Here is a 54,563-nt window from a genome sequence, read left to right as displayed (position 1 = left end):
GCTTCTGCAAACGACCGTACTGATGTCCTATACTTTATGAACTACCACTGACTAGTTAGTATGCATGTCACTAGATCGACCCTGAATTATACATCTTACTGTATTTTACGACTCCTGGAGTGCTGTGGACTCCCCGTGATGAATTTTGGTCTTTTCAGTCAAATCTCAGTGACCGCAACCTCCGTAGAACATAGACTCAAATATTTCCCTGCGGCGGGGGCTTGCCACGCCCACCGAGCTACGAAGGGCAGGGTAATCTTCCGGCCTGCCTACAGTATTGCTTTGTTTCAAGGTTTGCTAGGATGATGGCAACGGCTTCCTTTAACACCCCTAGAAATTCTCCGGTGATTTAAGCTACTGCCTGTGTCACGATCCAAGTTGCTGCGGTGCAATATTTTGAGGAATGGAGCAATGCCACAAACCGACAAGCATTTGACTGCAGCGGACTCGCATTGCACATGCGCCACCGGTTTTAACGGGCTGGGCTTGCGAATTGGTACAAATACTAATATTTCAACCTTAAGGATCGTCTCGCAGGCCTGAACAACAATGAATTCCTGTAAGTAGCTCCTACCAAGTCCACACGGGGTGGTAGGTTTATATCTATCTATAGCTTCAGATCCAAAACCCAACAGCAACTCCAGCATAGACCATACGCAAGAAAGATATCTTAGCAGATGTTCAGACCGTACGCCGAGACCAAACAAAATCACATCTTGTGAACATCAGCTTGGGTGTCAACCTGACCAGCAGCTCCCGGCTGGTTGCAAACCTTCGGCTCCACCCGCAGAAGACACTCTTTGATCGCCGCCTGCCGACGTGACGCACGACTCTCTGCGTCCAATATCTGCATCGCACATCCCACACTGTCGTGATAGTATGACTCTGCTCGCACCTGGGGCAGTTCTACCCCCTTCTGACTGGCCAACGCGGTTCCAGGCCTGGGGCGGTCTCCATCAGAGCTAAATACCAGTACTGTTCAGCCGAGTTCGCTGTTGGCACAGGCTGGCCGCAAATGGCAGGCGCCTTGTGGTAACAGTTCCAAGGTTGTAAGGGTTTGGTGCAGGCGTGGCCGTCGGTAGCGGGGACTAAGCTAAAGAAGAGACTTGCCTCTCGTGGGACCCATCTTCAGCTCGTGTTGACCAAGTCATGGTCTCAGCCATCGCGGAATGCCTTGAGGGGGGACAAGTCGGGAGAGGGCACGATGTCGACCTGGGGGGACTCTTCCAAAAATCAAAGATAATTACTAACACGAATACAGAGCACTAAGACCTTGAGTCTAAAGCAAGAGAAGAGGGCAGCAGGCGAGACCGCGATGTATTACATCTGCAGTACTTATAGTCGGCCACCCTCTCCCCCAAATGGCGGTCTTCCTGCGAGTCCAGCTCCCACCAGAGAACGCCTCAACCGCTCTATCAACTCGACAAACAACTTGAAACAGGCTACAGAGCACCAGACGCCCGACCAGCGTGCCAGCTCACGAATGGGACATCAATCCGCCACCGCGGCCGTGTACACCGCACGACTTATCCAATCTTACAAGGACGATCCGGCCCCTGCCGTCACTGCCCCGGGCATCGTGTCGATGAGGTGCAGCATCTTCTGACCTCCGGCAGGTACGTACCTATAATCAACGATAATTATAGTTCTCGCAGCCCCGTTCTTTGTCCCCCTCCCCCATGTCAAGGGCATTTGTGTACATACCCCTGTCCAGAGCCTCTCTGTGTGCTGGGCAGGGGTAAGTACCCAGGTAGTTAGACGGACGCAGCAGCAGCATGCCATCATCAGCGGGACGGGCCAGCAATGTCTTTGGACCATGTGGCGCGCCCTCTCCCCTGGATCGATTCCCCGGGGCTGGGCGGAGGATGTGCGACAGCCCATCTACCTAGGTACCTGCCAATGGCAACGTGCAGTCGGGATGGAATTGCCATACCTAGGTATGTTTTCCTAGCACCGGGCCGGGGGCGGAGCGAGTATGCGTGCGCACATGTAATCAGGGACAGACAGACATGTTTCGACACTGCCCGGTCGAGGCAAGATCCATTGGACATCGCAGCTGCGGAAGCAGCAGCCGCGAGACAGGCCGCCTTTTCAGGGGTCATGTACAGTAGCATCGATCAACCGGCTCGCAGGTGGGAGGGGAGGGGGGAGTGGGCCAGGGAAAACAACCCGCACATCATGTTCTAACGGTGTTGCACGACTGGCCCGGACCGTTTTCCGCGGGCTGGGCTGGGCTGCTGCAGCCATCTATGCATAAACACCTGGGTGAGTGTCATATCTTGCTGGTCGCGTGCAAGAACGTGTCGGTCGCACAGCATGAGAGAGGGTGGGAAAGGGGGCCAGGAGGGGCACCGGAAGGGCAGGACGGCGATCCGGATGCGAAGGCCAAGAAGAGTTCCGGGAGAGAGATAGGCTTTTGAGAGGGAGACTGAGAAGAGCGAGAGACAGAGAGAGAGACAGGGGAAACAACAAGAAATGGAGAGCACCGGCACTGACTCCCGGCACGCATGCGCGCACGCACGCACGTAGACGCAGCTCGTCCGTCGAACATTCTAGGGCCCCGTCCTCGGTGCAGGCAAGGCACTGCAGTGTCCAGGGTGTGTTTCCTGCGGTTCTTCGTTCCGTCCAGGCACACTTGCCTGTCACGTCGCACGGAATCTCGAAGCGTGGGCAGATAGATCCATGGATGGTTACCTCGCCTGCCTGCCAGCCTGCCAGCCTGCCTGCCACTGCCAACCAGCCACGCAGATCGCTCGCTCACCGAGGTACGCTTCGGGGTATGAGGCTTTCCTGCTGCTGCTACTGCTGTGTCCCCGAGACACACGCACACACACACACACACACACACACACACACACACACACACACACACACAACTTGAAGATTAGCTCGCCCACCCGTCTGACCCGGTGACGCAGATCTCTCGTGGGGGCCGGCGGGGGTGTCTTCCAGATGTCCCGCCAGCGACAACAGTCAGCCCCAGAGATATTTGACAAGCTGTGCATCCGGATTCCCTTGTATAACGTGGCACACCAGAGTCTCAAAGAAGGGGACGCTAGTGGCTTCAGTTGTGTACATGTAGGACACTAGTAGTTGAGAATATGTGTGTCGTGATCTAGGCAATTAATACTCCGGGGAGAGCGGGTCGACGACACCACATACCCGAACCCATCATGCGACACGTCATGTTGGGGTGAAAGGGAATCGGCAAGATCCATCTTTGTTTGATACATGTATGCATGCATGCCGGCATCAGGAGGCAGGCAGGCAGGCAGGCAGGCAGGCATGTATGTATGTATGTATGTATCGGGCCCGCCCGTCCGCCCCCATCTGTGGGTGTGATAGCTGCTGGCGCGCAGGAGGTGCATACTTTATACAGCCAGAGACCTGTAGTACTGGGCTAGCCTTGACGCGATGGACGACATACCCAACCCACCCGCACTTGCACAAGATACCGACCGGACCGGGGCTCTGTGGGTTTCGGCAATAGTTGCCATGGGGGTGGGGGGCAACCAAAGTCCCAGAAACAACGATTCGTCCTCTGAAAGCTGGCTCCTGGTTGGCCCTTTGGCCATAACAAACTTAAGGAAGGCAGAGGGAGGAGGAGGACGGAGGAGCAAGGCACACACACTACAGGATGTCTATATCCTATCCACAAAGAAGGGGAAGAGGTAAGAATTCAAGAAGCCCACACAGAGAGGGCCTCAGAATCAGCAAACCGAGGTATATAGAAATCCCTCTCGGGCAGTCTTGTCCCGGGAGTCATTGGACGTCTATTCGGCTATCTATTCGGCTAACCAATCACAAGTCCGTTACCGAAGGGGGGACCGATGCCACGAATAAAACCGTCAATTCAAGCACGACACACACAACCTTTGCCGAGGCCCATGGGTACTTACTTGGTAGGTACTAAGTACCTGCCTGACCAGGCAGATAGGACGACGACCACTGGTACCTTGTCTTTCCCCGTAACGAAACAGAACTCCAGATGTCCCACTTGAGCAAGCGGCAGCACGCTGGCACCCACCCATCGTCCCGAAACGGAAATCAAAAAGCCAACACACACACACACACACACACACACACCCAAGCAGAGCAGCCAGAACAACTAATCCAGATATCTACACGTAGAAGCCCCAAAAGCCCACGTGCTGACAGCCCCGACCGACGGGGAACCATCCGGCCCTTCCCCCCCTTCCCAAGCCAGCAGACGGAGCGACCTCCACATATCCATCCTCCAGCTAGCGGCTGCCGCACTATTGGCAGTATGGCTTAAGCCAGACCGTCATCGTCGTGGGGGATTTTGGCTGTCTTTGGGGACACTAAAGAGAACAGGATGACTTGGCGGTGAGATATATGTGGAAGGCACAAGGAATGGGACATTGTAGAGGGGTGCAATGTGACCGCGCTGCTTACCTACGGAGGGCCTGCGCCTGCGGGAGGTAGGTTGGCGATTAAAACAAAAGACAAAAAAGCCCAGTGGGAAAGGGGCTGTCATGCCTGCACCCATCCACCCACCTATCCATCTTCGCGACATGTACACAGGACAGGGCCAGCCGGCCGCGGATCTCATACACCATTGCTGGGGGCCGGAGAACCGGCATGTAGGGAGGTAAAGCGCTGGGTCTTGAGCGCTTACCACTACATGAACGCGCCATGTTATGTCCTCGGACGTATACGGGATAGAAGCGAAACCAGTAGGGTAGGTAACCCAACCCATGCTCGAGCTCGGGATAAACGAAACGAAACGGAACGGTTAGATCCATGTATGTGGTGGAACGTTCGTTCGTTGATGGGGACAACCTACGGTGCCAGTGCCAGTGACAACAAGTACGTATGGTGCGGGCAGTTGTAATGAACACTAAAGAGAGGGAAATGGCAAGTGTCTTAGGCCGGGCTAACAACCTCAAGTGCGTATAAGCCGTGTCGCTCACACATATTTCAAGCCAATGTCACTCAAGTACACACGCACTCAATGCTACCAACTCACGGGAACAAGGATTCCAAAACAACAACAATCAGCAGCAGGAATCGGAAGGGAGGGGAGAATAGTGACTTCCAATTTACACTATCCTAATGCGGCCGGCAAGGCAGGAGAACGAACAGATAGATATCGACGACCAGGGGCCCCATCAAGCCTCCAGCAGGCCCAGCCACAGCGCACAATGCGCGCAGGTGGTTCAGGACCGGCAGCTACACATAGCAGCCGAGTGGTGAGTGAGCCAGTCAGCCAGCGCGCTTGATGCCACGAGCCCCATCCATAAGTGTGTCCTCGCCGTTTCTCCTGCCCAAAACCCTTGTCCCCTCTCCATTGTTTTTTGTGTTAGTTTTTATGTGGTGATTTGTCAGTTTGACAGACGACTGCGGCATCCCCCGCCCCTTCAACGACTTGATGTTTTTTAGCCACAAGCTGGGCCGAGTAAGCGTGGGCCCTGCGTGAGTAGGAGGGTAAGTCGTATTGCACACCGGATCATTTTGGGGGCGAGGAGGGTGAGCAGTCGTAAATGCTGTGTGGTGTCGTGGTTCTCAGAGTTGGTGCGCGACGCCACCATGAGTTCCAGTGTTGTCGTGTCGCTGGGAGAAAATGTATGCCCTCGGGGGTGACAGGCTCGGTGAGCCAGTGTAAAGGGTCGTGTTGTGTATGTAGGCGAGACACAATGTCCCGCGGTCGCCATGGTCGTAGCCGAGACATGTAAATCCACCCCCCCCCCCCGTAAGGCTTCAGTCACAAGGCCAGGCGTTGGGCCTTCTTGTCCTGGCACCCAGCCCGAACACCTGGGTGCCATCACCGTCGCTCACTATCGTAACACCCACCCCCCCGGTCTTTTCATGAGTTCGTGCCGTTATAGTCGTGAAATCACGTCGGTACAGCGTCCATAGCCCATGCTGCACTACCTCCTCTTCCTCTCCCATGTTTTCGCGTGATGAACACGCTTCTGTGGGCGCGCAGCATATGATCTCGAGGCCACGGGTTGAGTGGCACATCGAGACGAGAAGCTGCTAGCCCCGTTTTGCATTTATCCCTGGCCATGCGAGCCCGTCCATGAATTGGACACCGATCCAACTCCATAACCGGCCCCCATCCGTCTCACCGTGGTGGTACGCCGGACACCGTTATATATGATGCCTCCGTTTCGCAAAACGCCAGATTCGCCGTCGAGAAGAAGCGTAAAAGAAGCATAAAATCAGAGATCTAGGACCAACCCCTTCATTTTGTGGGACCCATTGCTATTACCACGAAGCATAGACACCACGGCCTGCCCCCGTGTCCTTTCTTGCAACACAAAATGCTGTCCAAATATCAAATATGGCCGGGATGGTGGCCAAGATGAGGACTACCCCCCAACGTTCCAATGAATGCTGGTATCGTGAAAAGCGTCGTTAGTGCCGCCGCCATGGTGTGAGGCTGGGGCTTTTGAGGAGGTGATTGCGGAGAGTGAGAAATTAGCAGGGTCGAAGGGTCCCTTCAAAGCGCGATTCCGGTCTAGGATATCATCTGACTGTAAGAACCAAAGAGCATAAGTCGAAGAAGAGAAAGATTCAAAAATTCCAAAGAGGAATGGTGACAGAGAAATGGAACATGACGACACCCCCGCATCCAACATACAGACGGTCATGGGGTGAGGAATTATGCCTGTGGTGCAGGTGCTGGGGGACCTTGACCACGGCCGCCACGCTGGCCGCCGTAGCCTTGGAATCCCCGACCTTGGCCTTGGTAGCCTCCGCGGCCCCGGCCGCCGGAGCCCCCGCCCCTAGGACCACCTTGACGGTTGTTGCCCTGGTACTGGCGATGCCCTCCATTCTGGCGGTAGTCATTCTGACCCAGTGCCTGCTGGGGCTGGACCTGAGGCTGGGATTGAGGTTGGGGCTGGTAAGACGAGGGCTGTGCTTGTTGAGCCTGCTGCTGCTGCTGCTGCGGCTGGGCGGGCTTCATGGGACGAGGGATGGATTCGGGGTTGTCGTAGACGTAGAGGCTCTTGTCGATGGTCGATGGGATAGGCTGGATGTCAATGCCCAAGTCCTGCTCGATGTTGTAGAGGTTGAAGCGGTCCTCCCAGTTGATCAGGTTGATGGCGAGGCCAAGATGGCCGTAACGGCCCGAACGGCCAATGCGGTGCAGGTAGGTCTCAGCGTTCTTGGGGAAATCGAAGTTGATGACGACGTTGACAGCCTGGATGTCGATGCCACGGGTGAGCAAATCGGAGCAGACAAGGTTACGGCAAACGCCGTTGCGGAAGTCGTGGAAGACCCGGTTTCGGGCGGCCTGGGGCATCTTGGCGTGGCTGTAGAAGCAAGAGTATCCTAGCTCGGTGATCTTCTTGGCGAGGAGTTCGACACGGTTGGTGGAGTTGCAGAAGATGATGGACTGGTTGATCTGCAGCTTGGAGAAGAGGGTGTTGAGGCAGTGGACCTTCTGCTTCTCCTCGATGAAAGCATAGTACTGCGTGATACCGCGCAGGGTGAGCTCGTCCATCAGATTGATCTCGTAGGGGTTGCTCATGTGCTTGTCGGAAAAGTCCTTGACGGAGATTGGGAAGGTGGCGGAGAAGAGCATGAGCTGGCGGTCCTTGGGGTGGCGTCCAAGGATCTCCTCGATAGACTGGAGGAACTCGACCGAGAGAAGCTTGTCTGCCTCGTCCATAACGAGCATGGGGCATTCGCTCAGGTCGGCGACGTTCTGTCTGGCGAGATCTGCTACTCGGCCGGGGGTACCGACGAGGACGTGGACGGGCTCGCTGAGACGGAGGATGTCGTCGCGCAGGCCAGTGCCACCGGTTGTTACCATGACGTTGATGTTGAGGTGCTTGCCCAAGGTCTTGCAGACGTGTGATGTCTGCAGGGCGAGCTCTCGGGTGGGGACGAGGATGAGGCACTGGATGCGGGAGACCTGGGGCTTGACCCTCTGGAGGCATGGGATGATGAAGGCGGCGGTCTTTCCTGTTCCGTTCTTTGCTCGGGCTAATATGTCACGGCCTTGGAGGGCGACGGGGATGCTCTCTTCTTGGATGGGTGAGGGCTTGTCAAAACCTGCTTCGAAGATGCCCATCATCAAGTCCCGCGAAAGCTTGAAGTCTTCGAATTCGAAACCTTTGGTGTTGGTCACATCCTGAAGGGCGGGTAGAAGACGGATTGTTAGCCAGATGCTCAGTGCAAAGCAGAGGTGCACGTGTTGTAGGCACACGACACGGTGATGGCGGTGGAGGGACACACCTCGGTCTGTTGTCTGTTGTCCTTTGCTGGGAGGTTCAGCTTCTGCTTCCAGTCATCTGAAGCGGCCCCATCCTGGACGGTGCTTGCGCGCAGCTTTTCAGTCAATTGGTCGACGACATTTGATTGTTCGGACATCTTGGCTGAGGCACCAAGATGGAGGGTATTATGCGCAGGAGAGGGGGTAGTAGTAGTATTTGCGTGTTCACAGGCTGAAGTCGCAATGGACTGGGCTCGCTGGTCGACGAGGAAAGGGAAGAATCAACGGGGGTGGGTGGCTGGCGGGGAAGGTTGCGCCACGTCGCCTCAGGCAGGTCGGGGTGGGAAGAAAATGTGGGACAGCAGAGGCTGGCTGTTGCGTAGATGGTGCTCAGCAGTTCAGGGCGCAGTCAGGGTCGGGTGAGCGGTGGTCTTGGTCGAGGTCGCCGTTGTCGTCGAGGCTTTGGGGGAGAAGAGCCGAGTCGCGAATGTGGGAGCCAGAGAGAGAGGGAGCTCCGTTTGGAAGAGGGGGCGGAGTGTTGTGGACAAATTGTGCGCGTGCGGAAAGGTCGCGTGGTTCAGGGCAGCTCAACAGGCCGGGAGAGGTCTCTGGTGGTGTTGTTTGTTGATTTGTGGTGGTGGTCGTGGTGGTTTTTGTCCCTTTTTGAGGCTTGGGAGGGGGCAAGAATGTGTGCTGTGTACAGTGGGATGCTAAGGTCGGTGGTGGTGAAAGGGACGGAGCGCAAGTCGAGACGGTTCGAGGTTGACGAGCAGACCAATTTTGCCAGGCCTAGGCTCCTAGCGGCTCAACGCCAGCTGCAGGCTACCAGGCTCCCAGCAGCAGAAGCAGCAGGATTCAGACCAGATGCCCCCAGGCCCAGATGGTGAGACAGGGGCCCCCTGACCGACATCGTTTTTTGATTGGGTGATTGGGGGAGCAGGTAAGGTACGTACCCAAAGCGTTACCAACCACATGTGCAGCCCAACCTGACCTTCTGCGGGGTGGATACCCTTACGATCATAGTCTGCCACTGCAGGGCAGGGCAGGAGCAGGGACAGCCAGACCCCAGCTGCCCAGGTGACCGGAAGAAGAGCAGCAATGGGAAGGAAGGGCATGAGGGTCTCAACTCGACCCCTCACCTCCTTCCGTTCAGCGACTCGCAGCACTAGGGGACCAAAGGTACGTACCTCATGGCTGGCCAGACTCGAGCCATCCATTTCTCTGCAGCTCTTTCCAAGGCCAACAAAGTTTGAACCACTGGCAACTCATCCTCGACATCTCAACTTTGCAAGTCTGCACATCTCTCCCCCCCCCTCGACTCGAGAGTCTGAGAGTGCAAGGGACGATCCGGAAGACGCGGGGCAATTGCCAAGGTTCAACCAATGATGGACCCTGATGCCGTCCACCTGGAACCCGGCGCTGGATCGGTCGGGTCTAAATCCGTGCTACAGGCCGCTAACTCTTTGAGTGCAGTCCATCTCCGACGTCGTCTGATGCAGATTACTTGCGCATGGCTGCTGCTGCTGGCTGCACATGGTTGCACGGGTTGTTATCCAGACCTTCCACAACCATAACCACAGCCTCAGTCACTCCCACAAATAACTGCATCGCGAGCAGAACAGCAGAGCAGCCAGCCACCATGCTTCCTGGCCGGCTGCTTGCTCCCTCAAGCCCATCATGCTCTTGAGAAAACCAACAGTCGCCCTGTGCTCCAGCGGCTGCCTTTCCTCGGCCCTGGCTCTCCCCGCAGCCGCATCGATAACGTCATCGATTGGCCCGTCTTCAACTTCAACTTCGACTCCGACTCGGTCATCAACACCACAGTCGTCGCCGACGTCCACGCCCCTGCGCAGGACAAAATCATGTGCACCGATCCAATGGCGCCCGTCACGGTCCTATGCCACCGTCCGAGACGAACCCCCCCGCAACGATGACGACGCAGCCGCCCCTCCGACCTGGCCCACGTCCAAGAACCCGACCCCCTACGAGATCTTCGACCAGGCCAAGTCCACCCCCTACAACAAGAAGACCTTCTACCAGCTGGTCAAGCTCTACCACCCGGACCGCCACGCCCACACCTCGGGCCTCGGCGGCGGGGTCATGACCCAAAAGGCCAAGCTCGAGCGATACCGCCTCGTCGTCGCCGCGAACGACATCCTGTCAGACCCGGCCAAGCGCCGCGCCTACGACCTGTACGGCGCGGGCTGGGGCGGCGCTTCCGACATGTCCAACACCGCCTACCGCGAGGCCGACCGCGCGTGGCGCGCCCAGGCCGGCACCGCCGCCCACAACGCCACCTGGGAGGACTGGGAGCGCTGGCACTGGGAGCAGAACGGCCGCCGCAACGGACAGACGAGGTCTGAGCCGCGCTACATGAGCAACGGGCTGTTCGTCATGGCCATCTGCGTGTTTGTGGTCCTCGGCGGCTGGGGCCAGGCCACGCGCGCCGGCAACCATGGCATGTACCTCGTTGAGATGCAGGAGAAGAAGGACGTCCACATCAGCGAGGAGATGTGGCGAAGGAGGAGGGAGAAGGCCCTGCTTACCCGGGAGGATAGGGTGGAGAATTTCCTGAGGTCGAGGGAGGGGTGGGATACTGCTATTAATGACTCCCATCTGCCCAAAGATTGATTGACCATGGATCAGCGCAATGAAAGCAGATATTTTCCTCCATTGATGATGCCTCTACCCGTGCCTGATTGATGCCCAGTATCAAAGAAGTTGCTGCTTGGGTTGGCCTTGGCGTAGGATGCATATTGTGGTGGCCAGGAAGAAGACTTGTCATGTTGAGTGAGTCTGCACCAGCACATCACACTCCATCGAGGCTACTTCGCTGCAGTGCCAGCAGAGTACTGTTAGCAGGGAGGGCCCGGCCTGGGAAGTTTGCTTCAGGTGAAATCGACGTGATATGTGGCAAGGCTGACCAGGCCCGTATGGTCCATGACTGCAGGTGAGGGGGACCGGATAAGGGAGAGAGCCAGCATCGTGAGCTGGTTTTTGCAGTGTAGAATTTGTGACCCGACCCGGGCCAAGACTTCAGTTGTGCCTTCCCAAAAGGGGCCCCCCTCGTCACCCTCGTCAGTCTCGTCAGGAATTTCCTCCCTTCCTCTTCCTGTCGGCATCAAACTTCTTCCCGACCTGTCTGCCTTTGATCAAATTCCAACCAGATTTTGTCTTTGGCACAACACCACCACTTGACCCCTTGGGTCTTGGGTAAGCCCTCCTTGCTGTGCCGAAGATGCTGCCACACAGCCGGATTCTCTCCCTGCCTCGCCTGGCCCTCTCGACTGCCTCACTTGGAGGCAGTCTAAGACGACGACGGACTGACGACTCATCAGCTGTGACGACTAAGCAGCTCAACAACAAGGCCGGTTATTTTCCTGGGGCCCTCCTGGAGTCACCATTGGTTGGGCAACGAAGAGGCCAGCCTGCTGGCCCGGCAGACCAAGCCCAGTCGTACAAGAGGCCATCACTGCCGGCTCTCTCTCTCTCTCTCTCTCTCTCTCTCTCTCTCTGCCTGCCTACTCTCTCCTGCCTCACTGGGAGGCAGTTCAAATGATGGACTGACGACTAAGCAGCTCTGACAACAAGGCTGTTTTGCTCTGTGAGTCCCTCATGGGGTCACCATTGGTTGGGCAACGGAGAGGCCAGACTGCTGGCCCGGCAGACCAAGCCCAGTTGAATCAGACGCCATCATCACCAGCTTCTCTCTCCCTCCCGGCCTGCCTTCTCTCGACTGCCTCAGTGGGAGACAGCTTAAGACGAGAGACTGACGACTGAGCAGCTGTGACGACTAAGCAGCTTTGACGACCAAGCAGCTCGAACGACAAAGCTTGTTGGTTTCCCCGTGCCCTCCTGGGGTCACCACTGGCTGACGAAGAGGCTAGCCGGCTCGGCAGACCAAGCCCAGTGGCATCAGACGCTATCACCACCAGCTCCTCTCTCCCTGCCTGCCTCCTCTTGATTGCCCCACTGGGACGCAGTCCAAGACGACTGACTTCGACCGGATCGAACGACATACAAAGCTGGTTTGTTTTCTGATGCCCTCCTGAGGTCACCTCTGGCCAGCCGGCTCGGCAGACCAACCTCAATCGCATCAGACGCCATCATCATCACCACACACGTCAGGGCAACAGGTGACCTTCTCGACAAACTGCTTCATCCGGCAGCCTGTTCCAAGGACTGCTTCTGAGAGCATCACCAGGCCAGTCGTCGAGCCTGGACAAATAAGACAGCGGCAGCTGTTGTGATGGCCTCAGCGGTCCACATCCGGGCAACATCACCGCCAAGAGATTGTGAGCTCAGTGTCTCGTCAGCAAGACGCCCATGAATCCCATCGCCCAGGTCCAAGATGGCCTGCAAACTTTGAGAGCGACTGAGCGCTAGTCGCACTGCCAGCCAGCACTTGCGGGTTTCCAAACAGCGGCTGCCAGGAGATAGTGGCACGTACGGTCTCATCAAACGAGACGGGGCTTATGCCTCCTTTCATCGGCCATGATGTCAATGACGCTGAGCAACCGATCGACCTCGAACTGCCGTCGGGCGTATCATCGCCTTGACTAAAGGGGGTGTGGAATAGTGCGCTGTCGGCCTTGAAGAATGGCAGACATTACTGGAGACCCGGACCACTCTAGACTCCACAGCAAATGGCATTGAACGGGCTGGGTATGCCATCTCGAGCTCCTTCGCATTCTCGAGACGGTGGAAACCCAGCTCGTGTTCACCATCCATTATCAAGAGTCATTGGTTCTTTCCAAGCAGCCAATCTTGCTACCATCAAATTTGCACCACGATGAAAGCCTGCGGGTCGAGACGAACGTTTCAGATACCAGAGCGTGGTCGTGCAGTTGTGTGCCTGCTCCGGGCGAGCTGGCTGCCCCACGCAACAGGGCGCCCCAAACTGTTTGCAACGGATGAGCATGGTCGAGACCCAACGTACCATGTTGTCAGAGACATACCGGGAGGACACGCACCAGACCTCAAGCGCGACCGAGGAGTCGTGCTAAATGGTGCAGATTCTCAATGTTCAGGTGGCATGGTCGGCTGCTGGTGAATCGGATCTGTTCTTGTCACCGGAGCTGAGTGGCAGCATTCTGAACGCTCGCGCACCTGCTGCGAGCTTCGTTGAATGGCTCTTGGAACTGGCAGGCATCTGCGTGAAATCTGAAGGGCTGAGACCTACAGGGTCCGGCGTGTTTTCCAACATTAACCTTTTGCGACTCGAGGTGTGACACAAGACTGGCCAGCCGAAGCCATACCTACCGTGCTCAACAGCGGTTGATACTGGCCAGCCCCGAGGAGACCCTGATCATCATCTCAATGCTGCCATCTGTGCAGCAGGTCCAACTTTGGCTCTCAGCTAGCCTCGACGCAACTTCCAACCATCCTTCCATTTGTTTCCCACTGGCAGATCAACTTGACCGTGGCCTTCCTGGCAGCTCGATCATCTCCCACACGGGAGCTGCTACTGGGAACTGATTCTGCCAGCCCTTCCGGTCGAAGCTCAAGCCCCTGTTCAACCAACCTTTTCTACGCCTCTTCTACCGCCTTCTTCTACCACCTTCTTCTACCACCTTCTTCTACCACCGTCTTCTACCACCGTCTTCTGCCACCTTCTTCTGCCACTTCTGCTGTTTCACGCAGGCACCAGCCGACCGTCAATCTCTCAATCAGGCAACGGCGTGAATAACTTGGCCACGCTGTCTAGGTGGGAAGACCCTCACAGATACTTCTTCAGTCCTCGGTGGCATCTTCCTCCCTTCTCGGTCAACTGCATCGGACTCCTCGCGACAGTCCTTGCCCATACCCCTCCATCCACCACAGTTGACTTGTTTACCCGATTCTGGTCACTTTGAGACAACCGGCAGATTGGAGCCCCAGGAGCCCCACGAACTCCTTCAGCTCGAGGCTCGAGGCTCGAGAAGATATCACCAAGGCCTGCTTGGGAAGCCCGCAGAAGCCTCCAACCTGTCGCGTAAGTGTCTCATCTTCGCAACGACGGCATGACCTTACTGCCCTCGGTGACTGACGCTTTTCTCCCCCGTTCCCTCACCCGCAGTCAGGTACTCAAACAGACAAAGAGTTCGTGACAAACAATCATCTTTCAATCCCGACAACATCCCACCAACCCCACTACCCGATCCGCCAAAGACGGACATTGGGACCACTTCCTACTGACATTCTCATCCCCGAACAGGCCTTGAGTGCAGTTCGGGTTGAGACTCCACCTTTCTCCTTACCAGGTTGTCCCTAATTGCATCACCTCAATCCCATCCATTCTCAGCTGTAGCTGCGGCTTGAGGACAAACACAATCACCCAACATCCCCAACTACACAACTCACCCCTTCACCATGGCCCCTCCCACCATCGCCAGGATCGAGGCGAACCGGAGAGCCCGGGAGAAGGTTAATGCTTCGGGATGGGAGGCCCCCATCTCGCCCAACAAGGTCAAAAAGCCTGTCCAGGAGCGCAAACAGCCAAAGATGGAGCTGTTCCCCAAGTTCCCGGCCGAGATCCAGCAAATGATCTGGGGCGAGGTCGTGCGAAAGCCATCTTGCCACACTTTCAGGTTCATTCAGAAGAAGGTGGATGGCAAGACTAGGATGGACATCGTAGCCGACATCAGCTCCCGCGACAATTCACCATGGCGCTACTGGAAGTCGCTGCTATACTGCCGCAAGTACAAGCAACCCATGGATGACTCCGATGAGGCAGCGAAGAAGAAGAAATCCTCGAAGGCGGGAGGTGACAAGCCAAAGGCTGTGAAGCCAAAGGCTGAGAAGCCAAAGCTCGAGGGGCTTGACCTCGAGAAATTCAAGGTGGAGAAAAAGAACTTTGATCCCCGGTCCTTGAAGAAAAACGTCCAAAAGTCTCACGAGGCGTTTTCCAAACTTGCCAACCTCAGCTTCCAAGTGGGCTTTCGAAGGTCCATGCGTCAGCCAAAGAACATCATCACCCCACCACCGACTGGCATTCGAGAGCGTGCGAGAGGGGCTGCCGCAAGTGACCTGACCATCATCGAGTTCGACCGTGCCGTGATTGACGCCGCAACTGACCTGGTCATCCTCGAGTTCAACCGTGGCGAGAATGCCCCTCCGAACTCGTGGTTTGAGCACACCGGCATGGGACGCTTGGACATTGACGCCATCCGCCGCAATACGATGGACTTGAAGCGCGTGGCAGTGCACTACAAGAAGACACACGCGAAGGCCGACAAGCGCGGGCCCTTCCAGTGCTGGTGCCACAATCCAGGAAGGCTCGGTTGCTACCGATTCAAGGCCTGCCCCATGGAGCAGGCTTGCTTCTTGGACTGCTTTGCCAACCTGGAGGAGTTCTACTACGTGATTGAGATTCCGGGCAGGAAGGCGGCAGATTGGCTCCACACCTACAGAAGTCAGTAGCTGGAACAAATACCCGCGGCGTGTTTGGACATCACTGACAAGCTCATCTAGGGAACGCCCGCATGTTTGACTACAACATCAAGACTTGGCCATTCGGGGACAAGGAGGGCCCCAGGATGCCGCTAGTGCACTTCTACGACCGGAAGTTTGAGTACGTCCAGCTCCCCGCGGTTCACCGCCTCAAGGAGATTGGCCAGTGGATCAACGAGCTGCCCTTTGAGGCCCACAGGGAGGCGCGCGACTGTCTCCAAACGGTCATCTCCATCTACAAGGGCAAGAAGGACAATGAGCTTTACAACACCCCGTTGGTGAAGCGCGTGAATGTCAAGTTTGGCATCCTGGTTGCTTTCAAGCTCGACGAGGAGACCAGGGAGTGATGGCCTTGTGATGGTTGGGTGCACCGCCGCCTGGCCTTTGTCTGTGTTTGAGTGGGTGCTCACGTTGGTGGACTGCGGCGTTTGGCTGCGCTTGGATGGATGCCATCCTGGCTGGTTGGCATTGGTACTACGGTACTACCTTTCGCGGCTCACTAATCTCTAGATGGGCCGCTATTTTGACGATTCTCTGGACGACCTGCGAGCTTAAGAAAAGGAACGACGATGAGGGGTTGGAGATGAGAGCTTGCACCGCGCAAGATTGAATACTGGGGAGTTTGTGATGGAGAGATGAAGGGTTTGCTCTCTTGCACCCTCCCCAGGACTGATTTGGCATTGGTATTGCCTCTTGCGGGTCACTAATCTCCAGATGGTCCACGATTTTGAGGCTTCTCTTACCGACGACCGAACATGTGAAAAGGAATGACGAGGATGGGTTTGGATATTGGAGCTTCCATCACGCAAGATTGAATACGGGGAAGCTTGCGATGGAGAGATGAATGGCTTGCTCTCTGAACCCCTCCTCATGACTGGAAAGGAAAAGAAAAGTTTCTGTTTGGTTTTATGTTTTTGTTGTTTTAGTTGATCGACCCAGGCTTTTCCTGGGCTTTGAATGGGGGCACGTCGTAATCAGGAGGAGAGGGGGAGGGCGTGCCCAGATTCTTTCTAATCAGTTTCAGTCGTTAATCACAATGATAGTGCTCTTTGAGGCCACATCACCCAATCCCACCTGTACCTGTAACTAGCTGTTCAAAGGTTGATGGCTTCTCTCTGTGGGCCATCATGGTGAGACCCTCGCTCTGCCCTGGGCTGTGGCAGACCGGCTCCGATGTCGCGCAAGCCGCCTCGGGCTTCGGCCGGAGATCGTCGGCACGCTGCGGCAGCCCACTCCACAACAGCCGTGCCTCGCCATCCTGCACCCTTCATGTACCTGCATCATGCACGGCTACCACATCCTGGCATCCTCACAGCCAGCAATGACATTGATATAGCAATCATGGCTGGTTCATTCAGTCGCTTCTCAACAGACCTGGCGGGGCTGCTTGACATTGCCAGCGACGCAGTGACAGCCACGAAGCTGGTAAGTAAACGATCACACAACTCCTTTTCGCCTTCCTTTGTCGCTCACTCCCAATGCATCACCACACTTGCGTGCGCTGTCTGTCTCATAACTGCTTTATTATTTACCCACACCCTGACCTGAACCCATCACTGACAAGTCCACTCTTACAACGAAGACACTCCAGAACTCACGCGACAAGACCCTCCGGTCATGGGTCCTCGTGCCCGCGGGCATCCTCGCCATTCTTGCCGCGTGCTTCGGCGTTGACGCCCTCTTCAGGCGCGTGTCGGTCTCGTTCCCGGCCTCGGTGGCGTGCATGCTGCTGCTGTTTGCGGGCTTGTGGGTTGGCGAGCTTGTGGTTGGGGCTCATCGCGTGCGGCGGGCTGTTGCTGTTATTGATGTTCCTGTGAGTGAGAGCCAGCCAGCTGACTACTGGTACTTCTCCTGTGGCCATGACGGTGGGCTGATAATGTGTTGCAACAGGCCGGCTGGGCGCTGCGGTGGATCAGCATCCTCTTCACGCCGACGTTTGTCACGCTGCCCCTGAGCCCGCCGATCGGTGCTGCTGAGGTTGGGAAGATGATTGCGGTGTTTGGTGGGTCAACCAGCCATGAGATCACGAGTATAACTGCACAGCTCGCTTGCTGACCACGGCCTCAACCCTACCCACAGCTGTTGGGTTCGTCGTCATGTTCGTCGGCACGGCCTACATGACCCGGGGACTGCAGCTCCTCACCGGCTCACACAAGAAGGCCCAGGCCGCGAGGGCCGAGGAGCTGGGCCCACGAGACGATGAGGTCGATCTCGCGAGGATGCCACCTACTCCTCCTCATGCTCCTCCTCAAGACGACGACAACCCCTCCACAATGTCCACAGGCGTCTCGACGCACACGTCGGCCGTCGCCCTGGACGAGCTGGCCCCGCCGGTCCCAGCTCACGGCCCAAACCACATCCAGCCCGTGGCCGAGCACGTCGGCGGCAGCAACAGCAACAACAACAACACACCGCCCGCGAGCCCTCCCCCTCCCCCTCCTCCTGCGCCCTTACAGCAGCAAGCCCCACCGCGCGCCCGTCTCTGGGCGGCCGTGATGCAGCGCCACCTCGACACGCTCACCTACCTCGCCCTGCTTATATCCGTCGGCCTGCCCGTCTACTACGCCACGGGGTACGCGATGCCCCTCCACCTGGCCTTCACGGTGCTCATGTACCGCGCCGCGCTGGCCCTGCCGCCCGCGTGGAGACAGGTCCTCCACCCGGTGATCGTGTCGGCGCTGCTCACGGTGCTGGGGATATGGGCGTTTGCGGCGGTGGCGCACCACGGCGGGGGACTCATGCCCGTCCTGGAGGGATACACCACGGGGAACAAGTACCTCCAGCTGTGGCGGCACGCCACCAGCGCCAGGGGTCAGGGGCAGGGGATGCCCCCCGGCGCGGGCGACATCCTCTCCTCCGTGCTGGACGCGTCCATCGTCGGCCTCGCCCTGCCCATGTACCAGTACCGCCGCGAGCTGGTCTCCCACGGCGCTGCCATCGCCGTCCCCAGCGTCGTGCTGAGCGCGGCCAGCCTCTACGCGTACCCGGCCGCCTGCGCCGCCGTGGGCGGGATCTCGCCCCCGCGCGCGCTGGCGTTTGCGAGCCGCAGCCTCACGCTCGCGCTTGCTATCCCGGCCACGGCGAACCTGGGCGGGGACGAGAGGACCGTCGCTGCTGTTGCTATCATGAGCGGGGTCGTCGGGGCGCTTGTTGGGGGGAGGGTGTTGGGGTGGCTTGGGATTCCGGAGGGTGAGTTTTCTTTTTCTCTTTTTTTGATTTTATCTTTATTATGTTCTTTTTCTTTCTTTGTCTTTTCTTTTTTTTAGCCTTTTCCCTCTCTTTCTTTATCATCATTATCATCATGCCCCCCTGGGCACCCCTCTGATTCTGCCTCACTGGCCTCCCCCCTGTGCCCCGGGCAGTTTGTTGGGCACAAAAGACTGATTTTGTTCTGTCCAGATGACTACGTCACCCGCGGCGTGACGCTGGGCGCCAACTCCTCGGCGGTGGCCACGGCCCTGCTCCTCCGGACGGACCCGAGGGCCGCGGCGCTGTCTAGCCTGTCCATGAGCCTGTTTGGGACCATCACCGTGCTGTTCACCTCGATCCCGCCTGTCGCGGGATCTGTGCGGTCGCTGGTTGGCCTGTGAGGCGGCGGTGGTGGTGATCATATGCTTGTGGGTGATGCTGCCCGTAGTATATGTCTATGCTTTTGTGGGTTCGTTTGAAGCCCCCATACATATAAAGCGTATGCGGCGCCTTTATACAGTTAAGTCCTAATCCTGTGTACAAAGCAGCCCACCTCTGAACTCTCCCTCCATGCCAGTGCCAGTGAACTGTGCGGTCCGTCTCAAGAGTCTCGGTATCGCAATTCGGCCGGGAAGGACCACTAGCAAGTGTCCACCGCTAGCTGATTTTTTCTTCTTCATCTTTTTCTGGAGGGGGGGCGGGTGTTGGATGCTTGTTGGCATGATAACTAGATTCGATCCAGCGGCGGCGGTGGTGCGTTGATTTCAGAGCGACGGCCATCCATCAGAATTGCCAAGGTTGCTGGTGCACAATGAAGGGCATCTGCAAAGGGGGCAGGGGGGAAGTAAAATAGGCCATGTCTTGGCAGGCATGGGCATGGGCAGGGGCCATCACCCCCCAGCCAGGGTGCTGCTGGCCTGCTTGCACTTATTTGTATGTCAGAGGGTGCAAGAGCTTCTATCTGAGGCCGTGGTCCTGGTTGGCTCTGCCCTGCCTGAAGAGTCCGAGTGAGAGAAGCGCACTGACAGCGGGGAGATGCATCGTGTCACGTCAAATAAGGTTAATTCTGGTGTTAGATAGGATGAAGGCAACTGGGGTAAGATTTATGCAGATCGCACAGTAGTGATCTAGTCTGCGCACCAGACTCGAGAGCAAGTCGAATCAATGCTGGGAGTGGCAGCAAGATGGGACGTCAGTCAGCCAACGTGTGATCGAGTGACCGAGTCAACTGATTGTGGCGGCCCGGAGATTACATGGGATCTGGGACGGGCCGGAGCGTGGCATCTCGGGATTTATCAACCTCGGAAGCTGCAGCCCAGGAAAAGCTAGCTGGTGGCAAGGATTGTTAGTTAGTGGCGATGAGACCCGTTTTGTGACACGGTGCGACCAAGACAGGAGTGAAAGACAGGAGCGAAGAGTATGAACCATGGGAGAGTGAGTGTGAGAGTGTGAGAGTGTGAGTGAGTATGAGTGAGTGTGTGAGTGAGATGAGTGAGCGTGTGTGAGCGTGAGTGAGTAACTGTGAGTGAGTGAGTGTGATCGAGTGAGTGGGTACTCAACCATGAGTGAAGGCATCACAGCGGCCCGAGCAACGGACCCAACAAACGTCGATACCGTCCATCTCATCACCTCACATCGCCTCACTCACCAGCCACACCATAATTAAATGGAGATGGCAGATCCCAAGTGCTCAGCCACAATCTGCACTCGGGTTGGCTCGAGCCACCCCCGTCCATTTTCGACGACATCAGAACCGTGTCTCGCCACGGCCATGGCATATCGACATACCGCTCTAGCTGGTCCTCCAAACCAGGCCGCCCAACCAACCAAACCCGATCTGCCTGCTGCCCACAGTCTGCTCGACCGAGAGCTAGCCAGCCAGACCCTGTGACCCCACCACGACCTGCGACGACTCTTTATGTCTCCCAGAAGCAAGAGGAGACGCACAGGAGACCGCTGCCACGGTACAGGCTGTGGCCAGCCCGATTGTGGCGACTGCCACCGAGACGAGGATGCTGCCGCCGCCGCCGCCGCTAGTGATGCTGAAGCTGTCGCCGACGTCGCCGACGCCACCGCCCGCCAACATGACCCGCCGCCCTCGTCGCCGCCACCACCACCGCAGCCCACCGCCCCATCGCCGGGCCTGGCGGCCATGATAGCCGCCCTCGAGGAGAAGGCCCTGCGCGACCTGCTGCTGCAGAGCGCCGCCTCCAGCCAGGAAATCCAGCGCTCCATCAAGGACGCCTACCACCGCCAGGTCGCCAGGCCACAGCCCCCGCCGCTGCTGCCCCAGCCGCTGCTCACCTCTCACCTGATGATGCAGCAGGCCGCCGCGGCAAAGGCAGTGAGAGCAGCAGCAGCAGCATCAGCAGCCTCATCGCCCACCACGGCCTCGCCCACCACCACACGCCTGCCTGTCACAGCAGCAGCAGCCGTCCCCAACACCACCACGACGCTGTCGTCGCACCAGCACCAGACCACCATGACAAGGCCCGTCACCAACTTCGACCACTACTCCAAGTCGGCCTGGCACGCCCTCAACGACCGCCAGCTGCTCTCGCTCAGCGGCAGCAGGCAGTACACGCTGGCGGGCGACGTCTACGGCGACGTGTGCGACTGCGTCAACGCCATCGACGACATGACGCGCGCCGACTCGCCCCTGGGCACCAAGCAGAACGCCCTCGAGACGCTGCGCGAGATCGCGCGCGCCGTCATCCTCGCCGGCGACACCGTCGGCCACGAGGTCCGCAGGGAGCTGCAGGGCGACTCGCACATCTCCGACGTCATGGTCCGCGTCGCCGAGAGCATGACCCCCGAGGAGAGGCTGCGCACCGGCCGGAGGAGGGCCGGCGGCGGGGAGGAGGGCGAGACGCTTATTGGTAAGCTCGAGTGGGTGCGGGACGAGGCCGAGGCGCTCTGCCTCAAGGACTCGGAGGGGTTCGGCAGGGTGTTGGAGCTGCTCAGGTCGGGCTTTGCGTCGGCGGCGGGGGCGGGCGGCGGCTCGGCGGCGGCGACTCCTGTTGTTGACCTCACTCATTAGCTGCATGGACGTCTGTCTGTGTGAGAGGGTGGCCCGCTGAGGTAGCCGACTGATTCTTTTGGCGTATTGGACCGACAGGCACTCACCCATGCTTGTTTGCATCATGTCCGGGGTCTCTGCATTCGGTTCGGGCGCTTTGGGGTGGAGCATAGATGGCCGTTGCGTTTCAATTCCGTATCGACGACGGCAACGGCAACATGGAGTCTTGGGGGAGTAGATAGACCAGATCTGCATTCTATAGAAGTCATACAAAGCGTTTGTCTCATGTAACTAGCTTCCGTCTCAGTCAGAATTGATCTCCCGTCCCATGGGTCTTGTCCAATCCAACATCTCGTCCCAGGTGGTCTACCGTCCGACAACACTGCATTGGCTTGATCAGGCTGTGTGGGCGAGGCTGTCATAGGAATCAACAGAGACAGCCATCTGCGTGGTACGGCTGTAGCCTCGTGCCTCGTGCCTCGTGGTGAATATCTCGTATTCCAGAACTCAGAGTGCTCTACGCGGTGAAAGAAATTTCACCCGTATTGGCTATGGCGACAGGGAGTTTCTCGCCTAGAATCTCAAGTTTATGCTGTGGTGGGGGAATGGGCTATGTGTGAGTGATTCAGAAATTTAGGATCACTGCATTCTGCTTGAGTTTGGAACCTTCAAAACATTGATCAAAGCTTTAATTATGGAGCAAACCACTGCAGCCAGAGATAGCGGATACCCGCTGTCTATGTCTTTCAAGACACAAAGAGCAATCCTCCTCAAAATAGGTCACAAGTAGCCATTTGGCCCCTAAAGTGCCTTTTAATGCCAAGCAACAGTGAACGAACAGCCATCCAAAAAGTTATCTGCAGACACTTGCTGGGTGACTGACTATCAAGTCAGTTCCGGGCTGAAAGACCCCCGTTCGCGAGTAGTGTGCGAGGTACATCTACATGTCGCTTTTCTCAGACCAACATCCTCGCAAGTTGGAATCAGACCAAGCCATGCCCAATGAGCTACAAACAGGACCCTTTTTGAAGCTGGGAACTGGCCCGAGTCACAGTTTGGCTTCCTTCTTGCTCCGCTCAGTTGCAAAACCTTGCCCTTCCTCGACTGCCACCCACATCCAAGCAACTTCTCAACACACAAGGCTACTCGAATTCGCTCTGTAGGGACAGTCGTACTTGACAGGTGAGTCTATCGTAACCATACTGAGGCCTTAGAACTGCCATTTTCACCTTACACGTTTGCGTCTAATGCCGTTGGGCCCAAGGCCTTCGTAGCGTTACCCATCACCGATGAGCGACTCAACACGACCAACCATGCACGGCCACCGCTTGAGGATGGCCGAAGGCACAGCTGCACTTATTTACGACGAACTTCTTACTGGGCTCCACATGGGTGCAGAGAGCCTTTCGGTCGAATTGCGTGAGCCCTTTCTCCACTACCTGGACCAGCGTACCAACAACTTCGACCATCCCGCCCGCTCTTATAACGTGCTTATGAAGCTACGCCGTCTGAGTGACCATGTATGCGATTCGGAGGTCAAGAAGGGCGTCGGCAAGGCCATACTAGAAAATAAGACCCCCGTCAACGTCTTCTTCGACTGTCTGCCCAGCCCCGAGGAATTCGAGAGAGAGCTTTATGACCTGGACGAGAATAGCGACTGGCCCTTCAAGCTGGCATGCAAGCACGCATTCAGATCTTTCAGGGCTCTGATAGCCGCTCACGGAAGGACGGAGATGACCCAAGAATTCAAGGATCCAGTCCTGGACAAGCTCTTCCTTTACGTGGATCGAGCAGCCCGCGACGGCCAGACCGAGGACCACGACCTGTTCTCGGACTTCGTGACCAAAGAGCTCATGCTCATAGGGTCATCGACCCGTCGCATCATCTGCTCTGGCTGCTCGACCGAGCACACTATCTATCAGAGCCCCTTAACTACAGAGGCGTTCACGTACGCCACCAGGGAGGACATGGAGAACCTTGGCATCCACTGCCAGAACGAGGCCTGCCCCATCTACACCGAGCGCGTCCAGGAAGTATCGTCAACAGCCATCCCACAGAGGAACGATTCTTATAATGAGCGCACATGCCAGCTCCTGGGTTACCTAAGCTGGCTGTCCCACGGTCGACGGGACTCGGAGTGCACCTTCACCAAGCCCTGGGACAAAGACGACCGCCCCGCGGACCTGGGGGCCACGGGCGTGCCCAACCTCGACTTGGGCCGCCTGCCCGTCGGCCTGGTGCACACAGAGGAGTTAAGGTCGTGCCCGGATACCAAGAGCCTCTACCGCCGCGCCTGTATATTCAGCGTCGTGTTCAACCAGTATATCCTGACCACCTTTGGCATAACGGGGACCGTCCATGCCGTGACGCTGGAAGATGGCATCATCGTGGCGACGATGGACCGCCCCGAGCACGAACTGCCGCAGTGTGACTACGCGGGCATCGCATCCGGCCTGGACCTCGCCCTTCCCGAAGTCCAGGGGGCTCTCCACGCCTACTGCTGCCGCGAGATGTACTGTTCCGCAAGGGCGCTCTTTGAGTATTTCTTCCTCGGTGAGTTGGAGAGTCCACTGCTCTTCGATTAACTATAAAGCTAACCCCTCCTCGCCGGTAAAACGCAGACTCCGGGGCGGAGATCGAGTTCCTGGACTTTGTGCCCAAGAACGTCAACACGCCGGTCGTGCAGATCATAGGCGACTGGCCCAGGTCCAACATGCGGCCGCTCCACACCGTCGTCGTCCTCACGGCCAGGTCGGGCCGCCAGTTCGTCCTCGACCCGAGCGCCCCGCAGTACGGCTGGGCGGACGTCTTCGCGCCGCTGGACACGTACGCCCGGTGCCGCGTCGACTTCAAGTACAGCACCTATGGCTGCGTGCCGCTCGACCCCGACCGGCTGCCGACTAAGGATACCCCGAAGCCGCAGGGGAAGACGGCCGCCGGGAACTGGAGGAGGCGGCGCGCGGCCGAGTATATCCTGGGATATGTCAGAAATTATATCCCCAACGGCGATCTTGGCCGCCTCATTGATGGTTCGCAGGAGGATTTCGATCGGCACTGCCGGAATTTGGATAGGCAGATGTCGATTCTTTTGCCATTGTTTTCAAAGACCAATTGTTCTTGAAGAAAAGGGGGCTTTCGCTGGGCAAGCTTGAGCTCTATAGGGTTGCCGGGTCCCTTTGCTGAGATCATGGGTGCATGGTTCCGGGACTGCTGTTGAAAACATTTGAAGGTTGGGAAGACTGGAATTTTTGGACCGAGGGCAGCCACATAGAAGAAACACCATGTGGGGGTTCCCAGATTGGGGAGAAGAGATGGATGAATGAGAACAGGCAAGGTATGATGGCCAATTCTGTCTGGCCCACACCCTGATTCTCTGTGGATGACTTGAATCCAATAGAAGTCACAGAAAAACTACTTCGCCATCAAATAAATTTAACAACGGCTTCACGTCCCATGTACGGGAAAGGAAAGGATGAGAGAAGAAGAAAAACAGACGGAGCAGAAAGAAGAACAGACGGAACAGAAAGAACAACAGACGGGAAGAACAACAGACGGAACAGAAACAACAACAGCCCTGGAGACGGGAAGAACAACAGACGGGGAGAACAACAGACGGAACAGTCAGGACGGAGTCAATTGACGGGCTTAGTACATGACATAGATGAAGACATAGATAATGCCCAGCGAAGACCCGCTTAGAATGTCATTGCACATGTCATGCTTCATGTGATTGTGAAGTAGTCTCGAGAGCACTGGACTACAACGACATCACATCTTCGCGCTTCATATCTTGAGAAGTCCACATTTAGAGTCAGGGTGCTTCAGGAGGCACACAAAGAGACATGTACAGGCCAGAGTAAGCTTTATTTGTAGGGCAGTAGCAAAAACACATTCATGAACTGGGAGGGCTGCTAGAGAGGTCTTTCATGGGCCAATGCATGCCCACACATCCCCGTCCATGTGCAAAGTGGATGTGTACATCTCAGATGTCGCTTTGTAGGCTAAGGACCCTCGCACCCGAACAAACCTTTCTTCGCGCGCCGACTAAGCAGTGGCCAGAAGACCAATGGCGGAAACAGAAAACCGTTTGATGAGCGTTTTTGCTTCCTTCTTGCCTGCCTTCTTTTGCAAATTTCTTCCCTCCCCCAACCGCCCGTCCACTTGCGAATCTTGGACGCAACGAGCCACAACTTGACGAATTCTGCCGTAAAACATTCGCATTTTTCGGGCAAGTCATCGCAAACAATGATATAACCCTCAGGGGTCTTCTTCCCGCCGTAGAAGTATTCGTCTAACTCCGTTGGCTGACAAGGACCCTACAGCCAGTGCGATTTGACAGCAACCAGAAGACACCGCGGCAGACAACGAAAGGATGGAGGACACCAAGTTCAACGACCTCGATGATAGCATTGTCAGCGATGAGATCAGGAATGCCGTGGCCAGCGCCCTCGCCGACGAGACCAACCCCGTCGACGTATACTTTAGAGCACTCCCCCCGCCAGAGGAACATGAGCGTTTCCACCTCGGAGACGACGCGACTTTGGAGTATGCGAACAACAGATACAACGTCGCCCTCTCCGTGTTTTGGACCTTCGCTCCTTTCTACGGCGTGGACAGGATCAACTCACAATGCGAGAGCGACCCAATACTGGCACGTCTCGTTGAGATCATTGAGAAGGCAATTGAGCCCTTGGATCTCGACTCTTTTCCAGTCATCGACGACAAGTATATGGACAATCATATGCCGGGCTCGGAAATGTACCGAGGACTACAATACCTCGTGTGGGACACTGGAGTCACTGGCGGGACAGCTGATCTGGCCCCATACTGCGAGGAAACACAGAACCTGTTGAGGTACCTCAGCTGGATTGTCCTCGGTCGAAAAGACTCAACCTGCATGGTAGCAAAGCCATGGAAGAGCCACAGGCGCCCGCTCCCGGTAGTGGGATTCGACGGAGACTATAGATACCTCCCATCGACGAGGAATGCGTCTGGTTTGGACGCCGAGGATATTCCGCTCTCGCGCTTGGCTCGCCTATTCCAGGTCACGTTTAATCAGTGCCTGGTGTCCAATACGTACAGCAAAAGGTTCTATGTTCGATCGTCCGACGGCATCATTTCTGTGAAGCACAACCTCCTGGAAGGTGATCGTGATAGGGGGTGGGAAAACATGGGAATGATGCCAGATGTAGACCTGGGACGGTCAGAGGTGCGGGCAGCACTTCATAACTCCGCCTGCTGCGTCGTCACATCTTGGGGAAGCCCCCTCGTGGAGCTTTTTTTCCGCCGTAAGTTAAGACCATGATCCTCAATGCCCATTCAAATGTTACGATGAGTGTGGGGACAATACAAACTAACTGCGTGGATTTATAGCAGAATATTGTGCCTCCATCGACGTCCTCCAGTTCCTTATTAGGAATGCTGCGACCACTCTGGAGTGCAACACTATGACGTTGCAGTTCAACATGCAAGCAACACACACAGTCCTCGTGCTCACAACAGCCATGGGGCATAAATTCGTGCTTGACTCCTCTGGCAGGCAGTTTGGATGGGTGGAAACCCTGTCCTCATCGGAAGAGTACAAGCGTTTTAGGATCGACCATGAAACGGATTTCGAGCCGTACATGCCTCCAGCCCGCCCTGAAAAGCGCGTACGAGATACGATGATCCCATGCAGGGAACCCGAGTGGACGGATTGGTGGGAACGCTCAATAGTGGAAGATATCGAGGAGTTAACCAAGACCCACTTGGACACAAACGGCGGCATTGGCTGCATCCTTAAGCTTCCGGCTTCTCGGTTTGACAGCCATTGCTTGAATTTTGAGGCCAGTCTGGGCGCTGCAATGCGAGCCCGGGACGACCGCAGAAAATTTGACCGATCCTTTCACGTCGTCTGAGCCGCCGCCCATCTTTACAGCTCACTGACTGCGGGCACCTGTCCTGGTACTCGCACAATGGGTAGACACCCTGAGTCAACCCAGTTGTCATTTGCCACCCATTCGATCGGGTCAGCGTCGCCTTGGCAGCACGGCGCCTCGTACCGGTGATCGCTGGTCGGGGTGTGTAAACCCGGAGTGTACATCGACAGAGCTGCCGGTGAAGGAGCACACCCGATCATCACTGCTGGGCTCCAGAAACCAGCGTCTTTGTCTAAGAACGTCTGGGGAATAAGGATGGAGAAACACCCAGCTGTTCAGGCAACGGAGCCTCAGGATATAAGAAAGGCCGCCATTTGATGTTATGAGGACGACGTGGAACCATGAAGGGAACCATGAAGTGGACATGATATCACGAAAAAGACCAAGTGCCATGCTAAGGGCATGATACCTCGAGAGCGAAATGAAGTTATGACGAGGAGAGAGGCAAACGACTTGACCATAGGAAACGACAATTGCCCATCTTGGCAGACGCCTTGAAGCCATTACACACATCCTCGACAAAAGTTGGGGTGCAAGTGGGAAAGATTGTAGAAATAACAGCCGCCCATCGCGGCTTAGATCATTAATCACATCTTAGAACATCCATGGATGTCGGCACCGATGCATAGCGAAAAGGCAGGCGGAAGGACGAACCGAATACAACGGTCTTCTACAACAGACTTGCACTTCAAGCTGCCGCAGCATGATGCAATGGTGATTTTTGTCTTAGAAAACCCTCACTGCCCCTTACAGGTGACATTAGGATACCACAAAACGGTCCGAGGTCTTCTCCTCCTTGCAGCCATTAACTCATGTGGCTTGAGTTTGGTCTGAAGGCGAGGGGCGGATGTCCGCAGAACTCCTGTCTGCATGCTATCAGGTTCACTTCGTGCTTTTTCCATCCATAGTCCCGAGCGATCCAAAATGTGCACCTCTGTTTAATATTACTTGGGCGTTTGGCAGTGGGCCCAACGACATCACCGGCAGCTACCAGCCTCAGGCCTCCAGCCCGGCCCACTGGCATTGAGTTGCAAGTCCGTCACCCAAACAGGCCTGTTTTATCTGGGAGTGTTTGGCCTCCTTCGTCAATCCACTGTCCCCCCCTCCCAACCCGACATCTCCATTCTCTTTGTCCGACACAACAAACCACGACGGGTGTGCATCCCCCCAACAACTTTACTACTTACACATCCTTCAAAACACTCATTCGTGCCCTCACCGATCCAGTCATCATGTCTGACAACTCTTTGCCCCAGCACATGGGCATGCTTGGTTTTGCTGAGCAGCCCGAGATCGACGATGATGGCTACGGTCCCATTCCCCTCCGCCAGCGCTGGTTTGACTTCCACGACGGCCAATTCCACCACGCAGTCACCGTTGGCCCCAATCTTGAATCTGGTCCCGGTCCCAGCCACGAGCGCAACATCCGTTTCATCACCCTTGTTATTGGCGACTTAGGCTACAACACGGAGATGCTCGCCGCCTCCATCAGCGGCAGCGACATGGACCGGTTGGCCACCGTCGTGGCCGAAATGGTCTCTGCTGACCTTGCCGATGGCGGTCTCAATTACAGAAATGGCCAGCAGGGAGCGGAGATCCGCGATGACTCTTTCGGCCACGCCATAGAGACCACCGACCATCCCATCGTCCAGAACAAGATCCAGAAGCAGGGCAACTCCGCCATGGCCGATGTCGCCGTCGCTGCCGTCATCGTCGGCGGGGCCGCCGTCGTGGTCTTCTGGCTTATCAGATTCACCATCGCCATGGGCGAGTCTCTGCATCATGCAGTCGTGGTTTAACTCAACTATGAGACAGCAACTTTGGTTGGGGTCCCCTTCAAGTTATCCGCCTCCTGCCTCGCCCGTCTACAGCTTTTATCACAAGGCTTAGAGCACCGCTGCTATCACGACTAAGAATACTGTCTTCGACTGTCAAGTTATTCCACCTCCGGTTTTGGGAGTCAAGTCGCCCAAATGTACGACAAACAACAGTCGGTCTATAGGTGTCAATGGCCAGATAGTATCTTGTTGGCTTCTATGGTGAAGGATTCTGAGTGGACCAAGGGCAGAGAATACATTCAGAAGAAACACTAGACAAGGTGGTACTCTGGCGAGAATGGCGAAATGACTACACACATTTACACACAGGCCTTCATATGTCAAAGAATAATTTGTATTGTGTGAACTGTGATCAAGGTCAACACTGTCGACTGTTCCTCAAATGGGCGATCTCATTTTCTACTGGCTAGAGTGTACGTTTGTGGCACAGTCGACGAATATATTTGCAGGCGGTGGTGATGTATGGATTCGCCGGCATCGATGGCGCTTAGTGCTCGCACCGGATCATGTGGAGACAACGCCTCCAATGTTCTTCGGTCCGACCAAGAGCTGGATGCCACTCATGACCAGTTCCACGTGACGAATCAAATGGGGATGTGAGGCAGGAACCGGCGGCACAATCTGAGTGTGTTGAGCTGCTGACATGCCCAGGTGTGCGGCGCAGGTAGGATGGGAACTCCACACGGCAACATTGAATGGATAGTGGACCAAAACAGCACCGAAGCGCCACGAAACATCAAATGGGACACTCCGAAGCCGGCAAATCAGCCCAAATCCGCCCACCAAAATTGAGGTAAAAACACGCCTGTCCCTCCACCAGCCCACCCAAGATCCCAAACACCATCATTGATCACTATCACAGCCACCACCAACAACAACAGCAACAAACCAAAACCACCGCCAAATGTCGTGGGCCCACAACCTCTCCACAGCAGCCGCCACACTCTACGGCGGGCTGTGCATAGCCTCAGCCCTCCCCTTCGCAGGCGTGCACGTCTCCATCCCCTGGGTGACACCCCGGCGCCCCCCCGGAAACTCCCAGTCATGGCTCGCCTACTACGCCGAGAAGAACGCCTGGATGGCCCGGCTCTCGGGCGGCCGCCTGACGCCCCGCCAGGCCGGCTACGCGGGCGCCGCGCTGCGCGTCGCCGTCGGCGCCTGCTGCATCTGGGGCAGCCGGCTGGTGCGCGAGGCCGCGCTGCTGCTCAACGGCGCCGTCGTGGCGCGCGGGACTGTCCTTGCCGCGAGGGACGGCCGGCCTATGCGGCCGCAGTGGACTATGCTTGGGGTTATTGGGCTTTGCCTGTTGCTGGGGAGGCTTTGAGTGAGAATTGGGAGGGGGGTGGTGGTGCTCGAGGATAGGATGCGGTGCGAGTGCTGGTTCTGTGGTTCTGTGGTTTGGGTATTATAAACCCAGGGATGCCTTGACATCGGAGCATCATACTGTTTGGTCGCTATCCGCAAGGAGAAAAGGTGGGTGTTGCGCAGGGTCTTATCATTCAGCTGGGCATCTGGGTTTCGATTTCTGTTGAATTGGCGCTGGAACGTGTTGATAGCCACCTTAGGTCTCATAGCTTGTAGCAACAACCACCCATCTTCATGGTTGCCGATGTAGTTGTAATACCTAGGTACCTAGGTATGTGGCCGACACATGGCCGTTGGTCGTGTAACAGCGAGTTGGCTCGGTACCTTCCAAGCACTTGAGGTTAGTCCCATCAGTGGGCGTGTATCCTCTTCATGATTTCAATATGTGTATATTTCTTCCTAAAGGGGTGCCCCAACGCTCTATCTCGTCAACTGTAGAACCCACATCCTCGACCGAGCAGATAGCTGAAGCTGAAGCTGACCTGTGTCTAGCGGGAACATAAGCCCCTGGCGTGCGCAATGTAACATGACTGCGAGCCTTTGATACTGGCTGCCCATTCATCTGCCGTCGAAGAGTTCTCTTGATGCAACGAGTTGATACCCGTCACACTCCTCAACACTTCCCACAACACCGGCCGACAAATACTCGAGGAACCTCCAGCTCAGGACCTCGGTAACTGGTGCGGCGAACATCCTAAAAGATAGACTTCGCCCTGTAGTTACCTAGCCACCTCTAGAAAAACTCCTCGTCGCCGACGGGGACCACAGCCAGGAATTGAAGATGATTCTCCGTGGGGGAGAAGGTGGCTGGTTGTGGGTACGGCGGGAATCGGGCAGGATCCATTTCGTGTAGAAAAGCCCTGATGCCCCCGGTGTTAACTAAAAAGTTACCAAGTCCGCTGAAATGAGATCGCCCGCGCCAGACCTTCTCATAAAATGGATTCCTCATGGCCGGTGTGAGGAGAGGATAGAACGCAAGATCGGGCAGGGAGCCTAAAAGAAAGCGGGGGGACACCGCACAAGGGATGTCGCAAGTCAGACCCAACGCTTTCAAATTGGTGCAATCGGCCAGGAAGTCCAGGAATCCCTTCATGAGTTGACGATCGGGGTGCAAACTACGAGCAGCGGGCAGCCACAATGCATGGTTGTTGAACAGCATCGTGTGTGGGATCTTGTGCCAGTCGTTTGCAAAAACGACTGCACCTTGAGTGTACCGCCCGAATCGCTCGAGGAATCCGCACCCCAGGAGGCACTGCAAATCCGACAGGTTGAGGCTGTCGTGCACGGCGTTGAACCGTATCTTGCCGCCTGTGCAGTCGATCGTCGTAGGAAAGGCCATCTGCACCTCGTGCGCCGCCTCCGAGTTGACAGCCTGGATGGTCCGCATGTTGTCGAGGCGTACCCTCAATTCATCGTCCTGCTGGTCGCGAGGGACAGGCTCGAGGCGATAGACCACGCGAAAGGCGATGGGTGCGGGAGCGGGAGGCTGCTGAGGCCTGGGCTCCTCTCGGCCGAGCATCAGGACAGTGTAGATGCCATAGGGCGGCATGGCTTCCTTCCAGATCTGTGATCGCATCTCAGGAGGCAAGTTCTTGAACAGCGGGAATCCCTCCTCTGCGATCTGGGCTGCAGTCTTGCGGTGACGCAAATAGTAGTCATAGTGGGTGCTGGTGCCCTCTGCAACCTTGACGGCGTGGTCCAGCCTGTTGATGGCATCCTGGTCAGACATGATGGCGTAGCTGTGGGTTTCAAGTCAGTCGAGATTTCAAGAATCAATAACAAACGCATCTTCCAAGCAACATTGACATACCTGCAGCATCAGAAGCAGATGGGCTGTTGAGAGGTGGATGACTGGTTGTCAAGAAGGTGGGTTTTTGTTGGATGAGAGATTGGCCAGGCTCTCACTGAAGGAATTCCATCGGCCGTCGCTCAAGTGCTCGAGACGGTGGAAATTTCGAGGGATGGTGAGTTGTGAAAGGTTCCAAGGTCGGAGGTTGGTGCGGTGGTCGAAGACATCGGACTGCGGTAGGTACCTAAGTACCTTGTGTGGAGACATACTTCAAGTGAATCCTACAGTACTGCCTCAGCTGTGTGGTGTGGGTGGGTTGCTGGTTCTGGGAGCTATGACAGTATCACTGGCATCGGCCTGAGCGACTGGCATTCAACTGTTTCTGTTATCTGAGCAGGTTGTTTGGTAGCAGAATTGATGTTCTCACAACAGGTGTGGTGTTACTGCAGAGGTGATGCTTGAGACCCTAACCCTGACGAGGGTGGTCACACCTGCCCATGGCATCGTCAAACGTTGAAGTACCTAAGTACCTAAGTACCTAGGTACCTAGGTACCTAGCCCCGACCACACCTCTCGAAGCTCAGACTTCCAACAGCCCAGGAAACAGTGTAGTGAACTACAAGAAGTGTGCACGTGACCCACGTCAGGGCCCCTAGGTCCATGGCCAACCCAAAGCTGGACCTGAGCAACAGCAGCAACATCCCCTTGTCAACTGTGGCAGCTGCTAAACGCATTATCAATGCACGATACAAAATCCTGCTGGGCCTACCCTTCAGCTGCTCTGGCCAGCAGAGGATTAGGGCTCCAACACCGTCTCTGGCACTTTTACTGCCAGTTGAATTCAGGATCCTGACTGCCATCATACCAGTGTGCCCAGTTGCGCAATCACACCTTTGCCCCTCTACCAAAGCATTACCTCACGGTCCACAAAAGCAAGGAAGTGACAGACGGGACTCTACACGGTGACTAACGGTAAATGCTTCGAAGGCATCTGGAATAGTCCCGGATTTTTCATGAGAGAATGTTGCCGGCATTTCCACTCATGGGATGTGGCGTCCTCAAGGCGGGGCTTGAAATTTGGAAGCCCGGAAGGCAAGCAGGTTATTCATTGGTTTTTTGATCTGCTGAGCATTACCAATGACACAAAAATTTTCAGCTGTCTTCCGATCTCATAACACCGTGGTAAAGCTTCTTGTGGACTATTTGTGCTCTTGTGCGCGACTGCTTCAGATTCATTCCAAAGTTGAGCTCGGCCGTTTTTTGATTGACTGACTGCCAAGCATGAATTTTCAGCCCCAAGCCCATGATTAAATCAACGCATATTGGATACAGCCTTTCCAGTGAGGCCGCCCGTGTATTGGAACTTGCTTGAACAAGAAAATGCGCGAAGAGTGTCTGCCAAATACTGTCAGACCGCCTGGGGAGGGTTGTTAGCACGGCCTGGGGGATTCTTCACCACAATCAATCATTACGAACATACCACCATTTTCCTCACTTCTAGGCGAGATCCCAAGACACGCGGATCCTCCCAACGTCGAGGTTGGCAAGCTGTTGGAAAACGGCCTTGCCGGCATCGATGGCGCCGTCGGGACAAGTGGGGCACAGGTCTGCGACGGTGGCAGTCGTGGTCTTGCCGTCATAGTGGATGGTGACCGTCTTGCCACAGGCGCTGCCGCCGCCGTACTGGACGGGGTTGAGGGCCACGACCCTGTCGTCGGGCCCGTTGTTGGGTCCGCAGGCACCCTGGCCTGGGGTGAACCAGGTCATGTCGCCGTCGAAGGCGACGACTGAGGTGGCCGCCGCCGAGACGAGCAGGGCGAGCTTGGTGATGGTGTTCATGGAAAGCATCTTGAGTGTTCGATTGGGGTTCCTTCAGGTAATGTGTGTTCCAATTCGAGCTGGCAAGTTTGAACTTTTTCTTTTGGTTCTGTACTGGATTTGAGTTGAGGGAAACGAGACTTTCGGTGGAAAAAGCGAGGCTTTTATACATGATATGTAGAGTTTCAACGGGAGTGACTCGCTCTATCTACTAGCAACTGAGAAAATAGTATTACTTTCGCGCCCAAGCCTTGTCACAGTGAGCTCGTCACCCTCAACTTCTCGGCTCATCACTCCCAGAGCCTGGTGGTACAGTTGAGGTTATCAAACGCCTTCATACACCATTTTCTACAACGCATGAGTAAAACTCACGCCATCTTCCCCGAGCCGTTTCCTCCGTGTCTCAATTTCTAGGCTCAGATCTACGTATTAAGGTCCCTCCTTCGGATCCCCGGCGTACAACTTCCACCATCTAGGCCCCGGATTATGAGGTCCTTGTGCTTCCCGATCTAGATACTGTCATCCCCGGACCTGACGCCCCGGTCTGACCTATATTGCTGTCGCCGCCTGTGGAACTGTAAGACCATGAGACAATCCTCGGATACCGACTCAGCTACTCCGTATGCTTGAAAGCCACGTGTGTTACGTGACACCATACCTAGGTAAGCTCACGCACACATAGAATATTGGTCGGGGTACTGGCCCGACCTTCGCTACTCTCGCTAACCATCTAGTTGTCCTCGGGCCGAGCTCGTTCTTGTTCAGCTGACTCTATTTTCTCATCCAAGCTACTATGTCGGTGATTGGCAATGCGGTATGGGAGCCGGAATGCGTGACTCAGCCGTCAGCTGTCCTGTGCTTATTAAAGAAGAGTGTGGATCCTTTCGTCTATCAGTAATCAATTGAATTATTCTCATATGTTTTGAACATCGTCATTGGAACGCAGAACGGTTCCCTCGATGCTCATGAGCTTGTAGTCAGGCCGCCGCGTGAGAATTGGGTAACCACAAGACCATCTTTCACCAGAGCAGGGATACTTCAGTTTAGGTGACAGTGTTAACTCACTATGACGAGGATGAAGCCCGAGAGCGAGCAAGTGTGAAGTCATGGAAAGATTCGTTACCGATGACAAGGACCGCGACATCCATCTTTTCTCAGATTGAAATGGTTTGAGCTTAGTCTTGACATTTCAAAACTGCTATAGCGACGTATTATATTACCAGGTCACACGCAGAGACCTGCCTCCTCTTCGCTCTCATTCCAACTCCATCGAGGGTAGTTGAAAGCCTTCACCATACAACCTGGTCCAGTACCCGTGAAATTACTGATTTCTTGGAAAGACGTCGGTAGGTGTGTAATTTCACCATTGCTGGTGCCTGATCTTACTCTCTCTCACCTGACCCAATCATGGGCACACACACATGCGCACTCCAAGTTGGGTTTAGCGGCTGGAGGAGACTCCGCAGAGCATTTAAATCCCCGACCGTCTCAATCAGACTGTTGACGCACGTAGACTCTTAAGCTTCATATTCAGGAAAAGGAGTTTAGCAGGTCATCACGCCTCTTGCTGCTGCAATTTCTTCAAGTATCAGACAACTGGGCGCCTTGACGCACATCTCGACTTTGGTTCCTTCAGCCCTTCGATACGCTGCTGGCACCATGGAACCACATCCGACGTCTTGCGGAATGCCAGTCGAGCAGGCATCCATTTCCGAGACTCGTCGCATCTTCAACGATAGTTTGGGCACAACTCCCCTGCCGACCCGGGGTGCAAACCTCACTGCTTTTCCGATTTTTCCTCAGCTGCCCTCTGAGCTTCGACTGCACATATGGAAGCTCTGTTTCCCGCCCACTCGCATCATCAGCCTTTCTATCAGCCAGCCAGGTATCCCGAGACGCATGGTGGAGGGAGGCAAGATGGAGTTTATTCGTGGTTTTGATCCTGAAGCTTTTGCGCCACGCATGCATTATAAAACCCGGAACAGTCTAGGCAACATCGTCAGCTCATACCCGTACCACGTCAACGTCCCGCGCTTCGAGCAATGGTCCCGTGCCCTGATGGGTGTCAACCGAGAATCACGCGAGGTGTTCTTGTCTTTCTACCGCATTACAATCCCAACGCACCATCTCAACGGAGACCCGGTGGGCCAAATCTACGTGAACCCGGACACCGACATCCTGGAGATGCAACTGGAACAGTTCACACCACCCGTGGCCTTGGTGGCGTTCCTTCACGACGCCCTGGCAAATGACCCAGCTGGTCGCGGGATCTCGCACCTTGCGCTGGGGAGGGGTCTCGCGAATATGCAGAGGCTGCTCTACGCCACATCCTTGCCAAAAAGTGAGGACGGCGGCAGTGCCGGGGCGCAGAATCCTTTCCGCACCCACAGCCCATCACTTCCGCTACATCCAGTCGCGGCGGCGTTCATGAGGGAATGGCTACAGACGGGCCTGCGCACATTCTACAGCGTTGTTCAGCCGGTGGACGGCTGGGAAGGCATGTATCCGCGGGCGAACGGTGGGGGTCGATTCCACCTGAACCGATCGTTGCCGTTTGCCGCGCAGGGGACTTTGGAACAGGCGACAGAGTATTCTTCTGTCGGTCCCGATCCCAGGCCTGTTGAGGAGGGGGATCTGGCCAGCGTTGTGGTTCGCGTGGATCCGAGAGCAGACGTTTATTCTTGGTACTGCATCCTCGACAATCTAGGAGTGGACAGGTCCAAGAGCGTGATGCAGATCCGCTACCTTTTGGCGACGTGGCCGTTGAAGTGGAGTGAGGCGTGTGCCACACGGCAACAATTCGTGCGGTATCTGGAGAAATCGGACGCACAGTTTGCAACACGCATGGAGGATCTCAGACAGCCACCTCGGGGTGACAGGATCGGTGAGGAGACTTGGCGGAGACAAGAGAGGACTTTCAGCGAGGTTGCGGGGATCTGGGTCTTTGACGCCGATGCATTTGGGGAGGTAATGCCGACCCACTTGCATCAGAAATCGCGAATCGATCCGGATGGTGAATGTGAATTTATAACTCTCAAGGACTTGACAACCCAAAGACCCGAGTTGTTTGTATTTCATCTTCGTTGATAGACTTTTGTTTCGGTCTTGAAATACAGAAATGATAGGTGTTACGGCCATGCTCCTAGTAAACTAGCTGCCACTTAATTCGGACCGTCACGATAGTCTTCCAATGTGGGCTACTAGTTTAGAACGCCATCCACAACATGTGCGGCGTCGCTAATGGCACCTAAGTAGCGTCACAGAGAAGGGGACTGTGCAGGGAATAAAATGCACCTCCAAGTGATGCCTGGCCAGTGATCGACTAGGAAGGTTTCGATTTGCAGTCTGCTATTTGAAACCCTTACTCCTATACGACCTTGCAGTGAAATTTTCAATATTCCGTAGCCACTGAGAATGAGACAATTATACATTTCATCGGAAATGATTTGTAACAGGTTTTGATCACATAGAGAATCGGTGTGGCGTGACTGATGGCGGATATGTGCGTTGTCCCCATGAAATCCACGACCAGAATGAATGCCATTCTGAACTGCATCATCTCTGCTGAACTTTGCTGCACAACTTGACGCGTTTGGCGGCCAAACCTGAGGACCTCCAGCCACGGAGTCGATAGTTTTATGTTCTCGTCCTCCACGATATCTATCGAGCCAGGCTCGTGAGCAAGAGCCAGCTCAAGTGCTGGTAATGAACATGGTCCTGTGATCCCCTCTGAAATGACGGTTGTCAATCAGCCGATACGAAACCCTGTCGAACAATACTTAATTCCATAGACTAGTCTCCAGGGCTCTTGCGACATAATGTGCTGGACATGGATGTCTCCACCTGGGCACTGCCAGTGTGTTGTCTGTGTGGATCGGCAAGCGCCAACAGACCTAGGGACCAACAGACTGACCACCAACACCTTCTCTTATTAGCGACTTGATTTCAGGCACACCTCAGTCTGGATCTTTCAACTCTCTTTTCTTAAATTCTCTCAAAGATCCGTTCAAGATTTCCACCACCATCTCGCAGCCTAGCGCAACTTTGGAACGACCATGGCATACTACGACGTCGCTGTCATCGGCGGAGGGCCTGCTGGTCTCACCGCGGCGGCTACCCTGGCCCGCCAACTTCACAGCGTGGTTGTGTTAGACTCGAAAAAGTACCGAAATGCAAAGGCGACGGGTATGTACATGGTTCCTGGTCACGAAGGCAAGAACCCAGAAGACTTCCGCCGTGAGTCTCGGGAGGGTCTCTCCAAGTACAAGACTATCGAGTTCCATGATGTCCGAGTCGACAAGGTTGAGAAGAAGAATGATTCCCACTTCTTGATCACTGATGCTGTGGGCAAGGACTGGAACTTCCGCAAGCTTTTGCTCGCGGTCGGTTCCTCGGATATCTTCCCCGGGATCGAGGGCTATGAATCCCTCTGGGGCGAGCGCATCTTCCATTGTCTCTTTTGCAAAGGCTATGAGGAGAAAGGTACCCAGTCTGCCGGAGTGCTGGCCATGGCTCCCATCCCGCTCCCGACCGAGATGATGGTCGGTATGGCCGTTCACGCCGCTGAAAGTAAGTGCATCCACATAAGGGAACATTGAGGGCTCTTTTGTTTTACCGCGCCAATCGGCTCCCGGAGAGAGAAACTGCAGCGCTAGGAGATTACTATTAACTGGTCCCTAATAGACGCATCCCAGTTGAGCGAGAACGTTACGCTGTACACCCAAGGGAACGACGCACTCACCGCTGCTCTTGTGCCCGCAGTCAGTCAGAAGACAAAGTGGACCGTCGAGCCGCGGGTCATCAAGCGCATAACCAAAGGAGACGGCGAGTCCGTGACGCTGGACTTTGAAGACGGAGGAGCGAGCAAGGACGAAAAGTTCCTGGTCCACCAGCCGCTCACGGAGCCATCCGGGCCCTTCGTCCAACAGCTTGGGCTGGCCACCACCCCGATGGGGGATATTCAGGCTGAAGGTCCGTTCTATCAGACCAGCGTCAGGGGTGTGTTTGCCGCAGGAGACTGCATGACTATGTACAAGGTCATCCCAGGAGCTATATCTACTGGATGCAATGCCGCTGTGGGGGCATCTACGCAGATCCTGTCTGAAATGCATGGCTTCCCATCTCCGGTCTAACGCGGAGAATAACATTGAATCTTATGAGGAAAATACCGTGGGGGGCGTGGGATCATCTCATTCCGAGAATTTGGTTTTGGTAAAGAGACACTTTGCACATCAAGTTGAGTGTCTCCACCGGGTATCTATATCTATGGCTGGCCAGCAGCCCATGGAGCCAGCAGGTAGCATACTACCTAGGTAGTGCGCCGCAACTCAGAGTTATACATGGAAATGCTTAATCCTCATCGCCTCGGAACCGCTGGGAACTTCTCATCCCAGCCCGAAATGTCATCGCTGTTTTTGCGGACATGCCCTTCCTCCTTAAATATGAAAGTCCGCAAAGAGCTCTGGGAGCTTTTGGCAGGGATCGCCACCGACCAGGATCTAGGCTTCTTCCAAATCTGTGGATCCCTTCGTAGATCCTGTTGGCTCTCATATGGTGGGGCCACTTGCACACCCTCATCATTCTCGCAGAGGGGGTCCTTTTCCAGGTCCATGACCATGGCCCGGGCAGTGGTCCGATCTGCCTCGCTGCGGAGGATGCAACCCCGGCACATGTCCCAGTTCGGGTCGCGGGTCCGGAGATACCGCAGTGCCACCCAGTTGAAGATGTTCCAGAACACGCACAGCAGGACAATGTTCGAGACGACGACTGATATGATCAGGGATCCCGTATCCTTCTTCTGGGGCACCGAGCAGATATACTGCATCTCAAATCTTGCGTGGTTGCCGACCAGGTCAGGCGAGCCGAGGATGGGACTCGGCGTCACCGTGTCATTCCCGGTCGCGTCTGCGATGGTGTTTACGAGGTAGTCCAATGTGGCGCCAGACGCGAATGCGTTCGTTTCTCGGTTGAAGTTGAGGTCCCACATGACCGCGGAGTAGTATGACTTTGCAAAGACGTCGAGCAGTCTTGCTATGCTTCCCGGGTCGCCTTCAGCCAAGGGGAATGGCTCGCCGTCTTGGCTGCTGTTTGATGGTGATACAAGGCTTCCGCTCTGCCCGGGGCTGATTATCGTTGTCGAGAAGAAGTCGTCTGCGGTAATGTCTGCATTTTCGGCTTTCTTCAGGCCTGAAGTTGAATTCATGTGGTCAGTGTATAGTCAATCATAAACCAAACACGCATCGCGAGCTCACCTAGTGTGGTTCCAGTGTATTCAATGGTGCTGTTCAAGCCGTGGATTTCAGTCATGAGCGCGTTGAAGCTCGACTGCCTATGGTACCACATATTCACATTTAGCTCAATTCAATTCTTGTCTTGGTCTCTGAACGCCGAAATGAAAGTCGCAGTTATAGTTGAGGGGTACCCACATGAAGTCATAGACAGCCCACTGACTCAAGCTGGACCGTTGCTGAAACAAGAACTCGATCCCACTGAAAGACTGCTCGATGGTAATGTTTACGGGAATACCAGCGTCAAATTTGCAGTATATTGGTCCAGACTGCGTGGTGATTAGTCTCTCTTCGAAGTTGCGTATTTTCGAGGATGATCAGCATACCTGAATTTGTAGCCTGGCGGAGCTTGGTTGTTGTTGAGATGTGAAGATAACCATGAGGTCCCCCATCTGACAGTCATGAAGTGTATTGTTCAAGTAGACCGTGGTTCCAAGAGTCTTGGAATTCAGACCTGGATAGACAGCCTCGTCGTCTGGGCCTAAAGTCGTGTTCATCATGGTAACGGTGTAGCTGCCCGATTGTTGATTCGATGTGTAGTAGGGATTGCCTATGGCAACTCCTGGAGACTGGCATGATGATCGGGCAGTACTAATCCATGACCATGGTGCGTTCAGGTACCAGTGTTCCTCTTCCAGCGTGGAATTTGGGTTTGTCGTGTAAATGACGTTTTGCACATATCCGTCCGCAGCAATGTTGACGAAAGTGAATAGAACAACTGCCGCTGCACCGCAAACTGTGACAAGCGGTGTGAACCATCGAAACGGATACGTTCGCTCGATGGTATATCGAAAACCCGATGAATATTGTTCCGCCATAATGCGTTTCTCTTCTAAGTTGAGCTTTGTGAGAGAGATGGGAAGTCCATGAGGGAAGGCAGGGACACTCGAGGGGGGCCAAAAAGGATAAATACCCTACGCTGCTCAGAGGATCATCAGACTTCTCTCTAGGGCTGTTCCTTATCATCTAGTTCCAAGGTTAGGACGGCGCACTTCCCATGAGAAGGATCGCCTGTCAGCTCCATGTGGTATTTGCGGGCTGACATGGTTCCCCGAATCCTCAGCCGCAGCGCAAGAGTAGCATTTTTCAAGGCGAGGAATGCGGTGAGATGGGTCCCGTTGGCACCCTAAAGCTTACGCGTGGCTACCCTAGGGTAGCCATTGGAGCATGCACATGCGTGGTACTAGCCGAGCTTACTGATGCATGTCTCGGCAGGGCGTTGATCTGTCAAACGCTCCATAATTAGACTTGGGGGACATTTTGTGCCTGCAGACTCTGGAATCTGCCGACTTTCGGGGTGGGTCGACTTTCGGACTGCCTGCAGGGCACTTCTGGCAGTTGGCATGTTGATATTTGTTTGTCAACACTGGCAGCTGGCCGTCTACCGTTCATTCAATGCAAATAAGATCACTAACAAGTTAAGAATAAAAGCTTACAAATTCATAGGCCATGGCAACCGTTTGCTTCTTTTCTTTGTGACGTCTCATTTCTACACAGGCTGAATGCCGCGGAATGAGATGCGGAATGTCTACTGTGGCAGTCACTTGCGCGGGGAGAACTGGGAAGCAGTGTAACTCGAACTCCGTGCTAGTATGAATCCGGTAGCACAATCGCTATATCTGGGACCACCCTGGAGGCTTACGGGCGTCTGTAGGTGGATCTTGGCAAGCCCTATCACTCTTTGGCCGAAGATCTATCTATTTTGGGGATCGTTGCCACGCAGTACTTGCAGGCGACAAGTGGCTTCAGGTAGTCTATAATTAATGGCGACATCGAAGGTCATCATGTACCATTACTTACCCGAATCTGCCTGTAAATCTCTCAATGTTGTTGCCGGCTGCAGGCCATCAGAGTTGTAGCAAGATGGTTATGAACAATGACCCATCCCACGGCGTTCATGGTGCGGCCGCCGCATCGCTGCCTATGGGCTTATCCTTCGGTGGCAGGCTTACGGCTTAGAGGTATCTAGGCACATACCTGCGGAATAGCGTCCAATAGGATGGAAGTACAGGGTGAAAGTTCAAGCTCCTAATCCAAGGCCCCTACCCGGCGGCCTTCCAGCGCCCGACCTAATGCCACTTGGCATTCAAATTCCGCCCCATCATCTAGGTAGCTTGTACTCCTAACCTCCTGTATGCACGTGTTCTGTAATATCGTGACATGAGACTTCCTTGTACCAGACAAACCCGGGGAAGATGGCAATCCCAAAACCGCTTACCTCGGAAAGTAAGCTTCGGCACTCCACAGTGACACTCTTAAAATTCTTCAGACGTACATGTGCGTTGTTAAATGCACCCCAGGAATTGAAGCATCGCTGTAGTGTAGTATGACCCGATACTGGAATCCATCTATGAATCTACTTCCATCTCTCCGAGTCCATCGTCAAGGCTTTCAGTACTTTTCAACATTGTTGGCAGCGGAAGTGTCTCAAGTGCTCGACAGCGGAGCTAGGTAGAGAATCCCAACTCTTGTCAGCTGAGCTGGCAGCAATTTTATAATGGTAGGGATGTTGAATAGCAGGCGCAAGATAAACATTTTACAGTTCCAGCCTAGATCCGCTTACATGCATTGGTATAAGAGCGAATATATTACGACACGTCCACGCGTTCTCCCCTTGATTGAAAAGGTATACCTATAACGAGAGATCAAGGCATCCGCGACCGAATGTAATTCGCGAAAGTGGTCATCTATCCTGCAATTTGTCAAATATTGCATCCAACGACGACCCTCAGAAGCGCCTATCTGCGGGACTAAAAAGTTTCGTCGGTTCTAGGGATCTCGTCATGTTGCCCTCCGAGCACGTCATCCTCCATCAATGTGGTGCCTGCACACTGGTTGGCACTTGGATATGAAGGCCGGCCGTCACGGCTCCCCGATCCTCTCATAACGCAATAGCCCACAGCAACAGCGTGATGGATTTTCTCGCAGAACTTATCCGCTGAGCTCCCGCCAGCACCCAGTGTGAGGCCACGGAGATTTTGCCCGCCCACACCGGACCCATCATCAGCATGCAGGTGGATGTGGTTGTGCATGGGGCCGACAGCAGAAATTGCCGGAAGGCATAATATCAGAACCTCGACCCATGTCGCTTAAAATGGCTATTTCTTTGGTATAGTTGCTGTCTTGACCGTTGACTTGGCAGGTCCAGCTCTCCCCTACAACCAGATTCTTTTGAATGAAGTGCATCACAAATGCCCCAAGCAATCAAACGACAGACCAAGCTTTCACACAAGCCTTGCCGAGCCCGCCGAAGACCTGTTCCGACCCGCTTAGTGGCACTCCCAATACCCACCAGGCATCGTCAGTGAGCGAACATGGTCTCCGTGGCGGGTCTGCAGCTCATCCCTCAGGGCACCGCCTACGGGCTGCTCATCGGCCTCGGGGTTCTCTTCTGCGTCGTCATCCTGGCGGCGGTTCGCATCCAGAAGGCGTACCTGGCGGAGGACTCTGGAACATCCGAGATGTTCCTAGTGGCCAATAGGAGCGTGGGCACGGGGTTGACGGCGTCGGCTGTGTTTTCGAGCTGGATGTGGATCAACGAGACTGTCATGTGTGCCGCTATGTGTTATAGATATGGGCTGGCTGTTCCACTGGTAAGATACGCTGCCCCATCGGAGAAGGTGATGATCAATGAGGCTAAATAATGCAGTGGTGGGGATCCGGTCTCTGCTTCCAGATCGCCTTGATGGCTGCTCTCGGCGTGATGGCCAAGATTCGAGTACCATATGCCCACACATCCCTCGAGATTATCAAGCAGCGTTATGGCAAAATTGGGCATGGTGTCTTTATTGTGATGAACTTGATCAACAATGTCTTCGGATGTGCTAGCATGATCTTAACTGGCTCACAGCTTGTATACGGAGTGTCAGGCATGCATTTCGTGGCGGCCTGTATTATTATACCGTTCGGAGGTGAGTAGACTTGTTATGAGACATTCAAACCGCCCTTGGCGCTGACAATTTCTGAGTGGTGCTCTATACCGCTGTGGGAGGTCTCAAGGCTACATTTCTGACCGACTTTCTGCATACTCTGGTGGCTCTCATCCTAATCATTTACTTCACATTATCAATACTCCACCATGATGCCATTGGGGGGTTGTATGGCCTGTACGACAAGGTCATGGCAACTGCATCCGAGAACCTCATTCCGGGAAATTACAAAGGATCGCTTCTCACCATGAAGTCCCGTGATGCTATCATCTGGGGTCTGGATCTCAAGTTCGGCAACCTGGCTCTGGTTGTTATGGACACGGCATTCTGGCAGAAGTCTTTCGCAACGGAGGTCAACGCCACGGTCCCAGGATATAACCTGGCTGCACTAGCCATCTTCGGTATTCCATGGGGACTGGGGACTGTAATCGGCCTCGCAGCCCGAGCTATCCACAACACACCCGTCTTCCCAGCGTTCCCTGGCCAGTTTACCGCTGCGGAGGTGAGCGCAGGCTTCGTGATGCCATACACCATCAAGGCTTTGATTGGAGACCAAGGCGTAATCGCCTTTCTGGTCCTCGTCTTCATGGCCCTGACCAGCACTGTATCCTCATCCATGATCGCAGTCAGCAGTATCCTCTCCTTCGACGTCTACAAGACATACCTCAACCCACGAGCAACCGACAAGAAACTGGTCAAAGTGAGCCACCTCACCGTGATACTGCATGGCGTTTTCATGTCGGGAGTTGCAATCGCTCTGAATTATGGCGGGGCAAATATGACCTGGCTTGGTTATCTTAGACCTGTAGTCAGCTGCCCAGGTATTATCCCTCTGGCTCTAACGCTTGGCTGGTCGCGACAGACGCGTCTTGCAGCGATTGTTTCTCCAGTGCTAGGCTTCTTCACTGGGCTCGCCATATGGCTTGGCACGGCATACCACTTCTACGGAAGAGTGACCATCGAGACGACACAGAACCCCCTTCCGGCTCTGTACGGGGCCATTGGATCTTTCTTCTCACCTGCGCTATACTCAGTCCTGGTATCATTGTACAGGCCATCCAAATTCGACTGGCGAGAGTTCTTGCGGATAGAGCTGGCCGACGAGGCCATGCTGCACAGGGAAGATAAAACCTTGACTCCATCTTCGGGAAGTGATAATGAGAAGAATGCTGGAGATGAGACTCTACAAAGCGATGGGTTCGACCACCAACCCCCCCTGTCAAACACCTCGGCAGTTCAGCAACACATAGTCGACCCAGAATCGAAGAAAGAAAATAGGTCCGCAGAGGCATCCAAGACATCCTCGCTGATGAGTCTCGACAACGTTCAACACCCCTTCGACGAAGCAACACTCCAAAAGTTAAGACTCTGGGAACGCGTGGCCTGGGTATTCTTTGTCGTCGTCGTGCTGGTGACCTTTGTCCTGTGGCCTATGCCACTATACCGAGACTACATTTTTACGAAATCGTTCTTCAGCGGTTGGACCACGGTTGCTATTGTCTGGCAGTTCTTTGCCTTCGGAGCTGTTGTAGTATTTCCAGTGTGGGACGGGCGACATGCTATCGCAAAGGGTGCAAGGGGAGTTTGGAGGTCGCTGGGCACGGGTCCTGCTACAAATGCTTGACCTTTCAAACTAATAAGGCAGTTTCTAGTTGGGATAGTTGAATTGAGGGTGTCGAACGGCTACTAGGGCTTATCCGGTGTGGTGCAACGCGTATTTGCTCGCTTGTATTGTTGTCTTTGGAACAACCTTCTCGGCGAGTTTCTGATCTGTTCCACGGGAACAATGTGTCAAGCAAGGAGAGATAGCTATGCCTGAAAGATGATTGGTATTTGTTATACATTATACCACGAATTCCACTTCTGCTCGGTGCTAACAGAAACATTCATTTGGTATTCGATATATGTCATATGTCAGCGTTTGGGTTCCCACATGGCCCTATAGCGCCTATTTAAGCTTGCCCCACATGGTTGCTTGCTTACGCTCTGGACACAAACGATGCGTGGTAGAATGCAAAATAGACAATTTATTAAATGACTCTATAATCTTATGTCTCGTCACCATCTTTGAAGAAATCGACGCACATCCAATCATGAACTCGTTGTACCATCCTCATAAGCTGCCATACTACCCAGGAATCACATCGACATGAATCTCAACTCCCCCGCATCCGGCCGCTTTAACTCGAACTGAGCATCTTATTGCGCGTGATGGCCAAGGACAGAGGGGAACTCAGACTCAAAACGAGACTGTGATGTAATGGATGATCAGGGGCCGTACTCGGGCCAGTTGATAGCAGAGACATCCTCGTAGCACCTCTCAGACTGGGCAAACTCGTGGCTGGCTTCAGCCGAAGCGTCAAGCGCCGCGCACTCCGGGATCAGGTTGATGGGAACACAGCCCTCAGGGATGTTGGCGTGGTACTCATAATAGCCCTCAGGGGCCTCGAAGCTGGCGTAGGCATAATTGACGGTGACAACCTCACCCAGGGTAGGGTTGCCGGGCAACTCGTTCTTGCACGCCACAAAGGTTCCCAGGCCGAGGCCATTCTGCACGGTGGGGTAGACGACCGGGAAGTTGGCGATGTACGCGGGCGTCGCCTCTCCGACACTGATGGACACGTGGTGCTGGGCTGGGTACTGAGCGTCGAACTCGGTGGAGGACTGCACCTGCCAAGAGAAAGGGATGGGAAGCGACCCGGCGTCGGTGAGCAGGGTGGTGGTGTGGTACGCCAACTCGTCGCTGGTGCCGTTCTCGTAGAAGACCCGGCCAGGGTTGGTGGCGGCATCAAAGGCCGCGAGCACGGCGGCGTTGGTTCCGGCGCCGGTGTGGTAGCCTTGCACGAGCCAGTTGTTGATGGACGGGCTGAAGTCGAGGGCTGGGTCCGTCACGTTGGCGACGAGCTTGAAGGCCTGCGACTTCGAGGTCGGCGGGTAGTGTGGAACCTGGCGGCGGGTGGCGGGTGCTGAGGCGGCGAGAGTGGCCAGGCTCAGGGCGACGACGGTGGACTTCATGTTGATAGTGGTAGAGTCTAGGACTTCAAGTTCGGAAGGCTTGTCGGGTGGTGGTGATGCGAATGGATTGAAGATGTTCTGATGATGATGCTGGAAACAGGGTAAGTGGTCTCTGAAATCGATGGACCGTCTCGGTATTTATGTTGTTCAATGCCTACTTCAAGCATCGTGGACGTATACATCACCCGAGCAGAGTGGTCCGACGATGCTTGAGGAATTCAATGAATACGACAAAGAATTCCAATTAGATGCCATCGTGAGCTCCTCTATTGGGGCTTTGCCACGAATACTGGTAACGTTGTGATGCATGCTTACACATGTGACTACTAGATCCGGTAAGGGCAGAAGGCGGGCAAAGTAATACGGGACGTAGAAGCACCAAATAGGCGATGCGCTTACCGATTTTACCCGTTCGCACGCCACTGCGACCCCGGCGCTTGCAGATCGCTGACCTCTCGCTTATGAATGATCAGTCAAGACTGGTCAGGTACTCTAACGAATTACAATGGTAGGAGTTGTGAGACAGTTTTAGGTGCATTACGTTTTCAGAGACCTATCGCGAAACAGCTTACCACGGTGAGATGACCACAGCGCTACGGAGTAAGTGTCTAATGAGCCTACATAACTACTAGATATGTCAACAAGCAGACAAGGTGCTATTGCAATTTCAGAGAGACCATGAGGTGTAGGTCCCCTAGGGTAGATGCAAATAAGTGAGTATCTAATTTTGCACATCTAGTAGAGTAAGATCTTTTGAATCTCTCATACCGTACTTATCTCATTACCGTCTATGAGAAGTATGCGAATACAATGGTGTCATAGTAAATAAATGACGGCCTATACGCCATTTACTGGCTTGAGTTCAACCACATGAGTGTGTTACGCCCTGGTGCCTATTGAAGTCGGTAAGTGCACATCTAGGTCACATTTCTACTCAATACGTAAGGCAGTTTAATGAAGTTAATGCAGTATATATCTTTAATATACTTCATATTGAGGGGGATAGTTTGAAAATATTTTCCCTTCTTATTCCGGTTGTGATTCCGAAGATCTAGACTCCTGTAAAGTAGCGATTTTAGTGGGAAATGGTGGCCCAGACCCCCCCCCCCCCGGGGGGGGTCGGATGTGTGTGGTCAATTTACTGCACCATCGTGGATTCGGGGCGCCTGGATATTATCCAACAATCATCGCTTGCGACACGTTCCTTGACGCAGAGGCCCTCGCTGCCCGTCCAGCTCACTGACGCTCCCCGGGGTCCATCCGCAGCGCCCCCGATGACAAGAGGGGCCACTCGGCGGTTGGAAGGATGATACAACCAGAAACGTGCGTCGAGGTCGCCGTTGCCTTCAAGGGCTTGAGGCCTTACTGTCACGCTACTGTGACAGCTTGGATGACCTAATCTTGTACCATATTGTCACTACTGGTCCAGTCCCCTCTCTGTCACCCTGCACTTCTGAGTTACTTTGGTGTAGTGTGTCCGAGTCTTGCGTACATACCTTTAGCTGTCAATATCCTTGGGATTGAATCTACTAATTCACAGGTTCTCGTTTAAGGTGTAAAGTTCAATGATCTGTCGCCAGTCATGGTCTTTCGTCACGCAAAGACTGAACAAACAAGTCATCGCTGCGGCCAGAAGCTATGTGCTGAACATCATCGACTTTAGTGACGCAATACATTATTTTTCAGTATATAAATCTCGCCCACTTCAGCACAGAGTCGTACTTGGAACTTACTTACCACACATGTACAACTGATCAACATCGACTGATTAACACCAACTGATCAACACCAAGAACAATTTTCGAGATCCCAAAGACAAGGCTGGGCTCTCAGCACAAATAACCAAAAGGAACAGCAGAGAGCTAATTATTACTGTTACCGTACATCAGAAAAGGTGACCCAAAACGTCCCTTACTCTAAAAGGTCTTAGAGAAAAAACTGACAACCCACCCACAAGATCTACCGTACAGCGCTGAGCGAATACAGTATGCCTAGCGGATCTTCCTCCAAGGCCAAACAACCAGCCAACAAGCCCGAGTGGGCTGGTGCGAAAAGATTCGATTTTGCGAATTTCTTGGCGACTGAAGATATCAGGGCCCTGTGCGAGCATTTTGATAAACGCGAGTTTTACCTTTCACGTGCCTGGATTTGCTTTGCCAAAGTTGACACCAGGATCACGAACCACGTTACCTTGAAGTTCGACTTTAAGCACCCCAAGAATAATCTATGGCGCGGCGTCAAGCTCGAAGTTAATACAATAAACAGAAACGGCCTAGACTTCCCAGATCCAATTACACGCGAGCCTGTCACAAGAGCAGAAGTCGTTCTGGACCTTAAAAGATGGGAAGGGCCACCTAACGGTAACTTTCTGTGCGTCGAGCTACAGACGACTTTCAATTCTTCTGGGAACAAATCCCTTGGTGACTTTATAGGCTGGCTTTCAACTAATAGGCTACTCCGCTTTGCCTTCAAAAAAGTCAAATCACAGTGGAATAAAAATGTATTTGTTGGCTGCAGAGACTATATGTAAGTATTCTTCCGAACTCAACCTAATTTGCTGGTCCTACGGACTGAGAGAGGGGCATGTCTCGTCAGAAAATCCGGCTAACATTTTTGATTGAATGCTAAGCGCTCAAGTTCTATTCATGTTGCAACGCGTACACTGTCTTCATCAGCGTCCCTTGAAGGGCGTGGATCGAACAATTGCAACACGTAATGAGAACGGTGATTGGACTCTCTTTAAGGGCAAGGGATGCTTCAGGCTCTTAAGAGATGTTTACTCGGCCTTGGCAATCTATTGCGAAGAATCGAAAGGTCCTGATGGGAAGTCCTATACTGTAGTCCGCTCATCTGCAGTGGAAGAGGGATGTTTGCAGGACTGGGCCGCTGCTGGCTTCACGCGCCAGAAAACTCCAGATTTATACCCCTACAAGGTCATATATCCTTTTGGCACAATATCTGACCCGACTGGTCAACAGTCTATGACAGACTACGGGGGGGGATCTACAAGTCAGGGAGGATATGGGAGCTCATCAGGCGCCTCTATGCCTGGTCTCTCTTATTATTAACACTACCGGTACAGCTGGTAGGGGGTCGCACATGAGGGCGAGGCGACAACACAGGACCTGATCTTTTTGGTACGCGATGTTGGAGAATCATTTTGGATGGAGAATCCACAATGGGTGGATTCGCAATGACTCCATAGGCAGTCTCTCTTTGTGCGGTACTCGGCCGCCAGCAGCCACAGATTCAAGTCAATCCAGCATGAGTTTTGGTAATCGATGAGTTTATTTGATACAGAAAATCAGACGCAGTCATTTTGTACCATTCCGGGTCATCATTTCGCTCAACAACCCCCTCCATCTCAGCCATCAAAAAGACCGTGTCAACCCCTTCAACCCCTTCCACGCTGATATCGAGCCTGTTTGCACCACGTAGCCTGCTAATGAACCAACCATGTTCCGCCGCCGTGACAACTCCGCATTTCTCTCGGAAGCTGTTTGGATGCACCTCAAGCTCAGATTTCCAGAGAATGATAACATGCCACCATTTGAGTGTCTTACCGGCATACATATCTGGGGCTATGTGATTCGGCACTTGTTCTTGCCGCATTAGAATTACGCTCATTCTCACGAAGATACGGCCATATATATCGTCCACATAATGCTGTCCACGAATGGCGATATCACGCAGCAGGAGGTGGTTAGGTAACACACGCGGGCAGCCAAAGGTATATTTTGAGAGAAGGGAATGGAGGGAATTCATTAAACAGGGTTTGAGTTACACTCTATTGCCGAGGCAGGTGAGAAGGATAGACGATTGATTCTCTATGGCAAAGCGCTGGGCTCCTTATTCAAGACAAGAGCGACCAGCCGGGTCAGCAAGAACTGTAGCACGGTGTATGAGTGTCTGGGCCATTTCGCCGTGGTCGGGCGACTCGGTCATGGTACTCAAGCTCAAGCAGACTCATTTTCTTTGTGGTGGTTTTGCTGTGGTAGGCTAACTTGGGGCGGCTGAATTTAACACCCTATAATTGTATCATGGATTACTGCGTAACATAAAAAGTATCATCATCGATGCCAGACACCCTTCGAGATCCAGGCTGGGGAAAGCTGCTAGTTGCGGTATGTTGCAGGTTGAGGTCTTGAGCAACACCCGAAGAGCAGACAAGTTTGATCAGACCAGGACTTGTGCTGGATGTGCTGGCGGGAGTGATGATCGGTCAGGTTATCAAGGCCGTTTGACCAGTTATCAGGTATCGGCTGCCCGTCTGAGGACCCCAGGCCCTGAGAGGCTATCAGTACAGCACGGCTGATATACCCTAGTAATCCCAAAACCAGCAGCGCAGACATTACACTCACCATGCAAGAGACCATTTGGAATCGCTGCCCTGCAGCACAGATTCCATTGACTGACCAGTTTCCATTTTATCACGGGCTCGCGTGCCGTCAGCTCTACAAGTTGGCGAACTTCTTTGGGGTTCCCGTAGACGCACTCGAGCAAATGTGACCACATGCATGCATGACATCCCCAGCTTTGTCACATCATCTGAATCAGAACATGTCAGGGCAAAATGTCGGTATTCTTATATCTATCCATTGTGCCCTACAAGCTTGTGGGTTTCCTAGCACTGCACACAGGCGCCAGTGGGGCAGTAACCGTGGCTGCAGCTGAAGCTGCAGAGGCCCTTGTAACTATCGTCGAGCCCGGCAGCCGGGCATCCATCCTGCCCGGTCTCGGCAGCCCAGCCAGCCTGCGTGCCATACTCGGTGCATTCGCACACGCCATCAGGGCAGTAGCCGTTGGAGCACGCAAACGAGCACAGGCCGGTGTAGTTGTCAGACAGGCCGGCCTTCACCTTGCCAGCCATACAGATGTTGCCAGTGGATGGGGGTGGGGTGGTCGAGCCGCCATCACCACCGCCAGATGACCCACCGACACACTTATCCTGGATGAACTGGCCCGCCTCGACCGAGTAGAGGTCGAAGTAGTTGGTGTGTGCGCCGGGTTCCATGACTCTTGACCCGTCGCCGTAAGCACAGACGCTGTCGCCGCCGTTGCAGTAGGACCGCAGCACCGAGGAGAAGGCGTTGAAGTGCTCGAGCGAGGCGCCGGAGCGAGGCGTCTCGGCGCTGTAGGACGAGCCTGCCTCAACGTTGTAAGGCTGATTGGCGACGTGCCTTACGTCGCCGAAGACTAGACCGGCGCAGACTGTTGTTGGGTAGAAACATCAGCGATTACCCTATCATAATTGCTGAGTATTAAAAGAAAATGACTTACCCTTGCTTCCCGGGGCCGAAGTAGGCGTCAGACCCGAGTCGGCCAGCACGTTGCCCACAACCACTGCGCCCTCGCTGTAACCACTCAGGACGATCTTGGCGTCGGGGCATCGCTGCGTGTACGCGTTGACCTGGGCCACACCAGAGGCGCGGCCCTCCTCCACGGCGGCATCGAAACCATTGGCATTGGTCGCGTCGAACCTGATGTCCTCATAGTCGCAGCTGGACACCCCGTTGCAGGCGGCGTCGACGAGGTGCTGCTGCCGGCCGGGGTATTCCTCGTTCCACCCACGGGCGATGAAGATGTGCAGATCCGTGCAGGACCCGGAGCCGGTGGATTGGCGCTTGCTGGGGGCAGCGGACGCCAATAGGGCTAGGTTCAGGATGGTGGCGGCCTTGGGGGACAACATGGCGATTACTATTAGGATTAACGCTACTGTGGCTATTGTTGCAATGGTAGCTGGCGAGTGCTCGTATGAGAGGGGAGGAGGACGGCAAACGGATGATCGTATCTGCAAGGCCAAGTCCGCGATTTATTTTGAGCTCGCCCCCCGAGTCCAATGTGGGCTGCAATAAGCAGGGGATCGACTCATGATCGCATTCGTCTGTCATCCTGCCCGTTCTTGCATCCGCAGGATGATTGCCCCCGGGTGCTTTTGTGGGTTTCTTCTCCTGTTTCTAGGCAGCGGCGGGGAACGGGCATGGCGGAGGATCGGGGTGTGGATCCATGATACGATACGAACTTGCTTGTGGAGATTGTGCATCTGTCACCCCTGTTTATGCTTAATTTGTCGGAACCAACACTTGGAAAGGCTCGGATGAGGGTGCCGATAAGAAGCCGATCATCCCGCAGACATTGACGGGAAGTCTTCGCAACAAGATCACCGAACATACCTCCCTTTCAACAGTTTCTGTTCAAAGCCACACAACTGAGGCACTTCAAGTGAATCGTCAATTTTTCCCGAGTATTGCCAAGGAACCCGCACTACGGAGGTATAGAGAAATAGTCTATCACCAAGCCCTATAGGGGCCCCTTATTATAATATTTTATTATAAAAGTAATAACTAATAAACTAATAATTCCTTAAGGTATACTTATTATAGCTATTATACCTTTACTTATCCTAATTAAATTATATTTATATATATAAAGTATTTAAATTTTATATTAAATTTTTTATTCTTTTTTTATTTAATATTTTAATATATTTAATTATAATTATTATCTATATTATACATTTTAATTAATATATAAAACTCTTTTTAAAATAACCTATTCCTTTTTTTTAATATTTATTATTACTCTTATAAGTAATTACTTACTTAATATATTATAGGATCTTTTAATAAAGGCTTATAGTTTTAACTATTTAAATTAAGCCTATTTTTTTATTATACTTACTTAACTTTAAGATCTAATTTAAACACTCCTTTATAAGTTATCCTCCTTTTAACTTAAACTAAATTAATTTAATTATTTTAAAGTTTAAAGAATTCT

At 54.3% G+C, this 54,563-nt stretch overlaps 15 protein-coding genes across 15 annotated transcripts; 11 read left to right on the top strand and 4 right to left on the bottom strand.

The window, feature by feature from the left end:
- Positions 1-6,628: 6,628 nt before the first annotated feature.
- Positions 6,629-8,346, bottom strand: KVR01_007718 (uncharacterized protein; the record flags this gene model as incomplete). Its single annotated transcript, XM_044782326.1, has 2 exons — positions 6,629-8,107; positions 8,212-8,346. 2 exons carry the CDS (start codon positions 8,344-8,346, stop codon positions 6,629-6,631), a joined length of 1,614 nt encoding a protein of 537 aa, XP_044642696.1.
- Positions 8,347-9,447: 1,101 nt separating this feature from the next.
- On the top strand, positions 9,448-10,861 carry KVR01_008238 (uncharacterized protein). The gene has a single exon (XM_044794354.1). The coding sequence runs from the start codon at positions 9,866-9,868 to the stop codon at positions 10,817-10,819; it is 954 nt and encodes a 317-aa protein (XP_044643216.1). The 5' UTR covers positions 9,448-9,865; the 3' UTR covers positions 10,820-10,861.
- Positions 10,862-14,539: 3,678 nt separating this feature from the next.
- Positions 14,540-16,482, top strand: KVR01_008026 (uncharacterized protein; the record flags this gene model as incomplete). Its single annotated transcript, XM_044781275.1, has 2 exons — positions 14,540-15,581; positions 15,641-16,482. 2 exons carry the CDS (start codon positions 14,540-14,542, stop codon positions 15,964-15,966), a joined length of 1,368 nt encoding a protein of 455 aa, XP_044643004.1. The 3' UTR covers positions 15,967-16,482.
- Positions 16,483-16,912: 430 nt separating this feature from the next.
- Positions 16,913-19,773, top strand: KVR01_008099 (uncharacterized protein; the record flags this gene model as incomplete). The annotated part of the gene is made up of 5 exons (XM_044785891.1): positions 16,913-17,044; positions 17,202-17,432; positions 17,510-17,621; positions 17,699-18,812; positions 19,710-19,773. The coding sequence occupies exons 1-5, from the start codon at positions 16,961-16,963 to the stop codon at positions 19,771-19,773; spliced, it is 1,605 nt and encodes a 534-aa protein (XP_044643077.1). The 5' UTR covers positions 16,913-16,960.
- A 782-nt stretch (positions 19,774-20,555) lies between these two features.
- On the top strand, positions 20,556-22,158 carry KVR01_008022 (uncharacterized protein). Its single transcript, XM_044794116.1, has one exon. It carries the CDS (start codon positions 20,727-20,729, stop codon positions 21,846-21,848), a length of 1,122 nt encoding a protein of 373 aa, XP_044643000.1. The 5' UTR covers positions 20,556-20,726; the 3' UTR covers positions 21,849-22,158.
- Positions 22,159-23,140: 982 nt separating this feature from the next.
- Positions 23,141-24,948, top strand: KVR01_008162 (uncharacterized protein; the record flags this gene model as incomplete). Its single annotated transcript, XM_044783222.1, has 2 exons — positions 23,141-24,380; positions 24,449-24,948. The coding sequence occupies 2 exons, from the start codon at positions 23,141-23,143 to the stop codon at positions 24,946-24,948; spliced, it is 1,740 nt and encodes a 579-aa protein (XP_044643140.1).
- Positions 24,949-26,199: 1,251 nt separating this feature from the next.
- KVR01_007978 (uncharacterized protein) lies at positions 26,200-27,724 on the top strand (the record flags this gene model as incomplete). The annotated part of the gene is made up of 2 exons (XM_044788679.1): positions 26,200-27,115; positions 27,204-27,724. 2 exons carry the CDS (start codon positions 26,200-26,202, stop codon positions 27,722-27,724), a joined length of 1,437 nt encoding a protein of 478 aa, XP_044642956.1.
- Positions 27,725-28,977: 1,253 nt separating this feature from the next.
- Positions 28,978-29,544, top strand: KVR01_007880 (uncharacterized protein; the record flags this gene model as incomplete). Its single annotated transcript, XM_044791235.1, has 1 exon — positions 28,978-29,544. The coding sequence occupies one exon, from the start codon at positions 28,978-28,980 to the stop codon at positions 29,542-29,544; it is 567 nt and encodes a 188-aa protein (XP_044642858.1).
- A 943-nt stretch (positions 29,545-30,487) lies between these two features.
- KVR01_007717 (uncharacterized protein) lies at positions 30,488-30,907 on the top strand (the record flags this gene model as incomplete). The annotated part of the gene is made up of 1 exon (XM_044794393.1): positions 30,488-30,907. One exon carries the CDS (start codon positions 30,488-30,490, stop codon positions 30,905-30,907), a length of 420 nt encoding a protein of 139 aa, XP_044642695.1.
- A 774-nt stretch (positions 30,908-31,681) lies between these two features.
- On the bottom strand, positions 31,682-32,960 carry KVR01_007807 (uncharacterized protein; the record flags this gene model as incomplete). Its single annotated transcript, XM_044786785.1, has 2 exons — positions 32,759-32,960; positions 31,682-32,687 (listed from the first exon to the last, which is right to left on the bottom strand). Exon 2 carries the CDS (start codon positions 32,675-32,677, stop codon positions 31,682-31,684), a length of 996 nt encoding a protein of 331 aa, XP_044642785.1. The 5' UTR covers positions 32,678-32,687; positions 32,759-32,960.
- Positions 32,961-36,472: 3,512 nt separating this feature from the next.
- Positions 36,473-37,431, top strand: KVR01_007790 (uncharacterized protein; the record flags this gene model as incomplete). Its single annotated transcript, XM_044794332.1, has 2 exons — positions 36,473-37,328; positions 37,388-37,431. The coding sequence occupies 2 exons, from the start codon at positions 36,473-36,475 to the stop codon at positions 37,429-37,431; spliced, it is 900 nt and encodes a 299-aa protein (XP_044642768.1).
- A 1,179-nt stretch (positions 37,432-38,610) lies between these two features.
- On the top strand, positions 38,611-39,687 carry KVR01_008305 (uncharacterized protein; the record flags this gene model as incomplete). The annotated part of the gene is made up of 2 exons (XM_044784853.1): positions 38,611-39,124; positions 39,239-39,687. 2 exons carry the CDS (start codon positions 38,611-38,613, stop codon positions 39,685-39,687), a joined length of 963 nt encoding a protein of 320 aa, XP_044643283.1.
- Positions 39,688-39,711: 24 nt separating this feature from the next.
- Positions 39,712-41,782, bottom strand: KVR01_008100 (uncharacterized protein). The gene is made up of 4 exons (XM_044783796.1): positions 41,169-41,782; positions 40,981-41,111; positions 40,807-40,883; positions 39,712-40,741 (listed from the first exon to the last, which is right to left on the bottom strand). The coding sequence occupies exons 1-4, from the start codon at positions 41,658-41,660 to the stop codon at positions 39,912-39,914; spliced, it is 1,530 nt and encodes a 509-aa protein (XP_044643078.1). The 5' UTR covers positions 41,661-41,782; the 3' UTR covers positions 39,712-39,911.
- Positions 41,783-44,156: 2,374 nt separating this feature from the next.
- KVR01_008136 (uncharacterized protein) lies at positions 44,157-48,237 on the top strand (the record flags this gene model as incomplete). Its single annotated transcript, XM_044793122.1, has 4 exons — positions 44,157-44,435; positions 44,492-44,753; positions 44,810-46,249; positions 48,173-48,237. 4 exons carry the CDS (start codon positions 44,157-44,159, stop codon positions 48,235-48,237), a joined length of 2,046 nt encoding a protein of 681 aa, XP_044643114.1.
- Positions 48,238-52,349: 4,112 nt separating this feature from the next.
- Positions 52,350-53,704, bottom strand: KVR01_008064 (uncharacterized protein). Its single transcript, XM_044782323.1, has 2 exons — positions 53,067-53,704; positions 52,350-52,997 (listed from the first exon to the last, which is right to left on the bottom strand). Exons 1-2 carry the CDS (start codon positions 53,473-53,475, stop codon positions 52,411-52,413), a joined length of 996 nt encoding a protein of 331 aa, XP_044643042.1. The 5' UTR covers positions 53,476-53,704; the 3' UTR covers positions 52,350-52,410.
- Positions 53,705-54,563: the final 859 nt, after the last annotated feature.

Source organism: Diaporthe batatas (assembly GCF_019321695.1).
Source record: "Diaporthe batatas strain CRI 302-4 chromosome Unknown Contig00009, whole genome shotgun sequence".
Lineage (NCBI taxonomy): Eukaryota > Fungi > Ascomycota > Sordariomycetes > Diaporthales > Diaporthaceae > Diaporthe > Diaporthe batatas.
Note: the sequence above shows the minus strand (reverse complement) of the source record. Positions and strands in the feature narration are given on the sequence as shown.

Excerpts from the sequence above, each read along its gene's own strand:
- KVR01_008238 (XM_044794354.1), top strand. The coding sequence starts at position 9,866 with ATGCTCTTGAGAAAACCAACAGTCGCCCTGTGCTCCAGCGGCTGCCTT.
- KVR01_008022 (XM_044794116.1), top strand. The coding sequence starts at position 20,727 with ATGTCTCCCAGAAGCAAGAGGAGACGCACAGGAGACCGCTGCCACGGT.
- KVR01_008100 (XM_044783796.1), bottom strand. The coding sequence starts at position 41,660 with ATGGCGGAACAATATTCATCGGGTTTTCGATATACCATCGAGCGAACG. Across the intron at positions 40,884-40,980 it reads TGGGCTGTCTATGACTTCAT|GCAGTCGAGCTTCAACGCGC; the intron begins GTGGGTACCCCT and ends GTGGTACCATAG. Across the intron at positions 40,742-40,806 it reads ATACACTGGAACCACACTAG|GCCTGAAGAAAGCCGAAAAT; the intron begins GTGAGCTCGCGA and ends ATTCAACTTCAG.
- KVR01_008064 (XM_044782323.1), bottom strand. The coding sequence starts at position 53,475 with ATGTTGTCCCCCAAGGCCGCCACCATCCTGAACCTAGCCCTATTGGCG. Across the intron at positions 52,998-53,066 it reads TTCGGCCCCGGGAAGCAAGG|TCTGCGCCGGTCTAGTCTTC; the intron begins GTAAGTCATTTT and ends ACCCAACAACAG.